Raw genomic sequence first — 72,089 nt, forward strand, 5'->3', positions numbered from 1 at the left:
TTGATGAGAAGCTGACTGTCATACACAATGCCCTGGCTGTATGCTTTGTTATTAAGCATAGGGGCATGTTGTGCATGCACTGTAAACAGTGCTGGCTTGGCCGTGATTGTGGATGTGGTGTTTCTGAATTCCTTGGTGTATTATGAAAAACTTCCTTTAATGCATATTATATGAGAACTACACCCATTTATTAATACTGTATATACTGCATTACCTTCATGGTATTTATAAATCAGTTATCTCACACATGTTTAATATACTCTTCATCCCATTGTACACCTAAGGTCATGAAAAAAACATTCATATACACTGAAACAGAGCATTACCACCCAGCACTTTTGTTTGTCTTTTCAGCTTTTCCCAATTAGGGGTCGCCACAGCAGAACTCTGGTCTGCTACTGATTGGCAGTAGATTTTTATGGTACCGAGTTGCCAGCCCGACGCCCAACCTTCAGCGAAGGCATGCCCATTTACGCATGTCTTTCGGAGGCCACTCGACCACAGGGAGGACATGCAGACTCCACACAGAAGGCACTCTAGCCAAGAATTGAACAGGAGAACTTCTTGCTGTGAGGCAACACCGCTACCATTGCACCACCGTGGATTTAGCATTATCACCCAGCACTATCATTTGAATTTCCCTCCCTGTTCTCTGCATCCATCATATTCTTTCAATAATCACATATAGTAAAACAAATAATAAATGCTAAATATAAATTCCCTAGCTTTAATACAAATTTTATGATGCTGCTATTAACAATAAAGAAAATGCTATATGCATACTAACCCATACTGAGTTAAATTAGTTACAGAAGGATTACCAGTGCTTAAAACTATCTATAATTATTGCTGAAATAATATTACAGTTACGAATGTAAAATACCTTTTTCACATTACATTATACTGTTACTATACACCACATAAGCTGCTAACAGTGTTGTGCATTCTTAATACTGAGCTGTGACTATCCCGATATATTGTGCAATAGTTAATAATGTAAAAGAAGCATATTGTACTGCGTATTATACAATGAGTTCTCATGAGTATTAAAAAACTTGCAGGCTGATCAGCATGCCCATTGCGACTTGAGTACATACTAATAGAAAAAAGTCCAGTCACTAAAGTACCATTGAGTGGCAAGACTTTTCTATTGATATACATTACTGAGGGCAAACCAAATAAAAGAAATATAAGAAAAATCAGGTACATTCTGTAAAACTAAAAAAAAAAAAAGAAACATACCTGATTTCACTATTATTTCTCTACTGTCTTGGTAGACTGCCATACTTCTGAACTGTGTGAATTTTCAGAGACATCTACAATATTATTTTAGAGACTATTTTTGCCTCATAGTTAAAAGAAAAAATCACATGAGAAAAGGTTGAAGATGGGAGAAACAAAGCAGAGGAACACTACAGTGCAATTATACAAAGACATTATTTAAGAAAGTTAAGCATTTTTCTTTTCTTAAATAATGTCACTGTGTAATAGTAATAATCCACTCCTAGTCGAGTATATAATGCTGGATTTATCCATGTTTGCCTTTGTTTGATCGCTTGGGCTTTTTCCTCATGATCAAACCTCACCAACCATGGGTAAATCTAGCATTCACACACCCAGATCTGGGTAACTGATAAAGTGTTTATAGTAAGATAAGGAACATCATCTGGATATACTTAAAGTGTTACATAACAGCAACACTTTTCATTTAATGACACAATCTTTCTTTACATTTTTTATGACAGGACATTTAATTGCACATTTATATGGCTTTATATGACAGGACATTTAATTGCATGTTGACATGGCATTCTGAAAATTTAATTTCTCAATGGAATAATTATTACTACAAATTAAGTGATATTACAACAGTAGTATTGATTTTGTGTGATAAATATATGTATGCCAGCTTAGTTTCAGGGTAAGAATATAGTACCATATTTCCATTCATTGCACACAGTAGTAATCCTCAATACAGAAATGGTGCAATATATATATATAGTATTAAAATAGTGAAATATCAGTGCTGACACTGTGCTGATGTAGCATACTGTTTAAATATGCAAATAACATTGCTTGTTTTCAAAATTGTTTATTTTTGCAAGTTTTGATTGGTCAGTTTGTTAATATGCAAAGGAAAAAACACTTTTAAAGACAGATGATAAAGTTACAGTTATTGCTCCCCCCAATTATTTTTGTATTATAATAACGAACAACGACATAAAATACTGTTTTTGCTAGTGTGTTCCAGTTTTGTAATGTGGTTGCAGTAAGACTGCAGCAATTTTAACTGCACAGTATGTAGTTCTCTTTAAGTATAGTGCATTCATAAAATACCGCAATAGCATTGTGTAAAAAATGTTTAAATATGTGTCCCGATTCCAAAAGACTTGGTCTCAGTGTAAGTGACCACTTGCACTGAAAGGAGGCTGAAAGCAGGTGTTTTGGAATCTTGCCCACTCTACAAGCCTGTTTACAGATACACTGAAGTAAGTCGCTTGCAGTGAACGCCAGTCTTTTGGAATCTGGCCCATGGTGCTACTTTTGAAAATCATTGTGCACTACTGAATTACATTTTGTTCATACCAAGTATATAATGTTAATATTCTAATACATTAGGCAATATTTAATTCAAGTATGACAGGCTGTGAAAAAAAATTAAAGTATTGAGGGAAAACTTTAACACTAATTCAATGACAGTATTCCACTGTAGCTAAAGTTTTTTTAATGAAGTGTTTACTAATACTCTAGTACTGTTACCCTTACTGTATTTCTTTCTTTCTTTCTTTCTTTCTTTCTTTCTTTCTTTCTTTCTTTCTTTCTTTCTTTCTCTTTCTTTCCCATTTGTTGACTGGGAAAATCCATCTAGGGCAGAGCCTAATTTCAGCACAGGCCCGGTGAGAAACGTTCCAGATGCATGTCTTTGGAATCTCATTTTTGGTATCTCACTTTTATTACAGAATTGCAGTAAGTAAACCCCCATTCTTCCTGCTTCATTCTTCCAGCTTCCTGTGCCGCTAGTCCAGCATGAGTCATCTGAGGCATATTCAGGTTTTTATCCCCTTATGACACAGTCACATATATTACTGAACTATTTTGAACTACTGAAAACTGCTAAAAAAGCATATCGCATGTTTATATTAACATAACTAAATGACAATACGCAATAAATGGAACTAATACCGAAAACAAAACCGGAAGAAAACAATAAATATACAATTAAAAACTTCACTAGTGGACTGTCATGGAGAAATAAACGAGCAGAAACCAAAGGTTGATCTCTTTCATTCTTTAATATATGCAAGAACTTCTTCAGAAATAATGCACAATAAATGTGAATTTGATGACATAATTTGAAAGTACATCACAGGTTTGTTACTTGAAAGGTATTACACAACTAACCTATCATATTTTCAATGCTGTTAATGGAAACTTAATCACTTAACACTAAGTAATTATTTTTCTTACAATGCAAGAATAAGAGAGGAAGAAGCAGTAACTTATCCACATTCAACAGGAGAAGTATTCATGCAAATGAGAGAGGAAATTAATGTGGTAAAAAGATACTGACAGAACTATAAACAATTGCAGTGGCTACATCACTAAAAACGAGCTTAAAAGAAATTAAAAAAGCATATTTGAGGGACTTTATCTGTAAAGTTAACAAACATTTTCAAGCTATAAGTTGTCTAGCACCATACAGCAGGTACACTTACTGCCTGGAATACTGGAAGAAATGTGAAAAAACTTGCACCCTATTATAATGAACTTCATAAAGGAAAGTTAGTTCCAGCCACATGCTTTGAGACACACCAGGGAAAAAGGAATAATCTACCTTTGATGCTTTCTTTATGTATGATCTTGCAGTGAGTCAACCACTTCTGTAACCTCAAAAACTAAGCAGTTTCACAAATGTCTGATGTCATCAAAAAATTATACAAAAAAGTGGAACAGCTATGTCTCTACACTGCAGCTTCCCTCGTTTGCAACAGCACGTAGTGCCACTTTCACTTCCATTCCCCTGCATCCTCCAGCTTCTGCTTCTACATCCCACTCCTGGGCTTCCCAAATGCAGCTGTTGGTAATCAACAGACACTGCAGTGCCTCTTTGTTCTGTACCACCGAGGGGTCTTGACAAAGCTACAGATCACTGCTCATGAACATAATAAACAACTGTACCATTTTCAAGTGTCTTATTACTCTTGTACCCGTTATTTTATTTTATATTTTTTTAATATACAGCTAACACTTACAGTGTTACTGTAAGCACTATTAATTCAAGTTTATCAAGTAGAGTTTAATTGATATTTTTCAATTTCTTTATTTATTCATATATATATTTATATACTTGTTGATACCATTACTGAATGAGAAAATAAAAGATACTTAACTGTAAAATACCATTGATGAATATACCTACATACATATAGCAATCTCTCTATGTGTGTATAGATTTAGTGTGTGTGTGTGTGTGTGTGTGTGTGTGTGTGTGTGTGTGTGTGTGTGTGTGTGTGTGTGTGTGTGTGTGTGTGTGTGTGTGTTGGACAGCAGGTAGTTTGTATTAAAGTATAAAGGGGACTTGTGTCTGTAATATTCTTACAGCACATAACTAGGAGAATAATGTATTAGATAGGCTAATAGAAAGACTATCTGCCTATCTGCATGGTATATAAGACTATTGCCTAAATTTTGCAAACTAGGAAGTTGGTTACTTAGGGAGAGGCTTGTCATAAATCAGAAGAGGGCACTGCGAGAGGTAGAGGGAGGGTTGGGAGGGTGGATTAATGGTTAAGGTGTTTGCCTTACAAACACAAAGTACAGGGTTTGAGTCTTACAAGATATAATTGGCTAGGCTTAAAATGGCTTGCAAGGGCAGTTAGCCTAGTACTAACCTATGAACCTATGAACCTATGAACCTATGAATGAGGATTTGCTTATATTGGTGTTCAACATTCCTATCAAACATACCAAGGTAAAGATTTTATTAGGTCGATCCAAAGCTAAGTGAAGTCCTGGTGGTCATAAGCTTTAACTTTTTGTATGGCAGTCTGATGCAGGAAAGGTAGTATTGAGACAGAGTCTAAGAGATGGAGCAATCTACATGAACTTTAAACTTTGCCCTAAGTTAATGCATATTGTAAATTGTAGTGTCTGAATGCAGCAAAGCTGGGTGGGCTGTGCTTTTCATTTCTATCTGGAATAAGTGAATAAGTATGCAATTTTATTTTAATCTCGCTCTCTCTTTATATATATATATATATATATATATATATATATATATATATATATATATTTATATATATGGGATCCGGACACATGCTCGACTAGCATATGTCCGAATCACAAAACATTGAACACACATACACGGAAGTGCTTAACATCGACAAGCGCTTCCGTGTATGTGTGCCTGTTTCATAGATCGGACTACAGTGCGGGTAAGGGAAAATTCCCTTTTCCTCATTGTAGTGTGATCTCGGAGTGAGAATAATAAAGTAGGGGGGGTGTGGGGGGTGCAGGGGGGTGAAGCCCCCCTGCAGAAACGTAGATTATTTTTTTGAACTACACATACACGGAAACACTTTTCGATGTTAAACACTTTGGTGTATGTGTGTTCAATGTTTTGTGATTCGGATATATGCTAGTTGAGCATGTGTCCTAGACCTATATATATATATATATATATATATATATATATATATATATATATATATATATATATATATATATATATATATATATATTAATATATATGGGAACCTGACATTTCTAAATTGTCATTGACCAACTAAATCATCGACCAAAACTCATTCTCAAACTAAGGGTCAAACACAAAATTATCAATCATCGAAGGATTAAAAAAAATGAAAAATTCATATATTTCCAGGTGACAAGCCCCCTGTACCCTCACACACAGTCCCCCACATCCCCTGCTAATTAAATATACAGCTCAGAGATTGTGTTGCAGTGGAGGAGGACATATTCTCCAATCCCCACTGTACCACAGTCTCATTGTGAAAAAAACAGTAATTTCAACTAGATGAGTTTCCATCAGCTGTACTGTCTTTTTCAATTTGTGTTGAACAGACTCATTGACAAAAAGTCCTGCTCCCACAGATGCACAGATCTGTAGCTATAGGCAATTAAATGCAGATAGAAATACAGATAGATATATATAAAGACACAGATGCATGCACAGTGACATACATCTATATATATATATATATATATATATATATATATATATATATATATATATATATATAATAGTAGCAAATTAATTTTTAACTTTAGCCCTAAAATAAGAACTTTTCATATTTTTCCTATGAAAAGCTATACCCACTTTCTGAGCATTGCAATTTTATGTTTTACAATGTACACTATTTCAAAGACGACTCGGTATTAAATGTTAAAACAATTTCCCTTTTTCGGAATACTAAACTTGCATAAGGTAGAAAATGACACTATATATCCTGTCCATACATCATCTCTCATTACTTTCTAATGTTTAATTCCAAATACCCTTCAGGCCATCACTTGGCATTAACACATGATTTTTTTATTATTTGTTACAGCGTTTGTTGGTTTATTTTGCATATGCCTTAAGCTAATTGATACTCTTTAAGAATAAACAACTCATTAGCTGCTGGGAGGATATGCACCCAACAACTAAATAACTGCTACAAGTTACTTTTTAACACAATCTGTTACAAGATGGTTTAGAAGACACAATACATTTTATATCCTATAGCACTTTAACAGGCACAGTGCCAGTAAAAGTCAGGGTAACTGTTACCAAGCTACGGTTCATTACTTTGTACTGTGGAGGTTTTTTTTTTTTTTATATTTTTAATATTTAAACTTGTCATTGTTTTATGTCCATACACAGCACGGCCTGCATACATGCTATCAACTCTGACACATACAGTGCTCAGACATTTGCTGTATTGTTCTTTTGACTATATATTCATCATTCCTACTACCTCAGTGGGATTTTGGATCATCTGCCAAGGAAACCCACTACTGGCCATTTTTCAAATGCTCAGATTCCCCTTTCCTCTCTCTCCCAGTGACAGCTTAGCTGCTTGGCTGAGCATATATTACGAGGGAAGCCTTCAGCTGTCACAGGAAGTTACAGTTCAGTCTTTTGCTGCCATCCAAAGAAGAAAATCCTCTGACTCTTCAAAGGATCCAGTACTGTTTTTCTGTACTGCTGCTCAGATGAGCCCTATATGGAGACTCACTCCCTTACATTTTATTATTAGATTTGTTACTCACTTTCTATTTTTATGTTTATTTAAAAAAAAATGTTAATATTTTATTTCTGTCAATGTTTCCATTAATTCCTGAGAGAATTTCTGCTTGTAGCAATGGTATTTGGCGTCTGTGTTTGACAAATGCTTGTTTTTACTGCTCCCGAGGAAGCTTTTAGCATTTCTCTCAGAAGTGCAACGTGTATGTGTATCATTACACACTAAGGCCTGTCTTGTGCAGTCAGAACCATGAATTAATTGCTCATGTCTTTACTGTTGTTATTCTCCTCTATTTTTCATCTTTTGACAGAAAAATATTGCAGAACATGGATATTTTTGGCATTTATGCATTACTTACTATGTGTATGATTCTGCTCTGTTTATTTTTAACATCAGGATGAGATTTTCTGAGAATACTTTTATTTAAATTTACTGTGGTGATTTTACTCTCTCTGACAAGAAAATATAGTTTAAATTGCTATTAAATGTTATTTTATGGCAGTTTACTTTCGTTAATGTGAATGGAAGCAGTTTGGTTAAAGTGAATGGAGCTAATTGTTAACACAAGTTTGGAACGTTGGTTTCTTTGGTGTTTGGACTTTATGTACTTGAAATTCTTTTACTTCTGAAAGTTATAAAATAATTCTGAACACATTTCAGACTGCTTTTTTTGTGATAATAATGCAGTTTGGCAGAATTTAGTTGTGTAGTGACATACTTATTATTAGAAACGTTTAAGTGCTTATTGTGATACATTATCCAGTACTACAAGTTTTCTCTCCGCTGACTTGATGTATCCTAACTCTGACAGCCCCCATCAAATCCAGTTGCAGCTAAAAATAAAAAATAAAAAAATAAAAATATGCCTTAGCCTATGGTTAATGATTCTGTCAGGGCCACTACTTGGCCCACATAAACTTACCTTTTGCCCCATTTAAAAATATCTTATGTTATAAGGAACAGAAGAAGTGTATAAACACAGTATCTATATCCAAGTATGGAACCCAAAAATGTAACAATTGTCAATTCTGCAGGTATGTCTTCACAGAAAGAACTTTTAAGCATTCAGGTGGTCTAACACCATTCCATCTTAGATGTCATGGGACATGTAATACTAAAACCATAATATACATGACAAAAATGCTCCTTCTATATATATATATATATATATATATATATATATATATATATATAGGTAAACTAAACAGAAAGTTCAAAGAGAGAATTTGTGAGCACATATCTGACATAAGAAATCAGCTAGACACAAATGTGTTATACAGACATATTAAACAAACAGACACATCTCACGAACTTTGTTTTTTTATTTTACAAAATACACAAGAAACTTAAGAGGTGGTGACCTGAAGAATCACATAGACATTATTGAAAATAAGTGGATAATATGTTTTAAATCACACTGTCCACCTGGTCTCAATGAAAGTGCGACAATAAAGCTAATTCTGAAAGATAAACAATGTAAAATTAAATAATTTTGATACGCAGATAGATATAAACATTTAAAAAATTAATATATGGTTTTTAGTTATGTTACATGCAGATTTTTGTACTTTTTAGCATTCCTAGTACATATAAAGGATTTATTTATGTGTTGGTCTTTTTTTTGTGTTACGTCTTTAAAGGTGTAATCATATGACCTTTTCCTTTTTGCATTTAAATCATGTGCTGTAAATTGGCTGACTATTTGCCTGAAGAAGCCTGTATTGGTGAAAGTCTAGTACTAGCAAGCTATAATAAATTTCCTGTAAATATCGATTGTCGTGGTGTTGGCTTATTTTACATTTTGTTTTATTTTACATGATTTCTTAGTACACCAGCTTTATCTACATGGCAGAATTATTTTATATTTGGGTTGAATGATACACCCCAACTTAGAACAATTGCAACTGACAGCCTGGATGATTCTATTTTGATACCTTTGCTTGCTCAATGAGGATGTGCAGCAGGTGTTTAAAGAGGCAAGAAAACCTGCAACTAGAAATCTTATGTTTACAAGTGGAACAAGGTTTTCTAGCTGGTGAGTAGCCAATAACAGAGGTCCTGAAAGAGTTATGACCCCCTCTGGTTTTGAAATATTTGTGTGAGCTACTTAGAGATGGTTTATCATATACATCTATGAAAATGCATCCTGCAGCAATTTCAGCTTGTATGCCCATGGATCCACCTCTGTCGTTTCTATATGTGGTCAAATAATTCATTACAGGAGTGTTGCATGACAGGCCCCCCTCAAAAGCAAATTCCTCCTCCCTTGGGATCTCAACTTTGTTCTTGAAGAATTGACCGTACTTACCTTTGAACCTGCCTGTCAGGGTGATTTACAGTTCATTACTTGGAAGACTGTTTTACTCACCGCCCTGACATCTACAAGGTGAATCTCTGAGCTGCAAGGTCTCACTGTGTGCCAAACCTATATAATTGTTCACACTAATCCATCAATTGTGCCTAAAGTATTTTCTGAGTTTATCTTGAATCAAGCCATCAATCTCCCAGTTTTATATCCTGATCCAAAGAGCAAGAGAGAAAAGATTTTACATACCTTAGGTGTACACAGGCAGCTCAGGTACCATATTGACAGAACAAAGCCCTTTAGGACTGCTGACAGGTCTCTGTCTCCTATATGGGTCAAAGAAAGGTCAAACTGTCTCTAAGCAAACTCTTGAGTGATGGTTCTACTCTGATATTGTTTTCTGTTACTCCAACAATAGTGAATGTCTTGCAGGCAAGGTTAAGGCTCACTTGACTAGGGCCTTATCTTCTTTGATGACATATTGAAAAAGGATGGACTCTAGAAGCATTCTTGAGACAACAACCTGGTCTTTTGTTAATACCTTTACAAAGCGCTATGAACTGAATTCCTTTTCAAGGTCCAGAGCAGGCTTTGGTAGAAGCATCCTTCAGAGTTTCTTGGATCCTTATCCTTCCCCTTCCAGGGAGGGGAAGGTTTGAGAATTTACCTAAAATGCCACTGAGAAAGTGGGAGTGATGAACATAGTACAGACGCATAAGTCCTACTTGCTTGTAACAGTAGATGTTCAAATTTCTCACTGCCAAAGTAAGAGCACCCACCTGCCATTCCCCAGACTATGCATAGTTGAGGTATTTTTAAACCTGATTCATTTGGTTGTTGTTGGATTTGGTTTTTATTTGATATTGTGATTGACAGTAAATTTAGCCTTGCTAGATAACTCTGGGTTCAGGTACTTTCCTCTCATAGGTTCGTAGGCTGCTACTAGGCTAATGACCACTAGGGCCCTTAGAAAGTTAGTTGCGTATCTTAAACAATTTGGGTCCCCGGGTATCATGGGTATCTATGGAGGGCATGTTAGTAGGGAGGTAACTAAGGATTTGTAAGGGTGAGTGTTAGTTAGGATAATACTTTTCCTATTGACGGCCTCTGCCCATGAGAGACATAGGGGCAAGACTTGGGGTAAACTTATGATTCCCCACCTAATTTTCAAGGTTTAATTTGACTAGGGTCAGGGATGAACACTATTTTACATGGATGGGAAGCCTACTCTATAGTGTGGGTATCATTTGCGGCACATATCAGTCACTCCAGCATGTTCTATTTATGTCACAAATGAAGTTCAGATCCCTGGGTCTTGTATTCTGGTGCTGTTTGTTTTGTGCATGTGCAACCGATTCATCAGGGCTGGACCTTAGGAAGTCCTGTAAGCCAGGCAAAGATCCCCACTCTGTAGCCTGTAGGAGACTGAATGCAGAGACAGAGCCTTTAGGTGATCGGTGTAGGACAGGGAATTTGAGCATCTACTGTTACAAGTAAGTCAGAGTTATGCAACTGTACTTTATGCACTTGCTTTCATTTATGCTATGCTATAGAGAGTTTTCACCTTGCACACTTACTGGCACAATAGCAGAGATAGCTATAGCATCCAGGATGGGATCCGTGCAGATGTTCGATGGTTCACTACTTCGAAACCCACTTCACCGAGTCCACTTGTTCAAAGTAGTGAAGCTTCGAACATTGACTTCGGCAGTCACACTACAGCGTGGAATGGAAATATTTCCTTTTCCCTGCTGTAGTGCGATCTCAGAGTTGGTATATTTAAGTAGGGGGTGTGGGGGGTGCAGGGGGCTTGCCCCCCTGCAAAAACATGTTTTAGTGTTTTTTTTTTGGGGGTCGCTCAGGGAACTAGACTTCAGTGAAAGTGCACTTTTGTTGAAGTGAACTTTCACTGAAGTGTGGGTCTCCTGCTCTATTTCGAAGAAGTGCTCTTTCAGTGTAGACCAGTAGACCCTGCAGGATACATATGTGCTTGCAGCAAGGAGCAACAAATATGCACAGTTAGCTATAAACTACCAGCCGTATTCATGTGTAACTGCAGTGCAGTTCATATGAGTTTGCAACTGCAGTGTTTTGCATTAGGTTTAGAGTTCATTATTAATAGTATTATTGGTGTCTATATAAATGCCTTCAGGTGAGAGAGAATGAGACATCCTGTACTGTAGAGAATCCCGTGGAGACTGAAAGTTTGTATCTTGGATGTATTCTTACAGTCTTTGCTATGTTAAAGCTGGGCTGCAGTTCTTTTCACTCCACATCACCTGTGTTTTGCTTAATGGGGGGAATATTTTAGATCTTTGACTTCTAATTCCTTGGAGCTTTATTTCCCAGACTCCCTTGCAATTTGGCTCTGCTTAGTTGAATATTCTCAGGTGTCAAAACAAAATAAATTGCAAATATTGATTAAAGACTGTTAGATTTATCAGTAAAACTTGTAAAGGGCACTTAAGCCTATGTAGGATGTTTCTTTATTATTTGAACTTCTTTGAGAAATGCTATCCTCGGTGATTCCCACTTTTTAATTAGTATTTCTACACTGAATATGTTATTCCAAATCAAATAACATTTGATACTTTTTTTTTAATAATTTTGAAGGCATTACAACCCTCTTATATGTCATCTGGTGACAGGTGACTGGAACATTCCATTATATTATATTATATTATATTATATTATATTATATTATATTATATTATATTATATTGTATTGTATTGTATTATATTATATTAATCTATTTGCCCTATTATTCTTTGGCACTATGAGTGTGTTTTCCGTGTTAAGCTAATGAACTGAAATGATGGAAAATGAGCTCAATGTCTTTCACATTCATTCATCTAAGCAAGCAAACTAAGTTTGTTTTTACTAACATTAAATCCAGTGTTCAGATCTTTAGCTTACACCTCATTCTTACATATGAAGCTATTACTCATTCTGGATTTCTGATTTCATGAACTAGAAGCTCTAGTTTGTTAACAGCAGAAGATATAGCAGGTGCAGTAGTCCATTTTGTGTGCTTTAAACATTTAGTTAATATTTGGCATGTGATCCAGAATGCATTAGTTGTAATTGATTATACATCCTTAGTAAATGTTTTTCTGCTCATTATCTCTTATGGAAAAATACAGCTTCAGTTTGACAAATGCTTAGACATTGGTTGGTATTAATAGTCTCAAGGTTCACAGAGGCTTAGTATTTTTTCATGAAGACTGACACTATGCCTGTATGCAAATACACTAATCACAGGTTATTTCTGATGACTGCAGCAATGTAGAAACCTCTGTAAGGAAATGTCTACTTTCATGAAATGCACAAAGTTGATAAATTTAATCCTTAAATATATGTAAAGTATTATGTAAAAATATAAATGGTCATGTAATTTTAGAGGTTTTCGGGTATTATGCATGAACATGGATATGCACAAGCATATTATAAGTATTTCAATGAAACAGCATGCATCACAGTTAGTTTTATTAAGTTTTAAAAACTATAGAGGAGTTTTACATATTTTCTAATGCTTTTTCCTTATGTGGACACCCTATTTGTTTATTTAAAAGAGTGGAAAGAGGAACATAGGAAGAAAATGGGGAGATACAACAATGAGGGAAACACAAAAGGAACACATTATGATTTTTTTCTGGAGGATGTAAGTTAAGAGGGGTACTATATTTTTAGTGGAGATAGATCCCCCCTATTTTTCAAATATTGTTTGTGTAGGAAAGTAGTTTGGGTAAGTTACAGGGTGTAGTAGAGAGGATTAGGGAAGAAGGGAGGTGAAGAGGAGGTCAGCAAAAGAGGGCATCTGGTCCACAGGACCTCAAACATTACAAGTGCCTGATGGTGCTGCAAAGGAAGACCCCGATGTTAAGGAAGGGAGGAATCCTGAGGTGGCATAGAGATTGCAACCAAGCAGGAAATCAAGTCTTGAACTTGCTGAAGAGTATCCTGGACTGGCTGAAGATGTCTCAACACTACCTGCTCCACCACATCCTCAACCAAGCCTTAAAGCCCACAGTCTGTGAGGCTTGGCAGCCTGCCCCATGCCAGGGTGACTACTGGACCAGTGTTACTGCCCCAATCCTGTGAGGATACCCCTGAATGGGAAGAGGATGAACATTTCCTAACTGGGTGGGCTGTTCCTAGGGATTCCGGAGCTGTACAAAAAGGAACATAAATTAGATGGCAAGGTAAAAAAGAAAGACAAATTGAAATAAGAAAAAGAGAGAGGGAGGTTAGAAAGACAAAGATGAAACAGAGACAATAAATTCAATCATAATGTACTACATCAGTGCAATCTTTATTAACAGTGTTTTCATATTTTTATTAGATCTTTATTCAGAAAAAAAACAACAGAAAATTGTACTGAAAAAGGGAACAATCAGTACATTGCTTTCAAGTGGTTGTGATTTTTACATTTGTAGTCTGCCGATACTAACCACCACCCCACTTATACTCTTCCTACGGTGTGGTGGCTAACTGATTTCAGTCATCTTGTATGTGCAGTTAATATTTTGGATGAAATGAATTTCATAAAACATAAATACCATATTAAGTTTGTAGCCACAACACAAACTAACATTTTTTTCTAAAAGTTGTCTAACTGTAATAAAACTAATTACTAAGCTAATACCTACAGTGCATGGCATTATGTGGCAATGCAAATATGTTCTTTTCTGTTTGCATATAAATACATATGTCTATGTCAGATGATCGAGATTCTGAAAACATGAACATCAAAACAAACAAAAAAAACACTAAAAAAACCCACCAAAATCTACCTTTTTTACATGTTTTGCAGGGGGCAAGCACCCTACATCCCCATGTGTGGGGCTGTGCCCCCCACACCCCCTGCAAATGATATATACCAACTCAGAGGTCACACTACAGTGAAGAAAAGGGTACATTTCCTGATCATGGCTGTACAGCGGTTTCCATTCAAAAGCTTTGAGTATTCAAAATCTCAATCATATGGTCATGACCATATGAGTTTCAACAAGTTTCTGAATGCTCGATCAACTAACAGAGACCCATAGACAAACACACACACACACACACACACACACACACACACACACACACACACACACACACACACACACACACACACACACATATCCATACAAGCTCTAACATTTATATGTATTATTTTCCACTGTGCCACTTCTATAAATGTTCATTACTTTAGTATATACATTGGTATTTATCCAGAAGCATTTCTGTTTAGAGATATGTTTAATGTAAGTAATTCCTTTTGCTGAAATATAGATATAAATTTGCATGTACACATATTTATTCTTATATATACCTACCTGCATGTATGTAGTATTTATTTTGTTTGATTTTTAAAGCAGTTTTGATAAGATATATAAAAAAAAAAAACAAAGGTAAAAATGCTTACTATGGAAATCTGTCATTGTCGTCACAGTTTGTATACCCACTCAGCCAGCTGGTCTGGCCTACGTTTCTATATGCCATTCTACTTGTGGTAGCACTAGGGCTCAGAGCAAGTGATTCCAGTCAGAGATGACAGGTTCTCACCCAACTCTTGCTAGATATCAATTTTTTTTCATTCTGTGCCAAGTACTGATATTTTAATTTTCTCCGGGTAAGACTCCATTAAGAGGAAGACTATGATTTTAGTCTGCTTGTCAGACCAGCTTAGAACTCAGCCTCGTGCCTTCACTGGTGTTGCCATTTTTAAAAATCCCCCTACCAGAATGAAGGATGTAACTATAAGGTGGGGTTCACAGGATTGAAACCACATTCTCTGTGGGATGTGACATCACTATAACCAAATCCAGCTACCATGTAGAGGCATTAGACATGGAACTGCTATTATTGGCAAGTTTGATTTTACTAAACTGTTTTGTTACATAATTTTTTAAAGGAATAGTTTTACATTTCCTTGCCATAGTAGATAAAAGTCATTTATGAAATCATTACTTTTCAAGTTGCTTAGCTGTGTTTCTGCTTCTATACTCTAAAGTTATTATCGTTATTTGAAGAATAAATTTACACATCATGCATTTCTCATTTCATTAAGCATGCCTTTTCCAGGTTTGCATCAGTAAATCTCTTTTTTTCTCCTTCTTTTTTATAAATAAATGTTCATGTTGATGTCAATATCCTATAATATAAAATTCTGAGTGTTTTGAGGTGATGAGCTGTGTCACATTATACAGGATGGGCATGGATCAGGCAACACAATTATGCACACTTAACTGTTGCTTAAGCGATTTTCCATTTACTAAGTACAGTGATATTTGAAATATATCAGGCTTGTTTACACATTCCTGAGGCTAGCTTGACTCAGTTCCACTCAGCACAGCTCATCCACAGCTGCCTATGGACTTGTAATGTGAATCAATTGGCATACTCTTTCAGATATTACTATGATTCATATAAATAAATGCAACTCTTCCTAATTTGCATACAAAATGTGCAAAAAAGCCAGGTTTTATATGAATAACTTTAGTACTGCTAGATTTAGTTCTGATCATCTGAGTTAGGAAGCAAAGGTTTGGGGAAAGCATGAAGATTACCAAGTAAGATAAAATTGCAATAACATTTTAAAATTATTTGCAAGCAGTATATATTCAGTTAATACAGCAGAGATTATTAGGAAAACTGTGCTTTCCATTGATCTGACTGTCAGATGGCATTAATTCATGTGAATAGTTATGACATGAGTGTCACATATACATGGAAATGCATGACAACAGTGATCAAAATGTTTGGGGAAGTACTACCAATTGCAGTTTGAAAGACAAATGCTTTCAAGAATTATTTTTTTAATTTTTTTGGCATTTACAGAGAAAGATATGCAGACAAAACAATACATTATTTGAAGTAAGTGTAGTCTGATGCACTGCATTTATATAAGTGTACTGCGCTGTGAGGATACTGGTTAATTTGGCATTTGTGACTTTCAGTTATGATAACAAATTATGGCAGTATGCATACAAAGAGGTGGTGAGAGAATGATCTAGTCTGTTCACAATGGAATATGATGGCACTCTCATGATAAGTGTTTGCAGAAGAACTATGCATTTGTTGATGATGCAGTACAGGTTAATATATGATGTTTGACTTGCATTATATGTGTGTTGTGTCACCAAAAATATTTTATAGTCAGCCATTTGATTTATTTGTGATAGAAGCAAACATGTTTTCATTGGTATGGTCTTTGGCTGATGAGTGGTTCAAACTTCAGTGTATTACTTTTGCATGTTGTTTTAAATACATGAATGCAACAGCAGGGATCCAGACAGAGAAAGCATAATTTTAGCCATGGGGAGAACTGCATCCTCATCACTGCCTTTAGGACATAAGTCAAATTACTTTTTGGAAAAAGGGGACTCAGACAAGCTGAGACGGCAAAGGCCTAGAACCAAGTGTTTATGGATATAAATGCTGTAGGTGGAAGGTCTCTCACATTAACATAGTGCACAAAACAGGCCAATGACATGGAAGGATGTACCAGAGTAAAGGTAAGGTAGAAAGCAATTGTCCATATTACTACTGGGGGTAACCTCAAACACTTATTTGTTTAATATCTGATTAGAAGTACCCCCTCTCAATTCATGCAGATGACTGTGACGGAGATGATGATGGCACAGGCATAATTAGAGGTGGTGTGGACACTGGCAAATACCCAAGTTCACAACATCAATAGACATCCATTGAGGAAGGTTAGTTTGACCTCTATAACATATTTACATAAAGAGAATGACCACTTTGGTTAAATGATTGCATGTATCACATGACATTTACTATTAGCAGGGGAATCCTCCTCTTCTGCACATCATAACATTGAACACGGTGTGCATGGTAAGTGTCCTCCACACCTCCTTACAAAGCAAACAGTAGTGTACTGCAATGTTTGACTACTAATGTAAGTGCTTAATTCCTCACAGAGTCAGGAGCAGAAACTAGCAGTTCCACTGTTCCAGTAATTTTAGAAGATAGTAGCAAAATGACTGATGATGATGATGACGATGATGATGATGATATAGTTATGTTTATGAGACTGCCTGAGAAAATGGGCACACAGTCGCCAAGTTTAATGGAAGGATTACACACCCTACAGCAGGTACGTAACTCTGAAGGAACTCACATTTGGTCACAAAGTCAGGTAGATGGCAGATGAAGACTTTATACTACAAGCTGTACAGGGACATAATCAATGTACCTCAACTCCACTGTTCCTACAACCACAGGAACACCTTTCACGTGATGGCAGAAATTCAGGCAAAACACTGTCCACTATGACATCTGTTATGCCAGGCACAAGCATAGTTCACAACTGTCTCAAGAAACACATAAAGCATTTGTTGCCCAACAGTAAAGGTGTCATGTAATTGTTCAGGCTCAGTCCACTGCCATAGAGGGATAGCTGGAAATTATTAGTGTACTGCAGGGTGTAAATGATAATTTGCAGTAGTATATGCAAGTGTTAGAGAGTGGGGATAATGTCATAGTCACAGTCATCCAAGGTATGGTAGCACTGCTATCCATACACTACTCAGGATCTACCAGACTGAAATCAGACTCAATGATACTGTGCAGACATGTGGGCATAGCACTTTGCAGTACAAGTGTTTTTCAATAAAGTAGTGGAAATGCTAGGGGGATGACTAAACAGAACAGAGTTCATGCAGGCTTTGTGAGTGTTCATATGCGCATAGCAGAAACTCTCATTCTAGGTCTCTGTCCCTCAGTACTGTGAGATCACTATCTGTAGGATCACCTGCATCATGTTGGTCATATCATCGCAAAATGTCACTAACCAGCTCACATGACAGTCCCTCCTGCAGCTCACATGCACCTTCCCCTGTCCTATCTTTAGGAGATGTCATGTATGACACATTTGACCTTGACCTATTCTAAGTCAGGCTAGACATTTCAGGTACTTACAATGTGAGCTGTAGTAATTGACTACTAAGCCTTTTAATGCTCTGATGTCAATGTTTAACTTCTAATGCAAAATGTTTAAAGAAAAAAAAAGGAAAGAAAAACAAATGCAGAATTCATTTGTCCACAATGTAAACCAGAGGAAAGATACTTTGCATGTCCATGTATTTTATTTCAATTGTTTACAATTTAAAAAATTCTTGAAAGAAAGGTTTAGGGCATTACATGTGAATTACAAAGTATAACACCTTCATGGGGCCATCCATTATCAAGATTTTCAGTTCAGCAGTGGTACAGCTGACAATTGCACAGAACATAAAACCAATATTACACACTATTAAGAGAATAACATACACCTGGAAAAATATTGCATTACTATCCTGCCATCTATATTGGCATTGTTGCCACATAGCCCTCAGCACTGCACAGATGATGATTTATATCGCTAAGGACAAAAATGAATGTGTATGACATAATTAAATAATCTGATAGGCAGTAATTAAGAGAGAGAGAATAAGTCAATAATTTGTAATACATCTTACTTAAAACTTTGGAAGCAATGCATAATAGAGATAAACATATGATACATTTTGTATTCCATTTGAAGTTATTAACTCATGTCAAATGAAAATCTCTTAACATTATAAATATACCCTTTATATAAATATTATGTATATGATGCCTGAAGTGCTGTCAGTGAGGAGTCATGCATAAAGGGTCTATATTAAAATCACGAACATTTACTTACCTGAATATCTAAATGCTGACACCTATTCCGCGAACCACAAATACACCAAACACCGTAAACTGCCAAATTCAAAAACTCGAAATGTCATAGTTGTCCCATCCCACTGCCAGCTACATACTACCTACACAAACTAAATAAACCACATACATACACTAACCAGAACCCTACTTCTAACCATAAACTAAACCCTACATCTAACCGTACACTAAATCTTGCATATACCATCATGTATGCACTTAACTTAACCCGCACCCTAACCCTAAGGTCCATAACTATTGCACACTTACCTTAAAAAGCTATACCCAAACAAACTAAATAATCCACACACATACACTTACTAAAACCTTTCTTCTAACCCTATACTAAATCTAACATACATTATCATCTATGCACTTACCTTAACCCACACCCTAACCCTAAGTTCCGTAACTATCGCACACTTACCTTACGGAGCTATACTGCAGAAGAGCCAACCATGACGATTCAACGTTTTGGATTTTGCTCTTCAGGATGATCAATGTTTTTGCGGTTCGATGAAAATGTGTCAGCGTTTAGGTTTTCGGGTAAGTAAACCTTTGTTCTTTTTATATAGACCCATGCATACATTTTATAAACCATACTATGACAACCTTCTCTGAAAAAAAAAATGAGAGCTAATGTTTAATGAATAGTTATAGTAGCCCATGTATAACACCATAACCCACACATAACACTGAATGCATCAATTATAATCTATGTGTTTTTATAAATAAGAAAACACTAACCTGAAAGTCATGGGCCATAAATCTGGATGAGATGCTGCCTGTTTATCTGCAAAACCATATGCCATATATGATCCTGCCACTTGGGGTCCCCTAAGGACTGCTGCCAGCTGGTCATCATTAATCATAGCAGGATTAGAAATGAGAGATGCAGTGACTATATGAGTTGCTTCACCAATAGACTGGCATATGATCATGTACAAAATGCAACATGCAGTAAACATCCTGCGTGCAGTAGCTGGGCACCCCCAGACTTATCAAGGCATCTGAAAGTGCTTTTCAGCATGCCAAATACCCTCTTGATGAAAATAAGAGTTTGGGGAAGGGCTGTATTAAAATTATATTATACAGCTCCACTTGGATTTCTCACTAGTGTAATGAGCCATGGTTCCAGTGGAGTGTTTAGTCTTAAGCAATACATTTTACTATGATAACTACTTATAGGATAAAAAAAATCACTTACCAGCAAGAGGATCATTGAGCATCCTACCATGCAAGAAAATGTTGTAGAGTGAGCTAATGTGCCAGAAAGTGAAATTGTGTACACTACTAGGATGCTGGGCAGACATGTTGGTGATGCATTCCAATGCATCACGCACTACCTGGAAGCTGATGGAATGGTAGCCCTTCCTATTGCAGTAATACTCCTCCAGTGGACCAGAAGGGTTACAACTCGGATGCATTCAATCACACCAAGAACTCAGGGAAACATTCTTTCCCTTAGAAGGCACACATAGTCCAGGTTTGATCCTGAGGTGACACTGGGAAATAGATGTTCTCATCCACATGTTCCAAGAGTATATACAGGAAGTGCTGAATTATACTTGAAGTAGAAGCCTGAGAAATATCCATTGTGTCCCCAGTCTGTTTCTGGAGTGGCAAGTATAGTGGGGCTACAGATACCTTAGTATCCCCAATAATAGGAAGGCTACACATCCCCTCAGTACTTGAGTGGGGACCATACATGTTTATTAAGACTCTTATAATATCCTTGCCCTGTCTAAATCTATCAAGATTATTTAAGCAGTGTCAGTGAAGCAGCAGGTAGCACACTCACGTTTGGTGTAGAAGGCTGTGGGTTCTATTCTTACAGCAGGTAAACCAGTTGCTAACACTGTAGTACAACATGTGAAGGGTGTTGCACCAGAGTGTGCTATTTGTCAGCTGAGATGTTAAACTGAGACCCCCATCCGCTTGAACTGGTGGTAACTGAGGTGGGTGTAAAAGATCCCATGGCACCTTTTGAAAAGAGTAGGGTTCCTTTATTTATATATACATATTTACAAACATATATATATATATATATATATATATATATATATATATATATATATAGAGAGAGAGAGAGAGAGAGAGATTTACATATTTATACAACCATTTTAATGAATTTTCATTTTCAGACCTTACACATCAAAACTTGCCATTTCTATATTTTTTATATCAACTCTCACTCCTTTTTCCATAACTGTAATCAAATTTTCTTTAATATTAGTGACAATACCCATTTTCAATTAAACATGATTTCATTAATTCTTTCATTCCATATTAGTCAGATTACATAAATATTTTCTTATCCAAATCTGTCTTCAAATTCTTGTTTATATTTTCATAATATACATATTCCATCATGTCCATATTTATGTCTTCATAATTTTTGATATTTTCAAAAAAAAAATCAACATATAATTTATTCCACAAATTTTTAACACTTTCAGATTTTAAGAAGACATGTTCCATTGTTTCTTCTTCTCCAAAATACAAGCATATTCTTTCATTTTTCTTTTTATAATGTATATTTGCCTTAATGGGTAATTTCTTTATTCCCAATCTCCACAAAAAATCTTGGCCTTCAACCTAAACCACTCATTTCTTTAAATGCTTTAATCTTTATTCTTGAGACATTGTCTCATGGATTAATACAGTAATATTTCTTCATAACATTATTATATATTTTCTACCTTATTCTTCTTTACCAGTCTTTATTTTCCAAATTCTTATCTTTTGTTGATAATTCCCTATTTCTTCATTAAAGATTCTTTTGTTCATTTGTGACTTCTTGTAATTTTCCAAAAGTCCTTATACTTGTACATCAATACATTTGCCAGTAATTTTTCATTGTTTTAATTTAACCATTTCAATACCTTAGCTAAGCAGCATAAGCTATTAGATTTATCATACCTAATCTTAGCCCTTTTCAACAGTATTTAATCTTGATCCCTACACAAAGGAGAAGAATATTTCTAATAAAAGTTTTTTCATATTCCCTAGGAATCATAATAACACTGGATACACATGCTATCTTAACTAATAACACTGAATTAATCAAATACACATTTTATATATTAATCTGTATGTTTTTCATAAGATACAAACATCTTTTATTTCATTTATTATTAATTTTCATCCCTTCTTATTGCCTTCTTTATAACAATTTAACCCTAAAACAGATATTTAATTCATAGAAAATTGTATACCTGCTATTTTCATTCATTCCTTTGATCTCTTCTTTATTAAATATCACACCTCTTTCCTTTAAACATTAAACTAAATAAATGTTAGCTTCTCTCATCCACTCTTTATTTGTAGTTGTTATAATAATATCATCTGCTTATGACATCATAACTGAAATTTCAACTTCCATTTGAATTTTATAATTTATATTCTTCATCTTCTAGTTTAACTCTCAAACTACCATATTCATGAACAACACAAATAAAACTCCACTCATATGCTACCCTTGTCTTATACAGTTATTCATATCTATTTCTTTACATAAACATCCACTAATTAAGACTCTTATTTTATTATTCTTATAAGTTGTTCTACATACTTGCTTGATTTTATTAATATTATACATATCCATTATTTTCTACAATATATCATGCTGTATTTATTCAAATGCTTTATTAATATCACCTACTATAAGTTTTATATATTCTTTCTTTCTATTTATATCACCTATAAATTCTTTCATTATAATTAGTAAGTCTTGACACCCTTGTCCTTTTATATCATGCACACTTTTCTCCATTATGTTTTGCATCTTATTTTCTGTTTTATATTTTTTAAAACTATTTTATAGTCTGTATTATTTAAAAACATTGGTCTCCAGTTTTAATATCATCTCTTTCACCCCTTTTCCATATAAATTTTAATATTCCACTCCACAATTCCTTATATTTTAATCCTTCATTTAGCCATTCATTGAATACACATATTAAATAGTTTTTCTGACATTTTTCTAGATTTTTATACATTTCATCCCCAATAACATCTAGGCCTGATGCTGATTCTACATTTAACTGTTTAAATACTTTTTTAATTCATGTAATGCAATCTCTTTTCCAAGTTCTTTATTATTCTGTTCAGAACATTTTTACTTCTAATTTCTTTATATAAAGTCTCTTTGTTTTACTAAACATGTGTCTTCTATATAACTTGCAGCAATTTCAATAAATTGCTGCTAGCTTTTCTTTTTATTGCCTTCTTTATCTTTCATTTGTCTCATTATGCTACTATCTTTCATTACTATCTTACTTAGATAAGGCGAAACCTCCCTCTTCTTTTCTTCCTTGTAAAAATACTTTTGTTTATACAACAGTTCTCTAATTCTCTCATAAATTTACTTATAAATTTATTATCCTTTTCATAATATTCTTCATTATTATTTTCTAAGTTTTTCATCACATTTTTATATATTTTAGTATATTCCTGCTTTTCTTTTTCTCTTTTCCTATTTTTCCAGAATAGATAACCATCTTTATATTTTCTTTTAATAGCAATCAACCATTACAAACAATTAACATAAAATGCTTTCATAGTAATATGATCCTTCCATATTTGCTTAATATCTTTCTTTCCTTTTCATTCCATTCCTTTTCATTCATTTTTTATACCGTTTCTTATCTGTATATGCTCTTTATTGTGATATATTTCCAGCCATATTGTAAAATTATCTGAAAAAACTGTTATACTAGCTTAATCTTATATTATACATATTCCTTCTGATACCAAAAAAATCTATTTCAGATTTTAAAGTACATCTTCTGTAAGTACAGTCAATCCTCAGGATTTAATAATGCCTACACTAAGTGTACACTGTTCTGAGTGAATGGATAGCACAGGCATAACTCACACCTTCTTCCTCCTAATTTTAGTTGTCTTACTAATATTCTTGCAGCTTTAAATATTGACAAGGATTCATAAAGGTTACCACAATGTGTAGACTACATAAAGACTTAATGTAATTTTTCTGAGTGACTAGAAAGCACAAAAATGTGATGAGTGTTCTTGAATACTTGTCATGTACATTTAGTGTACATTTAGTGTATACTTGGTGTAGGCTTTATTGAATCTAGCCCAAAGTTTTTTCATCCATAGAAATAATTTTCCCACATTTAATTACTTCCATCATTTTTTTAATTTTTTCCCGTTTTCTTTTTATTTCCCCTTAAGTCACAATTGAAATCTTCTGTAATTATTATGTTCATGTTTACAAACATATAATGCAATATTTTCTAAAATAAATTCCCCCTTTCTTTACTAGTTATATATGCATATACAGCAATAATTATATACACTTTTTCTTGCCAAGCTTAGTCTATAATAGTTGTTCTTCCCATTTTAACTAATATAACATCCATAGCGTTTACTTCTCTTCTACAAAGAACTGCTATTCCTGAACACGGTTCATTTCCTCTATCTCATATTATTTCCCCATCCCACATTTTTGTGTCTGTAGTTTTTCTTCATGTGTCAAAATGTTTATGTCTTCCAGAATAATTATATTAATGTCACAATTGCTATACCATTCTAAAATTGCTATCCTTCTAGTAATATTTTTCATACTATTAACATTTACAGAAAGAATTCTTAGATTATTCTTTTCTCTATTCCATACTTTAGGAGATATCTTCCTATATTAATCTCTTATAAGAAAAGCTTTATCCATTTCCTTTCTTCTTTTCCTTTATATTAATAGCTTTACTTTTTATTTTTCTATCCTTAACTCTTCTACTAATAGAATTATTTTCCCTTTTACCATTTTTCAGCTTATATCTTCTTCATCATTAACTTCTGATTCTATCTCTAGTTCATCTTCATTGTTTTTTCAGTATCTCCCTTTTTTCTAAGGTTTCATCTAATCTCATCTTCAGTCCTTAATTGTTCTCTCTCTTTAGTCTGGTTTATAATACTTAGCTCATTCTTTTTTTTTTACAATCCATCCATAAAAGTCCCATTTTTTTTTACATTTGTAACATTCAAGTTCACATTTTTTTTTCATTTCATATCCTGTTTTACCACATATATAACATTTCTTTTTATCACAACTATTAATTAAATGCCCTTTATTTCCCCAAAAATAAAATTCTCCCCAATATTTTACAGTACCCTTTATTTTACAGCACCCTTATGACTATCAACATTTGTAACACTTGGAATATGTATAATTTATACATTTCCATTGTCAAAATTACATTATAATCCTATGTCCCAGTCCATAAACCCATATTGTCATAATATTTTGAAATGCTTAGTATTTCTTTACATATATTTTTAAATATTCTTTTAATGTCTCTCCATTTCCATTATGTATTTTATTTTTAGTCTCTTGAAAAGATGCATTTATCATGTATTTATTCCAAGGATTATCATTCTGTCTTTTTGTATATTCACACAAAAACCTCTCTATAGCTTGTATAGTCTGAAAAAATGTCATAAAATGTCTCTTTGTTGATTAAGATAAATGCTGTTACCTTTGTGCTTTCACTCTCAAAGGTAAAATGACATTGTCCCATACCTCATATCTGTTTAGCTCCTGTTCTTTTTTTGCTTTGTCTTCTTATCACAAATTTTCTTTTCATGCTGTCTTCTTTTTGTCACTCCTTTTTGTGTAGCTGCTACTGTCTTTGTGTAAGTCTTATTTATCTTTCAACTACATCTTTCCAGCATTGTTTCATTTCCTTTGTTTATTTTTTCAATAATATCCCCCCAAAACCTTCATTCTCCAGCTCATTTTGGTTTATTAATTCCTGTAATATATCATCCTGCAACCCTCCTGACTGGAGGGTAGTAACTATGCATTCCTCTCCAGCTGTCTACTTGGTTCATTCAAATAGCTTTCTTTGAAAAGCTTCCTCCAAACCTTCCATTACCACTCTGCATGCTGCTTCTGAGCTGGCATTTACCTCTGATCCTTTCTGCTGCTGCTCAATCTCACACACCATCCTCTCAGCCACCTCCACACTAGGAATGGGACTAGCACAAGTACTTGCATTCAAACAAGAATACGAGTACCGATCACAAGTAGGGAAAGTTTCCTGATGCCCTGGCCAAATTTCCCCTCGTAGCATAAATACCACACTGGGTCACCTCTCAAAAGAGGCTATTACCCTAATGGAACTAACACAGTCAACAAGGATAAATAAATTAATTAATAAGCAAATCAAGGATTTCCTGATTACCAGAATTATGATGTGCAATACTCTGCTATTTCTCCTCCTTCATGGCTGGTGAGTGCTTCTGGTTGCAAGCAGTTTTGGCTCGGCCAAGACAAGCAGGTCTTACTGGGAAATAAGAAAGCTAGCAGCAATTGAAAGCATCTTCACAGACTGCAAAGTAAATAGAAAAGGTGCAACTTCATCTTTTATAATGTGTCTGTGGAAGACATAAGTGTACAAAAGCAAAACTAAACAAAGGCAAAAGATGCACCAATGTGAGGAAATGGACAATGAACCACCAAAGCCATGTAGTGGTGGAAAAAATATTTATGATCAAATAATGGAAAAGCAAGTTAAAACAATAGTGCTTTTCATCTATTTCTTTGCATTGGTGCACCTTTTGACTTTGTATCTGCAGAAGGCACAGAAACACATTAAAATATTGACTATGAATTGCAAATGGGGAAGAGGTCTTATTAGCATACATCATTTTACATAATTTCTCATTGATATCTCATTAATACTTAATTTATATAAGTTTATTTGCAGCCATTGCATATTAGTGTAAATGGTCTTTATGCATTGTGCCTCAACTGCACTTATTCACAAATTGTGCAGATTGCCTTAACTCATTTGCATAACATTAATGAATACCACCCAGTATCTTTGCAAAGCAAGACAATTTGTTGGTTTTGTTTCATCGTCCACAATGTGGACATAAACAAAAGCCTTCATATTGCACCTATGGTGTACCTTCCCATAACAAAACTTCAGCTGTCCTGCATATGGTTTAGCCCACAATTTTTGGTCAAACAGTATATACAATATTAATTTTTGTAGGTATATTTTAATCTACACAAAGGAAAATGGATGGGGAGGGTATTTCTGCTACTTCTAAAACATGTTCATAGAACATGATTCATAGATTAGTACTAGGCTAACTGCTCTTGCGAGCCATTTTAAGCATAGCCAATTATCTCCTGTGAGATTCAAAACTTGTACTTTGTGGTTGTAAGGCAAACACCTTAACCATTAGGCCACCCTGAGCAGTGCTTATTAAATTTTTAATAAAACTCAGGGAATATCAGTGTAGTATCTCCTAATAGTTTGATGGGTCAGGAGGATTTCAGCTTCATATTTCAAGTACCCATATTTAATTTTTGGCTTTCTTCACTGTTTGTGTTGAAATTTGCATTTTTTTTTCCAATTTTTGGGTATTTTTTTTCTGTATAGTCTACTTTTTATCCAACTTCCAAAAGCATGCTTATTTTATCATATTGCTTTCCAGAAATGCTTGTTTTTTTAAATAAATTAGTTTGGACTCTAAAGCTCCTTTTTAGTCACAACCTCCATTGGTGTGATGTCATGAGTCAAAAAACAGTTCAGAAGCATATGAGTAAAAAATAGAAAACAAGAAGATATCAAATAGTGTTACAGTAATTAAGAGAACTAGTCAATATAAGAGCACTGTGTTTAAACAATACATTATTTAACAGGCTAGCTAGTGTAGTGCAGAGTGAGAAGAAATAACCAAGTGACAAAGAAAAAAACGTTAAGAAGCATTTGTATACTGTTTTGGTTAGCAAATGGGTTTTGAACCTAGAATTAGAGAAACAGTGGAATGATATGTTTTTCATGGCAAGAGGGGGTTTGTTCCATATTTGGGAAGTTAAATGGGAAAGGCACTGTGGTGCTTTTAAGGGAGCTGTGTAGTGGAATTACCTACAAAGAGAGTGGGAGTGGAAGTAGAGGTACATAAGGAGTGTATGAAGGACTTTGAGGATTAGTTAGCGATGGGCAGCAGTCCTGATTTAATCTATGGATTATGGAACCAGTCATCAGGCCCTGTGGGTAAAGAAAAGGCCATTATTTTTTTTCAAGCTGAGTTGGGGAGGGGTGCAGTGATAGTCCTTTTCACCTGTTCTCACTAAGAACAACCAAAATCTCTTGAATTTTAAACTGCCTGCCTGAGTCAAAAAGGTACCTTCAGAAGATGCAGTGGCTCAGTTTGTAAGTTCTTTGACGAGCCTCTTTTGTAGTCTAGACATTATGTCTGTGCCCTTTTATGATGTATCTTAATTAGGTCCTATGAATGAGATTTGCTAATAAGACTGGTTGGCAACTTAAAACATTAAGTGACTATATCATTGAAAAAATATTTGTCATGCTGGGATAAGTGGTGAAAGAAAACTGAAAAATTTTATAAATAGAAGCTGTCCCAACACAGAACCTTGGGAAATGCCAGTAATTAGTGTTGCAGGATCTGGTTAACCCAGACTCAGAATATATGTTGACTCAGTTGTTAAACCAATTTAATGTGATGCCATTCTCTCCATAAAGTGCAAGCTCAGACAATAGTTGCTGTGATGTCCTGAACTGAAATCTGGAATTCTGTTCCTTCCATCATCAGATAACAGACCAACCTATCCAGAGTCAAAAACTTGCTAAAAACACTTTAAAAACATTTGGCTCTGCTCTTTCACCCCCCACACCTGGCTAAACTACCATGGCCCTTACATACTTTCATTACTCCTTTATACCTCAGCAAAGTAAATTCCCAATACAAATTTCCTACTGTCTTCCATCCCTTTGCTGTTACTGCTACTTCAACTGTACATTGCCTTGACAAGTATTTTTCTGCAGCAAAATTCAGCTTTACCTCACTACCTTTTACTTGGGTCTATATTATAACATCGAAGTCTTAAAACTTCGAATGTTATAATATTGAATCCTATGCACCGAACGCTGAAAATAGCGAAGCTGCAGAATATCGAATACTTTCCTAGGGAAAGTATTCGGTGGACGTTTCTGCAGCTTCACTATTTCCTCAACTGTGGAGTGAAGGTTATGGACCAAGTTAAGGTAAGTGTGCGAATGAAGGTGAGTGTGCGATAGGGACCTTAAGGTTAGGGAGCAGGTAAGGTGAGTGTGCGATAGGGATTTTAGGGTTAGGGAGTGGGTAAGGTGAGTGTGCGATAGGGACTTTAGGGTTAAGGAGCGGGTAAGGTGAGTGTGCAATAGTTTGGGACCTTAGGGTTAGGGTTGGGTTAAGGTAAATGGATAGCTAGTAGTGTATGTATGGTTTAGTGTTGGGTTTTGTGAAGTGTATGTGTGTGGATTATTTATTTTGGTGTGCTTGTGTTGTGTGTATGTTTGTCAGAACAGCAAATTTTTTCCCTGGAAAAAAAATTGCTATTCTGACTGTTCGATTTTATGGTCTTTCGACTGAATGGGTTTGATATTATAACATTCAAAGTTTTAAGACTTCGATGTTATAATATAGACCCCTTTTACTTCTACCTCATTTTCGCTACAACTTTCTTTTCTTTATATTACCTAACAAATGTAGAATCTACTCTCCTTTCCTCCCCTACTCTCTGCTTTCTTCTCTTATTACCTCCTCTCTTGTTTCTATTAATTATCCCACACATCTTCTCTCTTATTTCTCCTACCTATAAATGTGAAATTGTAATTTGCCATTTTGAACCTTACTTACTGCATATGCTAAATTGTCTTGTATTAATAAGTAATGACTCTATATTTCACTGATTGCAGATTTTCTCCAGTATAGCTGCCTTTCAGTCATTGTATACTCGTATTGTAACTTTAAGGTCTAAATTTTCTGGTCTATATTAGGTGATCGAAACTTTAGGTAATCAAATTCCTAAAGATCGACACCCAAACAACGAAAGCTGTAAATATCGAACAGCCACTTCCGCAAATTCTTTCGTAGGGAAAGAATTTGTTTGTCCGTTATTGGGAATCTGCCCTTTTCTCCACTGCAGAACGATCTCGGGGTTGGCATATTTAGTTAGGGGGGGGTGTGTGTGTGTTTTTTTTTTCCAGCTAAGAAAATTCTCTCCCTACGAAATAATTCACAGAAGTAGCCATTCGATATTTACAGCTTTCGCTATTTAGGTGTCGAGCTTTAGGTATTCAATTAACTAAAGCTTCAAATTTATAATATAGACCATAACTTTCTGCTACACTGTAAAATTGACCATTTTCTTCCTAGAGCTTTAGTTTCCAGTCCTCTGCTGAAAAGGGACTAGCACAGCCCAGCAGGACTACTCAGGTCAACAAAATAAATAAATAAATCTTTATTCTTTACCTAGATCTATGAATATAGCACTAGTCAGTCTGTTGACATTTATACTACCTAAGATTTGCCAAGGATGTTCTTAGGTAGGGAATGTAATACAAGTAGGGTACTATGACTCTTGCGAAAATGATTGTGATGCTTATTATGGAGTATATAGCTATGCAAATGCAGTCTGAGCTGAATAAATGCTATACTTTTCAGGATGTAGGTAGTGGAGATAATCATGAAATACGTCTATACAATTCAAGCTGCACCTTTTCTGGACAATGGAATGAGCATTGCGATTTTCATAATTCAGGAAAGGACCCGGAGGGAAGAGTGATGCTAAAAATATGTTGTAGGGGCAAAGAATTAGGCATGCCCCAAACTTTGGGAAAGTCCATCAGTGCTCATGGACCTTTGTCTGATCAGCTTCCTGAGTATGAATTTCACTTTTTTTAGTGAGAAATAATGGAAATGAAAAATGGGAGAAATGACTGCAATCAGGTGTCAGGAGTTGAATTAGCACACCCAATGTTTGAGTAGTTGGTTTATGGATAAGGAAAGAGCAACATTTTTCTTCAACTCACCTAACAGTCGAGGAATAGAGTTTTCACCCAAGGACTAGCAGTTTTCAGGAGGGGTCAAGGACTGTACTCTAGCAACATGTCCATTATGTAATACACATAGGGAACTTAGGGCAGTGGGTAGTGTATAATGAAATGACCTCCACATTTATTAGAATGGCACCATACGGGGAAATTCTGGTCTTTTCTTCACCTGCTACATAGTCATTTACAGTAAGTTTTGTGAAGCCCCAATCCACGAGGTCTATGCAGGACAAATGCCATGACTAATAGAATGGAAAATTAAAGCTTGGGAACATGGCTGATGGCAGACAACAATAACTGGAAACAAAAACAAAACAAAAAAAAAATGGGAGCTGCTTCCAAAAATATACTCACTAGAGTATCCTGTAAGAATCCAATATTAATGCTAGCTATACCAGTATAGTGCTTGAAAGAAGTAGTTGTAATATCTGCAATGGAAGCAAGTAAGTGTGATAGGTTTTGAATACTTATTTCTTCCAGCCAGGTTGCTTATTTCCTTCCAGACGCATCTTGGATTACTGTTGAGTATTGATGTTTGTGGTTCATAGTAGAATGTTTTGGCTGTGTTTATAATTCATTTATATCATGTCTTTATGGCACAAAGTTGAGTCAAATGTATTGGGGTCCTGGTGTATTTTTGAGAACCAGAACAGTGAATCCTGTAATAGGAAGAATATATGTGCAAATGTGAGAGATATATGCTAACACTGAGGTTGCAGTACTTCAGTATATTCCACTAATCTAAGGTAAAGTCATCTGCAAATTATTAAAACCAAATCAACCTGCATGATAAGAGGTACAAATTCAAAACTCAAACCAAAAACCATAAAGGTCAAACTGGTGAAAAGCAGTAAAGGCAACCTCTGTTCCTCACCATTCCCTATGGCCATCATGCAGTCAAAGGTAAAAACCAACAGACTAAAACCAAACCAACCTGCATGACAAGTGATACAAATTCAAAACTCAAACCAAAACCCACAAAGGCTAAACTGGTGAAAAAATGGTAAAGGTAACCTCTGTTCATCACCATTCCTCATGGCCATCAGGAATGGTGATGAACAGAGATTGCCTTTTCCGTTTCACCAGTTTGGTCTTTGTAGTCTGCCATTTAGCATATACAAATTACAGGCTGCAGGGGTTAAGCCATCCTGGAAAAAAATATTATTGGTATTATACTAAGTTTTGACTTTCATTGTATTTTTTAACAGTCAGAGTTTTTTTAATTGCAGGACTCAGCAAGTATGGTTCTTGCACATCTAATAGGGAAACAAATAGACTGACACTTCAATATTTCTAAAAACCATCAAGCATCTTTCTTAGCTTTAAGATTTCCATTCAGTTTAACAGTTATTGAACTTGCTGATTTTTGACTGACCTCTTTGGTCATGGCTAAGTAATAGCACTTGTCTTATAATAAACCTTTTTTTCAAGAAATATTATGGGACAGCATCACCAACATTTTGTTTTCTAAAACATGACCAGTCCATAGCACTAAACTTTCAGATTATTGAAATGTCCTTATTGTGTTTAAATTGCCTGTTTGTTTCATAGGTGAATAGATTCATAGGTATTTGCTAGGCTATTGATCTGTAAGGATCTTAAGAAGTCTAGATTTGCATTCTCTTTGTTAGCTTTTTTAGTCCTTATATTTTGTGTTTGAATAGCCCAAAGGTAAGCAGAAAAAGGGTATGTTGGGACATTTACTTGTTGCCCCTATCCATGAAGTACATGGGTGATAAACCTGGGGTGAATATATTTGGTTTCTCATACAGTGATCCAAATTAAGTTTAAATACAGTAAGAGAACTAATTTGCTTTATGTAGAGTAGAACATGATACCACAGAAACAGTATTCCCTTTGATACATACCTATCCCTCCATGTCTTATTTATGTTGCAAAACAGATGGAGATTCCCTGAGTGGGACTTCACATTACTATTGGATTTGCAAATGTGTAATAAGCCTGATGGGATATGGTATGATAAGACTCTATACATGAGGCAGAGCTTGCATGATACTGAGAAGGGGGAAAAGGCTTTGAGATGGTGTGAATACTTTTTATGATATAGGACCTTATTTATTAGTGAAAAAGTATTGTGGTTGTTACACTTTTGACAAGTGTTTGAGAAGGCACTGAAAGTGGCATTATAAGCAATGATTGACTAATGAAAGCCATGTCCTGTAGAATGATTACATCCTTGGACCTGGCTGTCATATCTTTAGATGTAACCTGTGCGATGACAAAGGACTTTCTTACAATAGTGGATACAAAGTGATCAAAGGACAGTTAATGTCAGCATAGATTCCCAGATCTCTGACTATGGGATAAACATACCGGGTGTGTTATCAATGTGATAGCTAAAATGGAAGTAATAACAAGAATGTGTAATGCGGGCAGCAGAAAGGAAGAATTTGATTCTAATTCCCCAAAACACCTTTATTGTACCATAAAAGCAATAGATGAATAGGTGCTTTTTTACATTAAAATATACGACTGTCCCATATTTTAATGGATGAAAGTACTCATTCATTTATTTTTTATGGTGAAATAAAGGAGTTTCTGGGAATTAGAATCAAATTCTTCCTTTCTGCTGCAGCATTACATATTCTTGTTCTTGGTTGCTTTTGTAATGCTCCACTTCCACAGTAAAATGGAAGTAATACTTGCCAAAGGATACTAATGCATGTTTAGGTCCTTGGCTTTGACACTAGATGTTTATTAGGGAAAGGTCCTCTTACAGGATCTTTGCGTCCTCTGAGGCAAAAAAAGTGTAAGAATCCAGAATCAAACCCAGGCTCTCAACAATCAAAGGCAAAAAAAAACTACCATTAAGACAAATCTTTATTGCACCCTCTATTTTGTCTTGCAAAAAAACAAATAAACAAGGGGCAACACCATGTAAAACCAAAAAAACAAGGGGTAACACAATGATGACTAAATAAGGGAGCCTGTACTGAGTAGTAAAAATACTGACAGTTCTTTTTGTAAGCATGTAATCTGACATTGTTTATGAGGAATGTGATTTGGTCTGTTGGGGAATCAATATGCAGAATATGAGAAAGCTTCTTTAAGCAGTTTTAAAAGGACCTCTTAGAATGCTGATGCCAGTTCATGTCTCCAAAAATGATGATGCAGGGTGGACCCAGAAAGGGAGCTATATTGCCATGGGGAGAGTGAAGTTTCGATATGGCTCCAGGTAGAAGACAATAATGCAGAACCATAGCTACTTTAAGGTGTCGCTACACTAGGCACTCATAAGTCAGCCAGTTGAGTTCACACTCAGTCTTAGTGCAGGAAGATATAAGGCAATAATAATTTGATGGCTTGATACTAACCCCCTCCCCATCCAACAGCCATGTTTTTGAGAGACATAATGTAGTGACCATATGAATGAATAAATGATACATCCAGGTTTTATGCAGGATTCTGTTATAACAATAATGTCTCGATGATATACATGTATGGAGCACCTGTGACTGGCAAATTCATTACAGATACTGCCAGCAATAATGTATGCAATTTTTTACTATTTTAAAAATATCAAACACATTCAGAGGAGGCTAAAAGCCTAGTTTACCACTAGGAATATCTGCAAAAAGAAACCTTTACATCACTTGTGTGATATTAGTTCAATGTGTCTGTTTCAAACAAAGGGCCAATCCATAGGCATGCTTTCCTAGTATGAATATATAACCCCATAAAGACCAAGTCCAACAAGGGCATAATTTTCAGTGGAACCAGATTCCTGCTTGATGATTATCATGTATTAAAATGTGCAGTCCCAAGATGTTTACGGATGGGATGATAGAAAGTTGAGTGGTAACAATGCTAAATTACAAATTATCATTAATGATAACAGCATCCATATTGTAGTAGCTAGATGTCATAAGGTAGTAAGTGATAAAAAAGGCAATGCTATATAACTAATGCAAACCCGAAGTAAGATGTGGCATGCAAAGTGAAGGGTACACCCAGCCCAGCCCAGCTGAAGGCACTGTGGCACTGCATATAATTATATTACACAGACCATAATCTAACGCTGTTAATGCAACAGGCACTATTCTTTCATTTTTAAGGAAAACATTCCTTGCTGTTAGTAGGGCAAGCAATATATAACATACTGTTTTGGCAAACATTGTTTGTGTCTAACCTGAGGGTGCACTGACTCTTAACCACATAATGAATAAATCAGGCAGACACAACTCAAACATCTAAATGACAGATACAAATGTCGGGTCCATACCAGACATGATGTATTTTCCACCACAAAGTAAATAGCATTGCTCATCAACTAACAAAGAAAGGAGTATACAACAACTCTATGCTTAAACTTGTGTTTATCTTAGTCTTTTTAATATATTTCCTGTGTTAATTAGCTGATTCCATAATTAATCAAAGAAGTTAAAAGATACATATCAATTACATTTTTACAGAAGCCCTCATTAAACATCCCAGTCCACACCTCCATCCCACTCTACATTCCCAAGGGAAAAAAAACTTTCTTTTATCAATATTACTTGTCTGATGATTATTAAAAATATATATACTGTTCAAATAATGTCCTCCATCAATTTTGTGGAAAAGTGAATATAATGTCCTCCATCTATTTTGTGGAAAAGTGAAACTGGAAGAAATTACCTGATTCTCATGCATCAAAATAAGTCGTTTCATAACCATATAAGCAATTGCAATGATTTTAGAGATTTAAGATGGCAATTTTGGATATAAACACAAAAGCAAAAAAAAATGTTAATGGGACTGTATGAATGTGTTTGAAAATTAAATTGAGCACATTTAATGTTTTTCCATCATGGTCTAATCCTTGGACAGGACCATTATATACACACCAGTCCACTGTGCAGTCATAACAACATAGTCTGAGAGTTAGCCATTTCTTCTTAGTTGTAAAGAAAATGAAATCACTAACATCTGTGTTAGCATGACTGTCAGGAGATTTGTGTATATTCTCAGATTAACTTGTATTGTATGCCAGCATGCCTAATTGTGAAAATGAAAATACATTTTTTAAATGTTGATTATTTCCCTGTTTACACAGAATGTTCAAAGAATCTGTCAGTGTTTTGATACATTTCTAACTGCACATGCTTGTGAAGGACATTCTTAAGTTACAAACTGTGGAGAATCAGCTGAACAGTGAGTGATGTCATTAGAATGTTTCTGGTTGCTAAGTGATTATTTTAAACAGCTGATTTACAGAAAAATAACTTTTTCAAACAGCTGACTGTTATATTTTGAAATTAGAAAGTTGAGACTACAGTTTGTCAAGTGCTGTACAGTGGACACCAAGAAAAGAGAACTCACCAAAAACTGTAAGCTTGTCTTAGCCTTGCTGTTATGTGTTAGATTAGATCAGGTACAGTATTCTTTACTTAGACTACGAAAGCTTAGTTATTAAAATAGAGTTTTTCTAGAACAATGGACTCCTATCCTGCAGTTTAATTTTACATTTCCTGTGATTTAGTTCTGGTGTTTATTGAAAGCTATTGATTTATATTATTGCAATCATTTTTTACTTATTATTACATGTTTTTCATTACTTTACATTTTGACGGTAAATCAGTGTTGTTTTTTTCTTTAGAGTCTAGAGAGTGCTTCTACCTGTTTTATACTCCCCAGGTCCCCTTGAAGGCTTGGTCGCTTATTATCATAGCTATCATTTATTGTGATATTTAGTTTTCATAATTGGATACCCCTTTAGAATGGCATGAAGACACTGATTAGTGGCAGCATTATCATATTATTTTGGGGAAGGGACACAGCTAGAAATTTGAATCAGGCTTTCTCAGAAGTGTTTGGTTGTATGAGATTTAAAATTTACTTTGAATGTGATTGTATCAGACGTCATAAACTGGGACACTTTGCTGTGAACTGTGTAACAAGAAAATACATTTGGGATGGACAGAGGTATATAGTCCAATCTCAAGAAAATAGAGTGTTTTCCTGTTGTGTTTTTAGGGGAAATTGTGAAATATTACTTTTGTTTAAGTGACAGTCTCATATTGGAGTAAGTAGTGATGATTGATGCTCCTTAGTTACTGACCCAGGATAGTAAGGGATGTCACAGTTACTTATTGGCAGTCTGGTGAGGTATTGGCCAGATGTCATTTTATTGATGACAGTCCAGTGGGATATAGTTGGACGTCACAGTTGTGATCCTACAACCTGCTTTCATTTTTTTCCTGAAATTGGGTTTCTCTCTAACTGTTTTAATTCTTCCTTTAGTCCTGAATTCAAATACACCCTCTAATAAGTCTAAATCATTCATTCACTCATGTCCTAAGTTCAAATCCATCCTCTAGTAAGTCTAATTCATTCATTCATTCACTCATTAACATTTCCTCAAACTCCTTATGTGTTCCATCTTAAACAGATTTATTGGGGTATGTATGCCTCCCTAAAGATCTTTTATATTATATTAATCTACCCTCCTGCCAGTTTATTTTCATATGACTGATTTTATTTAAAGGTGTTTAAAACTATTTGTCTTTCCTGTATAGCCAGGAGAGTACTTTTCATAATCTGATATTATTCATTCATTTGGCTACCTAACCACAGTTATTGTGTTTGATTACATGTTAAATAAGTTATACCCTTCAAATGCCATCTCTTCATGCTGAGTTATGGGTGATGTTAAACTTCAGCCTTCAATAATAAATTTATTTATTTATGAGGAGTAATCTTGTAAGTACATTTATGATGAATGACCTACTTCAATCACAGCCCAGATCAATTGACAAGCATGCAGCATACTGCAATAATACATACAAGAGTGTTAAAGAGTGTACAACAGACACATTCTGTCAGTATTGTAGAGACAAGAGACTTAGGATACATTAGCAGCATATATTTTTAAATAAATGACTGCTATATGACAAAATATCAGAGAATAAAAGGCTTTTTATTGAGACCTGCATGAAGTCTCCTAAACCTCCAACAGAAGGTCAGGCAATCAAAAAATGCAAGGTATGTGTAACATATTAATGCAAAACAAGCTCTATGAACTGATAGCAGAATAATTAAAAACTACAAGTTAATTACTGGCTTTTCTGCTTCTGGCAATAAAGATATTATTCCTTAAAATTTATTTTGGCAAGTAAATTAAATGAGCTAATGAGAGTTACATTTTTAAACATATTCACAGCTTTATTGGTATACTCCCATAAATATAAAACAACAAAAACAACAAAAAAGGACATCATTTAAACAAGACACCTTGAATCATAGCAACTGCTATGCATGCATTTAAGTTTTCAAATACAGTCATATAGTTTTGAGCAAGGATAACATCTCGTCTTTTTGGCAGCAGACTAAAAGTATTTGATACAAACTTATGGTTATTCATTATCAAACCCCATTGCAACTTCCTGGTAAGCTTTCATTCTTATTACACATTTCTTGTTTTTGTCTTTTCATCTACAACTCTCCACTGTATGAGTACTGCAACCAGGGTAACCCCATACTGATATGCCTAGTTTGAGTCTTGCATTTAGTTCCTGTATCATACAAATCATAAATCCCATTCATTAGCTCTATAACTTCTTCTATGGTGAGGTGGGATTTTGTTGCTTGCATGTTCACATTAATAGCTTTTTGGAAATTATTAAGAAATTATCCAAAATTTTACTTATATATCTGGCCAACCCTTTAAGTCTGTATGACCTCAGGATAATAAAGACTATTGCCAAAATCACTTCATTGCACTAAACAGACATGACCAAATGTAATAAGTTCTACGTATACTACCCTGCTTCAGGGCAGTCTGAAAATACATGATTTAAGTACCCTGAGCAACAGAATTACTACACTTCCAGTATTGACTTTGCACTGGTAATTGCTTAGGAGTATAAATATATTTGCGGAGGCATATCCATGCAAATATTCTAAACTTATGTGAACTGATGACAAGTACATTTATTCTAATCCTCCTCCACTACCTCAATATTTAAAACATTGATCCATTTATTCCTAACCATGGATACCATCTTATTCTTCACCCTAATACTTATCTAATAGAGCTGACTTTTGAGACCTTCTGTTGGATGTTTCCTTATCTAACACTACTTATAAAGTTGTTCAGTTCACTGATGCTTATCTTTGCATTTGGCTTTGAAAGACCCATGCACCAACAATTCACCTCTGCAGTGAATTTTCACATATAGACTTGTCATGGAAGAAATTACCCCTGGTCTGGGAGCTGGCATAAATATATTTAAATATCTCTCAATTTCATTTTTATAATTACAATCCTTCAGGCTATGTCAGATCATGGAAAGGATAACAGTGTTGTTTTCTCCAACAATTAGCTATTCCTAAACCCCACTTTATTGACTCTATTTATTGAATGATTTATCCCAAGTCTTCTCTCAGAACAATGACACATATATATCTCTTTGTTCTAACCAGTCTACCAATGTTCTCTACCATGCCATATCATAATCTGAATGATACCACTTATATAAGATATTCAGCTAATCAATCTCCCATGAGTAGTTCTCTATTTAGCAGTTCCACTCTCCTGTTTCAATAAAAAAATCATCTTGTTGTAAGCCACCCTATGTCTTCTGTTTTACTATATAAGTTGTGTTACCATATTTTTATACTTTACCATACTTTGATTTAAAAAGCCCCAGTATGATGCAGCTGGCAGCATTTGGGATACATAGAGGGGAATGACATGATCATGTATGTCATCATATTCCAGCAGGTGAGTTTTCCAACAAGCAATCATTTCTTTAATCCTCTTCACCACTGTGTTATAGGAGTAATCTACTCCTATCCTTCAGCATCATGGCCACAAGAATACCTAAATATTTCATTATGTTATGATGCCACATATTAGGAACAGTAAAGCGCATATTATACCACAAAGATGTTTCACTTATATACTGTTACACATACGAACTGGCAATAGTCCTCATAGGACTCTAACTAAACCAGTCCGTTTATATCAAAAGACCATTATTCTTTTGTGGCTTCCTTCTTTGTACACTAGTCTTTTATTCAGCAACCAATAGTTAAACACATGCAGGAAAGATAGATAAAAATGACCAATGGTTGTATGTTGTCAGGACCTGCCTCTTTTCTTGACCAATCAAAAAAGAAAATCAATTTTCTAAACCAAAGTGGGCTTCCATAAAAACGCATCTTTATAGTACAAGGGATGTTTTGCCTATATGTTGTTACACATAAGAACTGGCAATGATCTTAATAAGGCACTAACTAAACCAGTCCGTTTGTATCCAAGGCCATTACTATTGTTTGATTTTCTTCTTATTAAACCAATCAGTTCGGTTCAATAGCCAATGGTTGTAGACATGGGAGATATGCCTTCTCTTTTTGACCAATCAAAGGGATCAGGGGTACAAATCTCTAAAGAGCAATAAATAGTGATTGACTGGCTGAGAAAGGGAGAAGCCTGTATACAAAAATGACATCTGGTCATAAGTGACCGTATAGTTTTACAACTATTATTAACATCTCAAATGAAAGACTAAATGTCTGATTAACATTAACAACTGGTCTTAAAAAAAGAGATATATGTATCCGAAACTTTTTGTGGTGAATGTCACAGAGAATCACTATTTATTGCTCTTTAGAAGAAAAACGAACAATAGTAATTGCCTTGGATACAAAAGGACTGGTTTAGTTAGTGCCTTATTAAGATCATTGCCAGTTCTTATGTGTAACAACATATAGGCGAAACATCCTTTGTACTATAAATATGCATATGGAAGCCCACTTTGGTTTAGAAAATTGATTTTCTTTTTTGATTGGTCAAGAAAAGAGGCAGGTCCTGACAATGTACAACAATTGGTCATTTTATCGATCTTTCCTGCATGTGTTTAACTATTGGTTGCCGAACAAAAGTGACTGGCATAAAAAGAAGGAAGCCGCAAAAGAATAATGGCCTTTTGATATAAATGGACTGGTTTAGTTAGAGTCCTATGAGGACTACTGCCTGTTCATATGTGTAACAGTATATAAGCGAAACATCTTTGTGCTATAATATGCGCTTTACTATGGAAACCTACTGTGTTTAAAAGAATTGACTTCTTGAATGGTTTTTGATTGGCCAAGAAAAGAAGTAAGTTCAGATAATGTATCATTACTGGCTAATTTATGATTGGATTGGAGAGAATTCTATTATTGTATTATTGGCTCCAAGAATCGACTTCCTGAATGGTTTTTGATAGGCCAAGAAAATAGGCAGGTTCAGACAATGTATAATTATTGGCTATTTCTTGATTGGATTGGAGAGAATCTTACTATGGTTTTATTGGATCCCTGAAAAGGAAATTTAACTTCAAATGATTGGCTCCAGAGCGTGGGCATATACAGCAAGCAAAAAGTGATTAGAGATTCATCTTTTTAAAACTTCAATAATACAGTTCTAAGTATATGATCTGAAAAAGGCTAAAAACCCAAAAATGCTTATCAAACTGGATTATATGTTTCTGATTTTATCTTACATTGTTAATAAATAATTTTAACAGTATTTTCAAAAGTTTTTGGATGTCGTGGTGGTTTAAACTCCTTTGATAACCAATCCATCCCAGGGGGAATCAACCAACAGTGCCTACAGAAATTTTCTTCTTCTCATGTACATGGAGGCATAAGCTATTCTGCTTGACATTCATCATTCCCACTCCCTCATTTGCATCAAGGTTCTCTGCATGCATAGCCAACTTATGCTGGCAGCTTTTCAGAGCTCAGAACCTCCTCCTATGACTCTCTGTGATAGGGGTTTGGCAAAGCCCCTATCATCAGGGAAGCTTAACCCTGTAATGGAGCATTAGTTATGCAGTCTTTATTGCTAGCAGTAGGACTCACACAGTTAAATCTCCTTAGCAGCCCACACTTGCAGATTACAGCTTCTAGACTCAGACAAGATACCTTTGTGAATGCCCTTTCCTCTTTATTTTATATACTTTTGTTTTCTTTCTGTTTTTATCAAAAACAATAATATATAGGCATATATATATATATATATATATATATATATATATATATATATATATATATATATATATACACATATATATATATGCATAGTAGCTGCGGTGGTGTAGCAGTAGCATTGTCGCCTCACAGCAAGAGGTTCTCTCGTTCGATTCTCGGCTGGAGCGCCTTCTGTGTGGAGTCTGCATGTCCTCCCCGAGGTCGAGTGGCATTTGAAAGACATGCGTGAATGGGCGTGCCTTCGTTGAAGGTTGGGCATTGGGCTGGCACCTCAGCACCGTAAAAATTAACTGCCAGTCATTAGCGGACTGGTGTTCTGCTGTGGCGACCCCTAACCGGGAAAAGCCGACAGAAGAAGAACAACACACATATATATATATGTATATATATATATATGTGTGTGTGTGTGTGTGTGTGTTAACTGTTATTATAGTTTACTTTTTATTAATACTGTTTTTAATTCCTCTGGGAATTCTGAGTTACTGCTGTTTGTATGTTTAATACTGCTTTTAACCAGTTACTGGACTTTTCTAACATGTTTAATTCTGTGATATCAGCTGAAGACTAGGGACTGTCTCTTGCCAGAGTGACAAAAGGCCTTTTGTTTCTGTTTATCTCCTTCATTTTTAAGTTCTGACAGGAAAATATTGCATTTTTCACTTTTTTTCATTTTTATATTTATTACTGGTTTAACATGGATATAGCTGTTTTTATCATTAAATCACAATATTTCCATGCTTTACTTTATTTGCATTTTCTGTGAAATATTTTTTTTCATATCTGACAAGAGATTCTCTACATAAAGGCTCATTTATGCTGTTTTAAAAGGTTTCTATTTGATTTAATGGCATATATTTAATTTTTTGTCACTATTTGGACAATTGAATTTGACTTGGTACTTTGTGTATGCTGTTTACTACACTGCGTAGATTGAAGAACAAGATTTAACACAATTTAACTTGTTTTTGCTATATTTTATACAGCTTAGCTATTTTGCTGTGTGGGAACATAGTGTATGTTTTCTATTATTGCTGCCCTTAGTCAGCTCTTAATAGTCAGTGCATTATTCTGGCTGGTATCTTTTCCCCCGACTTGATAGATCCTAATATGGCTGCTCCCCCATTCAAATACAGTTGCACCAAGTTTGTGAATATGTTGTTGCCTTAAGCTGGCTCACAGACCACCTACCTTCTTCTCTGTCACCCTTTGGTGTGAAAATGCAGCCCCTTTTAGTATTGGGTCAGACACATCCTCAGGGGTTCTTCCAGCCCCTGGTTCGGGTAGGGTAAGAGATCCCTTGCATAATACTCTACTCCTTATACTTTGTCATCTAGTACTATGATAGTAAGAATAAACAGAGACTTACTCTCATTATATATAATCAGGTTATTACCATGTATAGATATAGTTTCCTTAGCTGAGTGTTTTGCAGTCAGTTTATCTCAGAGGCTAGGCTCCAATTCAGAATAACTATTTAGCTACCTTCTCTAGATATCAGTTTAATGCCACAGATTTTGATGGTGACTCTGATGAAGACAATAGTGAACATTCTGAGTCCATCCAATCTGATTTTTTAGAAGTTGAATAGGTTCAAAAACCCAAGCAAGTATTAACCTTTCCACAGATGTTAGCTAGGTTTAGAGACGTATTTGACTAGAAGCAATGTGGAACTACGCCAGAGATTAGAAGAGTTTATCATCTTGCTCAGGGTGAAATTCCAAATGTTTTGGTTGTTACTCCTGTTACTGGTCTTAGAAGGTGCCTATAAAACTGCATGTAAAACCTCTGTGGCTAGTGAAACAGTTTTTAGTCTTTGAGGAAATACAAGGTGCACTTTGGTCTTGCAGCTCTCTTTGCTCCTTTGTCAGATGACCCAACTACAGTTTCTCGAGCTGCCAACTCTAACAAAAAAACCTTGGCTTCTTCTAACCTTATACAGCTGGATAACATTTGCAAGTGGTTAGAATCTTGGGGGGTGGGGGGACTGGTTCACTCTAGTAATTTACAGTTCAGCTGACTTTGCTGTATCTTTGCCTGCTGAACAGAAGTGTTATATGACTGACACTGTTTCTGATGTGACCAGGTTTTGAAACTGGCTTTAAGGATGGTTTTGTAAGGTTTGGACACTATTTATAGATTATGTGGTATCTTCTGTTATACTGAGAAGATTTGCTTGTTTACATAACCAGAATTTTCTAAGGATTAAAAAATGAGATTTTGAATGCTCTTTTAAATTCAAAATTTCATTTAGTTCCTGTTGCTTTGCATACCTCTCAATTGACCAGATTTTTGCAGAAAGCCCAGATTTTTGCCTCATATTTTTGTCCCTTCCTCATAATTTTTATGGCAAACCATTGGCAAATCATTGAGAACTGAAGTCAGAAAATAATGACAGACATTTAAGTTCCAGACTTCATTATTTTCAGAAAAGGTATGCTAATACAAAGTCTGTTATTCTATCAAATTTTAAGTCTCTAAGAGCAATATTTAAAATTGTGCCTGTTTTGGCTTTTGATCCCATTGTGTATGGCTTGTCCAGATTTCTTGCTCTTTGAGGTTGAGTATGTTGCTTTGCCACATTTTCAAACATTGGGATGACAAAGGTAAATTGATGCATGGGGTATCTATATTGTTTCATTTTCCCAGGTTCTCCCCTAACAAGGCATTCAACTTCAAAGGGCAGAAAAGAATATCCTAGCTTAACAAGAGTCAGGGTACCAGGAGGAAATGGCAGGAGGATAATGTTTCCAAACCAAATAAAAGGGCTTCTTTTCCTAAAAATGATCTTTCCCCTGCAAGTAATGATTATGACTCAGAACGTCCATCTCTTCCTCCTGTCCTTCCTCCCCTTTCACCTTTTCCCAAGCTTTAACTCAATTAAGCAGCCTTGACACAAATAGTCTCAGGCAAATGGGTGTGGAGAATAATTCAGTGAGAATATCTTAGCAGTGAACAGAAAATCCTTCCGCACTCTTCAGATCAGACACGCCTGTTTTTTTTTCCAGTAGTCATTTGCAAGTTGCAAACAGAGGTTATAGAACCAGTTCGTTCACCACAAGAAGGAAAAGGAAAGGAAAAGGATTTTATACCAGAACATTTTTGTAACTCAAATAGGAGTTATTGTGGAGACTGGTGTTAGATCTGGTGTACCTAAATACCTTTTTGAAAGTATCCATATTCAAATTTTTCACCCTGTTGACAGTCCTATCTCTTCCTCCAGGCCACTGTTTCATGGTGACTTTATATCTGAAGATGCTTATCATCTCTTGCCAATTGCTCCCATCTTCAAGTTGAACCTACGAATGTCTTGCCTCAGACCCTCACAATGAGTTATCTTCCTGGGGTGTATGATGGACACAGAAAAACGTATGTCTTTTCTGCCAGAACACATAGTCCTGACTGTTAAGAACATTTAAAAGACTTCTCTCTTCAAAAAGCTGCCACTGCAAGAGAATGTCTGAAAATTCTAGGCCTCATGACATCACTGATCCTCAGGACACCACAGACCAGACTCCACAAGAGAAGATTCAATGGTATAATTAAAAAAATGCTGGACCCAGTGCCTGCTTCCATTGGAATTTCAGGTACCAGTGCTGAATTTTCTGAAATAAGAAGGATGATATTTCTCTCAATCTAGACCTACCCTTCTACTTCCAGATCCCAGTTCGATTAGTCAGATGGAATTGTCAGATTTTGCATGGGGAATTCAAGTGCAAGGCAAATGGGGTCCTTCAGATGCTACAAAACATCAAAGAAATGTTAGCAGTGATTCATACCTTAAAAGTTGTACATCACCAAGACTTTTGGTCTCCAGGTTCCCTTTTATTGGCAACAGAGGACACCACAGTCATATGGTACCTGAACAAACACGGGAATACAAGTTCATACCCTCTTTTCGTATTGGCATTGATGGCATGGAAACTTGTCTTACAGAATTCTCTGATGCTTTAAGCCTCATACATCCCAGCAGAGCAAAACATAGCAGCAGACAGACTAACCAGATCCTATACGGACCCACACAAGTGGAAACTCAGAAAGGAGGTCTGTGTAGATTTGATCGAGATGTGCGGATATTTCATACAGATCTGTTTGCCTCTTTTCAAAAGAGACAATTGAAAAACTCTGTTTGAGACATCCTTGCAGCATTGCTTCTAGGACAGAAGCATTGCCATTCTCTTGCATAGGAACATTTCGTTATGAATTTCCACCCTTTCTGTCGATATCCAAGTTACGTCTGAAGATTCAGAAAGAATTGACAAATATCATTGTGGTGACCCCCTTTTGATCCAAAATTGTTTTTCTGTTTAATGCAATTGGCCAAAGGCAATTACCACATGCTTCATCACACTCTGGATCTGCTTACACAATGTTAGGGAGAAGTGGTGCATCCCAACTATGAGCAATTGCAAGTGACAGCCTGGATGAGTCTATCTTCATATCTTTTAGGCACTTGCACTTGTTCCATGAGGATGTGCAGCAGGTATTGAAGGAGGCAAGAAAACCTGCAACTAGAAAATCTTATGTTTACCAGTGGAAGAGGTTTTCTAGGTAGTGCCTAACCAATATCAGAGGGCCCAGTATGAAGTTTACCCTTCTGCTTTGGAAATATTTGTGTGAGCTATACAACTATGGTTTATCTTTTTTTTTTAAAGAAACATCTTTATTGAATTATCACGTATATTATAGGCAATCATACATTTATACAAATGAAAACAAACCATATTGACATATTTTTGGTTGCAAACATTATGCATCACTTAGGTTCATAGGTTCAGAGGTGTGTGCTAGGATAATGGCCCTGGAGCCTTTACAAGCCTAGCCCATAGGATTACCCTGGTATCATGCCACCCGATCTTAGTTCCCCATGCCTTTGCCATGTAGAGCCACTGGAGTGATCCCGGGGTGAATTTTTTATTTCCCATCCACTAATCAAGATTTCTCTTGAAGAGGGCCAGTGAGATACTCTGTTTGACATGTATGGGAAGTCTGTTCCATACCATGGGCAGTATCTGGGTTATGAACCTGTCCCTCCAGCACGTTTTGTTGATTGTGGTAATAAGGTTGAGGCCTCTGGAGCGTGTGGTGCGGAGGGATTGGGATTTATTTTGATGTAGCATTTCTAACAGAGCTGGGTCAGACATGGCTTTGTAAGTCAAGCAGAGATTGCCTCTAACTAGGCAGTATGAGAGAGAGAATAGTTGGAGTTTTTTGAGCCTTTCCATATATGACAAGTGTTTAAGGCCAAGGATCCTCTTTTTGAGGTACTTATGTGGTCTCTCAGATTGTTGCAGGTGTCTAGTAAGGTATGTGCCAAATGGGGCCTCTTTCTTCCTGGATGCAAAACCCTTAGTAATGAGATGTGCCACAAAGAAGACTTTCTGACCACAGTGGCAATGTAGTGGTCAAAAGAGAGGTTGCTGTCAACCTGTGTTCCCAGATCTCTTATGATGCCTTCTGTGTTCAGTGCACTACCATTGATGTGGTAATTCATGGGAACTGGGTTTTCCCAAAGGGGATGACAACACATTTTTTGACATTGAGCTTAAAGCCATGGTTCTGACACCAGTAATTGGTCTCAGTGAGGCCTTTCTCTAGGATGTCAACATCACTTGGAGAGTTAATAATGGCTCTCAACTTGCAATCATCTGTGAAATTTGTCAGCCAGAGTCCCTTCATGTTGGCCTGGACTTCTGAGAAGTAGATACCAAACAGGAGAGGATCCAGGTTGATCCCTATGGGACTCCACTCATGACTGGTCGGTAGTCTGACTTGGAGTCAGCTACTTTCACACTGTGGGATCTATCTCTGAGACAGTTTGCAACCCACCTAGTGATATAGGGGTTGATGCCAAGCTTAGTGAGTTTTTCTGTGATTCCTGAGTGGGAAATGGTATCAAAGGCCTTGGCCAGATCAAGGTAGGCTGTATGAACCACCTTGCTCTCCTCCACAGCTCTGGTGACTGACTCAAAGAAGTCGACCAAGTTGAGCAGGCATGATCTACCCTTCACAAAACCAATGGGGAGATAGTTCCCAGGGTCTGTAGTTGCTCCTCCTTGTGGAGAGGGGATGACTGTAGCAGTGCGCCATTCGGTAGGGACAAAGCCTGAGTTGAGGCTGTGGTTGAACAGGGCACACAGGTGAGGTGCCAGGTCACTCTGTAGTTCATGTAGAACACAGCCAGGGATATTGTCAGGTCTCATGGAAGCTGTACTCTTGGCCTTGGACAGTGCTGTTTTAACCTGTGCAGCAGTAATAGTGGGTGCCCGGCAATCTACTGGTATTATGATTTGCCCTTTGGTGGGGGGGGGGAGTCATTGTCAGTTAATTACATAATTCATTCAATTCTTGCCTTACCTTAAACTTCATTCCTCCTCCAAAATATTATTCTGCATGTTTTGTTCCCACAGTTCCTATTCTTTCCTTTTTAATTTGCTCCTACCCTTTTCTAAAGGTCTCACTACCCCTTCTTTTATCACTGTTACTATATTCACTACATCTAGTACAGTTACTTTAGACTTTGATTTCCATTTTGTAGTAAGTGCTTTTTTGGCAGCCACCAGAATTAAACTCATCAAGGCCTTACTATGTCTAAGCAATTTCAATTATATATATATATATTTGCTCAGTTACACCAATTTTCTCACCCAGTGTCTCTGAAAGAGTATTTTGTAGGGAATTTTTAAAGTCTGCCAACTTGTTACTCTCACAAAAATGTGTTCCCAATTACCTCTTACTTCCCCTTCACACCTCTAACATTTGCAATCTACCTGAGGAAAAAGTATTTGGAGCCTGCTTGGGGTAAAGAAATACCTAAGCAAATGCATCCAAGCAAAGATCCTGAACCTTCTAGACTTTGTTGCATATTTGGGAGACATACATATATCTTCCCATTGTTTCTTTGTGAATTGCTTATCCAGTCTCTCTTTCCTATCCTTTTTAATCTCCTCTGATCGATTCCTATAGTTATCATGCAAAATTTAATATGCCCTACTATTATCCCATTTTAACAATAGCTTCTGTTCTAGACTCTAATAAAAACTGTACTACTCCCTTCTTACCTATTATCTGTACCCATAATTGCAGTTATCACTATTGGCAGAATCTCCTTTCTCCATTCCTGTATTGGCTTAGTTCTTAGAATACTTTCCACTACTTTATGAATATAATATTATGTGTGGTTATTGTTGTTCTCTTTAAGGATCTGTTTCCAAAATCGCAGTCTCAACTTGTTTCTTGACCTTCTTCCCTGTTTCATCATCATCCTTTCCCACTGGAATTATAGCTTTCTGCTTGTATTACTTTTAGGAGCCTTAACTGTCTAGCTCTGAAATGCCCGTTCAAATCAGGTAATCCCAAACCACCTTAAACTGCTGGAAAGATCAACTTATCCCACTTGACTCTTGCCCTATTCCCTTCCAAGATAAAACCCTTCAACTCTTTATTAATTGCTACTCACAACTTCTCTGGTTGCTAAAAATAAGCCTGACCTGTGTATAAAACTAAAGGGACTAAAAGCATTTTCAGTACTCATATCATGCTATCCATTTCCATAAAACAGAACTTTCAGTTTCTCAGTTTTTATATTATCTTTTGTTTACTCTCTTCCCACATACCCTTTGCTGTCATAAAAAAAATTGTTTTTAACCCCGTAGGTACATAGTTTATAGCTATTACCATTGTTTTATCGCATCCATTTTGTATCCAGAAAAGACTTGAAATTGTCTCGGAATGTTCTGCAACACTAAAATGTCCTTTTCTGGTTTTATCAGGTATAAAAATAATATCATCCACAAATTCAGCCAACTTTTCTTGGGTAGCATACCAATTATATCCTTGAATTTCAGAGTCCCTTATTTTTCTTTGCCAATGATTTTAAATATAAAGCAAATAACGAAGGGGAAAAACAACAACCCTGCCTGGTTCCTCTGCACAAACAGAACTTATCAGAGAGAACTCCCCACCCCCTATTTCCGATCCCACATATATCCTCCTAATCAACCTTATATTAAAGAATGCAATTGCCTCCATTGCCCTACTCATAAAATCCCCCATTACTCTATCGGATACTTTTGCTGCATCAAGACAGACCAACAACAGTGTTTTTTCTTGCATTCTGCTTCTCTCTGGATCATCATTGTTCTATTAATGTTGTCAAACATTTGCTTCCCCTCCACAAAGCCACACTGATCCATACCTATCAATTTTGGCAACATCTTTGCCATTATTTTAGCCGTTATAGACATAAGCACTTTATAATCATGGTTGAGAATCAACATGAGCCTATATGAAGTTGGATCTGATGGGTCTTTACCATCTTTAAGTATTAAAACCACCACAGCGTTCTTCCAGGATGTTGGTGCTTTTCCACTTTTTATAATACTTTTAAAACCTTCCAGATTTTTATCACTTTCTTCCCTCCTAGCATCTAAACTTCCTCAGGAATACCATCTATTACCAGAGACTTTCCTGTAAATTGGTTATATATCACTATTTTTATCTCATCTCCTCCTATATTAATTGTTAGTAATTGAGACTCATCTACCTATAACCTTGGTATGTTTAATTCTTCAATAAACATTTCCATTTGTACTTTTGTTGATTTCCACATTTCTCTGCTTTATTTAGATTTTCATAAAATTTCTGAAATATTTCTAGTTCCTCTACAGGATCTCTGGTTATATTGTTATAGGCTCCATAAGCTTGACAATAACCATTTCTACTTTCTTACAAACATTTTGTACTCTGGAGTATCAAAAAAAGTTGCTTAATAGTATTTAAACTCATGCATATTATCAAGGTAGTCCCTTATTTTCTCTTTAGCACTCTGCAATTGTGTCTCTTCTTGTTCTATGAGACTACCCCCATTCTGCAAAACTTTAACCTTTGTCAGTCCCTCTAAATAATTCTTGTTACTTCTTAACCATAATTATTTTTCTTTTATTTTCCACTCTATATTTAAACTTAATTTTAATTTTATCCCAGTCCCTAGCTATATTTTCAGACAATTTTTTTATCTTCCCTAATAACTCCAGAATAATTTCCACTACTCAGTCCTTAAATTGCTCTCTATTTAGTAGAAAGCTGGGGAAACACCAGTGTCTCATTTTTATTTCATTGCCCTGCATGTTTATTTTAGTTATTGTTGGTGTGTGATTTGAACTAGTGGATGGATACCAAAACTTTCATTTAAATGCATAAGTTCCCGTGAAATATAATTTCTGTCTAGCCTAGCCCAGATTTTGTACCTTGGGGAATAATATGTAAATTCTCTCCAAACTCCTACTACTGAATTTACATCATTCATACCAAATATTTTCTTAAATTTCTTTAAAAATCTACCCTCTTTTGTTACATTTTCCCTTCTAGCCCCCCCAGATACATCCACAATATTGCAAATAAAATTCTAGTCCCCACCTGTATGTAATATTCCTTGCTGAAAGCTGATTATTTCTCCCAGAATTTTCTTAAGTTCCATTGTAGTAGTTTTAGGTAGAATATAGGGTTTACTATCAATTGTGTGAATGACAAGCTATTGGCATGCATGCTGCAGAAAATCAGATTGTTTGCACAATGCCATGTGTATGGGGTAGTTGAACACACTTATGTGAATGCAATAGTGCATCTGCATAAGTGTGTTTGACAAACTGTACAGAGATTGCCGTACAGTGGGGATTGAAAATTCATCCATATCCCCACTGTAGTGCGATGTTAGAGTTGGAATATATTATTAGCAGGGGGGTGTGGGGGTGCAGAGAGGCTTGCCCCCCTGCAAAAACGTGATATGTCGTATAGGAGTTTGATTTACATTAGTTCCTATATGGATATCATGTGATGTTTTTGGTGACAACGTCGACTCAAATGTGTCGATCATTTGGGTCAACACTGTGTAGCAGTCAAGATTCTGGATTCAGTGGTTTACTTCAATATTGCAAACGGAAAATTTTTGCCTTTCTCAATATGGATAGTAAACCAGAATATACATGCCACTGCAAACCTCCTCCCTTGCCAGTCACCCCTTAGTACTACAAATCTACCATTGTTATAATTTTCCCTCTTCTATCACTATTTGAGCTCCTCTCATGATTAATATAAGCACCCCCTTTTATTTTGTGCTAGATATTCTGCTGAATGACCATCCTGAAATCCTTTCTTTATCATTCATATGTTCAGTTATTTCCAAACATGTCTCCTGTAGCATAGCTATTTGCACTCTACATTTTTTGTATAGTTCACTACTCTTTCTTTTTGTGTATATATATCTGTGTGACTGTTCACATTTAAAGATAATATGGAAAGTATTGTCATTATGATAAGAAGTTATTTTTTTTATTTTAAACTGTCTAGTTTCAGCTTTTGTTTTACATGCATACACTAATATCTGGTGGGTTCATCTTTTATACCATTGTTTTTTATCATATTCATTTGAACCTATTGTCACATCTTACAAGACTTTTTGTTTTAATGACCACCCCTCCAAAAATAAAAACACCCTCAGAACCTACTAACTTAATACAAATACACAAAACTATGTACATCTTCACTTCAAATAATGAAGTTTATCCCTCCTAATAGGGTCAATTGTCCCAGACTGACAACCACACTCATAGGCTTGAATTAACCAATAATGAAGGTTATCCATGCTAAGATACATGGTATAGCCTGTGATTCTATATACACTAAGCACTGTTTGTTTTTGTCTTACCTTTATTCCTCTTTCAAATATAGAAGGCAATTTGAATGCTTTCAGAAAACATTATCTCCTAGCCATTGAACTAATATATTGACTGCTGTATTGCCCTTATCAGCTTGTCTCCATAGAAATATGAAAAACAGATACACAGTTGCCTTCCACTACAAGCTTCTCATGTTGCACTGTAAACATTTATTTGCTGGAAGAAAACTTTTCATTATATTCAGTATTTTTCTTTTTTACTTTCTTTTCCTTAAAACTTCTTATTAGATCAAACCAAGGGCCTTAATCCAGTCATTCCCCTATGAACTATGGCTTATCTTATAAATCTATCAAGGAGCATCTTTTGGCCATCTCAGCTCATCTGCCCATGAATCCCCATCTTTTGTCTCTTATTGTGGTCAAACAGTTCATGAAAGGAATGTTGCATTTGAAACCCCATGGAAAGCAAATTCCTCCTCCTCTAGGGATGTCAATTTTGTTCATGAAACATCAACCTTATTTCTTTTAGAACCTCCCTTTCTTACTGATTTGAGGTGCGTCACTGGGAAACTGTTTTGGTTATTCCTCTGACAATTGCAAAGTGAGTCTCTGAACTGTAAGCTCTCATGGTAGGCCAACTTTATTTGATTTTCCATAAGGATAAGGTTGTTCTAGCTATTTCCTGAATTTACTCTGAATCAAGCCACCAATCACCTAGTTTTTTTCTGGAACCTAAAAACAGGGGAGAGAAGATTTTCCAGACCTTGGACATATGCAGACAGCTTAGGTACTAAACTGACAGAACTAAACCCTTCAGGAAAGCTGAACATCTTTTTATCTCCTATTCTGGGACTAAGAAGGATCTACCTGTCTTTAAGCAATGATTGTTCATTGGGTGCTCTCTACTATTGTTTATTGTTACTTCCTGCCATGCAAAATCTACTTCAGGCAAGGTTAAGGCACACTCTATCATTGCCTTATCCTATCTGGTGGCATATTGAAAAGGAATACAGCCTAGAAGCATTTTAGATACAGCAGCTTGGTCCTCTATTCTTACCTTTACAATGTACTACAAACTGGATTCTTTCTCAAGGTTCAGAGCAGGCACTGTGAGGTCCATTTTCCAGGGGCTCCTGAATCCTTATCTTTCCTCCTCCCAGGTAGAATAAGCTTTTGGAATCTATCCATATATCACTGTGGGAGTTACATAAGGTCTAGTTATCTGTAAGTGTAGATGTTCAATTTTCACATTGTCTTAGTGGCAGCACCCACCCACCATCCCCTTATTTTGGATATAGTTTGATGGCATTCAACCTTCTTGTGCTATTTAGTGGCTTTTGTTATATATGCTGGTGTTTTATGGCTGTGAGTTGGTTGGTTTCAGGCAATTATTGCTTCTGGTTCTTCTTGGTTCAACATACTTAGCATTAAAAGCCTGAATAGCTAACTCTCTGTGACAGGTCTTAAGCCTCTCCTGATGGGAAGAGCTTAGCCAGCCCTCTATCACAGTATGTCAGAAGAGGGGATTCTAAGCTCTGGAAAGCTGCCAGTGTGGGTTGGCTGTGCAGGCAGAACATCTATATGCTCCTGAGGTAGTATGAAATGTAAAAATCTACTGTTACAGGAAAGTAGGACTAATGCAACTGTACTTTACTGGTTAACATTAATCTACACTAATTCACCTAATATGTTCTCCACCTTTTGCTGTAGTGGTCTGCCGTTATTATAACTACTACCCAACTCTTGCTAGAACTCTTAGAATATTTTGAAAATATATGGCCCACCTGATCTACTTTCCCTGACAATAAAATTGTCGTCTCTCATTTGGTCCATCCTAATGGACATGGAGCTTTGTGATGCTGGTGAATTGTCAAAATGTTTCAAGTATATACTGATTTTCTATATCTCCTACTTTTTGTCTAAAATTTCTGGATCTGTCTCCTGGTCTCTCTTAACCAGACTGAATAGTCCACTTAAATTCCAAAGCAATCCTTTCATAAGAGTATATTTACTAAATCTCAGAACTCTTTTCAAAAAAGTTTCTTTATCTGAAGTACTTCCTGATACATTCTCATCCTTCCATCATGCCTGATGGTTGCACAGTTTTCAGTCTGTCCATGTTTCTCATTATATCCACATTCATCTTTTTTATTTCTTTTATTAAACAATAACAAACAATTATTTATACATTTGCAAAATAATAATCACACAAATCTAATTATAACTACAAACATTTCCAAATTCTAAGGTAGTGAGCTAATTGCCTGCAGAGAAATACAACCTAGAGGCATGAACATCCACATACAAAGTGACAGCAACAGTGAACCTTCAGGAAAAATACAAGTTCACTAACACTGGAAACTTCTAATATGCCCTGTTTTATTAACAAGTCATCTTGTATTCAGTCAATCATCTCTATTCAACCATTTGTCTCCTTGGTATGAATTAAGAAAATAATGCCTCTTCTGTTAAGAAACCATCAGGGAAAGAAAATCATTAACAAAGAATTAAAACAAAAACACAGGTTAATAAATTTCTTTAACACTCTATCTGTAACCCATGTCTTTCTTTTAACTCTATTAAAATGTTAACACTCTCTTCATTTACATTTCTTTTTTCCATTGAGTTTGTAACAGGCACTAAAGCTAATAGTTCTACATTGAAGTCATTAAAAAATTGTGTTTTAAGATGGTCATCAGAAAAGCTCCAGTAAATCATCACAGTGAATATCTCATGCTGTTTCTGGCCTGAGCACCCATTTATTAGCACAAACCTTCTGCACAAATGGATATAAAGAAAAAAGTTAAGTAAAATCCTATCATACCTAGTTATTTATCTAGTATTTATCATGCCAAACATAATTTACACTTTTCACCACTGGCTCTTTGAAATTTAATGTTACAAAATCAAATTGCACTTCTACTATATTTAGCTAGTTCAAGACCACTTGCATGCGTGCTATCTCTATGCGAACCCTATGTAAAACCAAACTGCACATAATGATTCAAAAGGCACAATTACCAACCAGCCGTCAACACTAACCTTATTTTTTGGTGGAGCATTCTTTATGTATCGTTATATTCAGTTCTCAGAACCACCAGGAAATTTCTTCTGCTCTAACTCCCAGTACACAATGCTCAAGGTCTGCCATCTGAAAACTCAGCAGTCTGTAGCTCTGCAATTTTATTCCCAAGGCAGGTTTCTCCCTGGTCACCATTCTACAAAAAAGACCCTAAAACATCTTGTGCATCTCTATGTTTGGGTTTCCATGGACCCGTCAGCTCCTTCATTCTGCTCAGCAGAAGCTATTTCAGTTATAAGTTTTCTCTCCTGTATCCTCTAATGTAATTATTTCATATCTAAGACTGACTTAACAAGTAAATGAGTCGTAAAACAAAGATCCTAAAGATTGAAACAAAATAAAAATAAAAAAAGCACTTTAAACGTGTTTTAAGCAAAGGGACAAGCCCCATATATCTCCTGCTAATTATATATACGTCTGAGATCATACTACATTGGAGAAAGGGCAAAATCCTGATTCCAAAAAATAATGAAAATGGATGTAAATGATGACTCAGTGTTCTGAAAGTTGAACAAATGAATGTTCAATATTTTGGACAATTGGACAAACAACTGGAACCTGCAGAGTGCATTATGTTCATCATATTGGTCACTGCTACAATAGCCTTAGCTATATGGGGTTATATTCTGACAAGGATAAATCAGCCAGTCAGTTTCCAAAGCTTCAGGGCATCATCCTCATAGCAAAACTGTCTGGCAGCTTGAGCTGTGCCAGCAAAAGACAAGTTTGGGCTCCAAGCCCTTCAGAGCTTTACTGTCACCAAAGAGTACACTCTTGAGGATTGGCAATCAGCTTGTGCTATTCCCTTGCTGGGCAGATAAATTGCCTTTGGGAGAAAATATTTTCCATTCAATAATTTTTGTTTATTATTAATACTTTCTTCTTCAGGAAAGGTATTTTAAAGCTAGGAACTTTGTGTCTTAAAGGACTATCATGAGACTGTACTGTAGTTTTAAATGGAAGTGCTCTTTTTTCCCTGTCAATTTAAAAATTATTAAAGTAAATGAAAATACTTTTTTGTGGTGAAATTGTATTTATTTTATTTTTCTTGGAGCTGTCAAAGTGTTTTAAAGTGCCTATTACTGTATTTGTCTGTGAAAAGGGTGACTATTGTTTTACTGGTATTTGCTTCTTGTTTTCCCTGGGAAAGAGACACCATTTTCACCTTGACCATGGAGCATTTTGTTGGTCTCATAGTTGGCCCTTCTTCCAGACACAAAAAGAAAATGTTAGGCAAACAGCTTTTGCCATAACAGCAGGCAGGCTAAAAATTTGCCTCAGCCTCAGGTGAGTGACTCTGCTGTGACCATTAGTTGTACATCAGACTACTCATCTTTTACTATGGTAACACTGCTGTTCCACCTACAGCCATTATGGACTCGGGGATAGGCAAGTCCTCTGTGGTTGGTGCGGTTCCCTGAGTGGGCAAGGAAGAAGGCATTTATTTTTTTTTCTTATAGGCCTAAGTAGTCCTGTTCACAAAAGACACATATTCCTTCATTTATATCCTAACATCCCAGTTGTCACAGGACAGATAAATTATATATTAGTAGAGAGGCACACTACAATTTTTGCTTTGGTATTGAGTTTAACCTTGCAGCTATCCCATTTTTAGAACATTCTTTTCAAGCACCTTAGTTCACCCAACTAACAGTTGCTTCATGAATCATTGGTAGTCTCTCCACTGCACAGTCTCTCAGGAAGCCCCTGAAATCTTCAGTTTTTAAAGGTTCATAGGTTCATAGGTAGGTAATAGGCTATCGGCCCAAGGGCCTAAGTAAGCCTAGCCAACAAGGTTGCCTGGCTTACGCCACCCAAGAAAGTTAATTTCCTGTGCCCCTGTCGAGCCGAGCCACAGAAGTGATCCCCAGGGTGTATTGCCTATTTCTCTCCCACTCATCAAGATTTTTCTTGAAGAGTTTTAATGAGGAACTTTGCTTGACATAGATGGGTAGCTTGTTCCAGAGTATAGGAAGTCTCTGGGACAGGAATCTATCCCTCCAGCATGTCCTGTTTATTGTGGTGACAAGGTTTAGGTCCCTAGAGCATGTAGCTCGGAGGGATTGGGATTTCTTTAGGTGTAGCATGTCCAACAGCTCTGGGTTTAACATAGCTTTATATGTTAGGCAGAGATCTCCTCAGAGTAGGCAATATGCTACAGAGTAAAGCTGGATTTTTTGAGACGGTCAGTGTAGGGCATCTGTTTGAGGTCAGTAATCCTCTTTGTGAGGTACTTCTGTGGCCTTTCCAGCTGCTGCAGATGTCTTGTGAGGTACATTCCAAAAGGGGCGTTGTACTCTATAATGGGTCTAATGAGTGCCGAGTAGAGGGGAACAATGACCTCTTTTTTCCTGGATGAGAACCCTTTTGTGATGAGGTATGCCACATAGAAGCATTTCCTGACTACTGTGGTGATGTGATTATCAAAGGAGAGACTACTGTCCACCTGGGTCCCAAGGTCTCTTATCACACATTCGGCATTAAGTAGACTGACGTTTATGTAGTAGTTCATGTGTGCAGAGTTTTTACCAAAGGGGATGACAGTGCACTTTTTGGCATTGAGCTTGAGACCATGCCTCTGACACTAGGCATCTGTCTCAGTGAGGCCCTTCTGTAGGATTTCCACATCATTTGGGGACTTGACTATGGCTCCTAGTTTGCAGCCATCTGTGAACTTCATTAGCCAGATGATTTCTATTTTAGCCTGTACTTCAGAGAAGTAGATACCAAACAGGAGAGGTCCCAGGACTGAACCCTGTGGTACTACACTTGTCACTGGTTTCAAGTCAGATTTGGAGTCTGCAACTTTTACAGTGTGGGTTCTGTCAGTGAGGCAGTTGGCAACCCATCTTGTGATGTAGGGATTTATACCTAGTTTAGTGAGTTTAGCTATAATTCCAGAATGGGGGATGGTGTTGAAAGCCTTGGTGAGGTCAAGGTAGGCTGTGTGAAATACCTTACCCCCATCTACGGCTTTGGTGACTGCCTCAAAGAAGTTGATCAGGTTCAGAAGGCATGATCTCCCTTTCACAATCCCAGAATGGGTGGGATGCAGAGTTTGGAGGTTACCAATGTCTTTGTTTATGAGTTCCATGATGATACATTCCATGGCCTTGCAGACCAGACTCGTCAGGCTAATAGGGCGATATTTTCCAGGATCAGTGGTGGCTCCACCATTGTGAAGTGGGATAACTGTTGCTGTGTGCCATTCAGTGGGCACAAAGCCTGATGTGGGACTATGATTGAACATGGTGCTTAGGTGGGGAGCCAGTTCATTCTGAAGTTCATGTAAAATGCAGCCTGGGATGTTGTCCAGTCCCATGGATGCTGTGTTTTTGGTTTTAGAGAGTGTAGCTTTTACCTGCATAGATGTGATTACAGGGACTCTGCATTCTTCCTGTATAGATATGGACCCTTTAGGGGGTGAGAGGGGGGTAAAGTTAGCACTGAACCTATCTGCCAAGATGTTGGTAATATCCATTGCTTCTGTAATTTTTGTGGCATTGTGCTGTAACTCAGACCAGACCTGGGTGTTGCCATTGAGATTCTTGACATAGCTATAAAATGCTTTGTGGTTGCACTTAGAATCAGTGGCAATTTTGTTTTTGTAGCTAGCTTTGGAGGATCTTATAAGGGATCTCAGCTTCTTACTGAGGCTGACCAGGGAGCTCCTCCACTCATGGAATTTTACTCTCTTTTGCAACAGTTTCTTCCTTCTGTTGTAGAGTTTATTTATGGCAGGGGACCACCAGATTGGCTTCCTTTTTTTGAAGGATAGTGTATTGGTTCTGTTTTGGATAGCACAATCCATGCACTTGTGTAAGTGCTTATAGAGTGCATTTGTGTAGGATTCAGCAGTTGTAACTGTATTGTCCATCTGCATGGGTATCATGAAGTTCGCTACTTCTGTCTTAAAAAGCATAAAGTTGGCTTTGGAGACATTTTTTACTGTGGTTTCCTTAATGGTGGGTGGGGGCGGGATGCAAATATCTAGGGTGATTAGCTTATGGTCAGATCTGACCAACGAGGAGATGATTTCAGGTCAGTCATGTTGGAAATGACTAGGTCTAGGATATTGTTGCCCCTGGTGGGGGTGTGGATAAGTTGATCCAGGGCACTGGAATTTATGAATTCCAGAAAGCGATGAGTGAAGGAGTTGGTACATGAGTAGTTTTCCCAGTTAATGGTGGGGTAGTTGAAATCATCCATTATTAGGGTGTTTCATTGAACCCTAATATTTTCAAGTATATCAAGAAATGAGGAGTGGGAATCCTGGGGCATGGTGGGGGATCTGTAACAAGCTACAATTTGGATTGCAGTTTTTCCCAGAGTTAGTTGCACTTGGATAACCTCGGATGCATTATGCTGCGCAACTAGCCTGAAGGTGTGGATATCCTTAATGAATATGGACACACCTCCACCTTTAGTGTTCTGGTCCAGGTTAGATGGCCGAAAAGTATGGTATGAGCTATAGCCTGGTAATGCAGGGGTGCTCTCTTGAGCCTTGAACCAAGTCTTAGTCACTACACAGATATCGATGCTCTCCATTTTAAGGAGTGCCTCGAGTGAGTGCATTTTGAGATTTAGACTTCTAGCATTGAGTAGCATTATCCTCAGTTTTTACTTGCCTGTTCCTGTAATGGTGGAGAATTTGTCTTTTGAACCTTGTCTAAAAAAGGCACTATAGGGGCGGCAAGACCCTTAGCCAGTATCCAGAATCCCAGGGGTGACAGGTGCAGGCCATCTCTGGCAAAGCATCATAGTCTGTTGACCATGTCGTCCCAGGCAGACAGATACTGGATCCCCTTGGAATGACACCAGAAGCTTAGCCAATTATTGAAGTCAATCATTTTTTCCTTGTATTTCAGTATCATTCTGGGTGATGGCAGGATACTACTCAGTGCTAGGGTCATACCTGCCTCGGCTACAAGATCGGAGATGTCTTCCATGTCTCTTTTCATGTAGTTCAGGGAGGTATGTCTCAGGTTGTTCACACCAAGATAAACAATGACAGAGTCATATTTGTATTTGTTGTAGAGTGACCTGAGTGCGTGGGTTATGTGGCAGATCCTGACACCCAACAGGCAGCTGACAGTAACCTTCTCCTTGTTTAGCCTGGTGAGTGGGACATCAGTGTGCCTGACTATAGAGTCACCTATGACTATTGTGTTGGGTACATTGTTTTGCCTTATGGGATGTGGCTTATTGGCACACTGAGTCTGTGGGCTATGTGTCATTTGGGTTGTGTTGGGGAGGTGGAGGTTGCTTGCGTTTCTGCTTTGGAGATCACTGTTGCTTGAGCAGATTATTACTGAGAGCCTCTGCAAATGTTTTTGTATTTCTATGTGTGGATTTTGGTGGCGTAGGTTTAGTGGGACTATGTGATGAGTATAGTGTGGTGCAAGTGTTTACCTTCTCCTCTTGACTGTCAAGTTCAGTCTTGGATGGAGAGAGCTTTACCTCCAGTTTGGCTAGATAAGTGCATCTCTCACGGGTTATGGTGTTGGGTGGTAGGAGGAGAGGGTTGTCTGTGTACATGAGGCAATTGCTACATTGCCCCAAGATGCCCAGATTCATCAGATAGACAGGAGAGAACACTGGGAGCTGACCCTTGGACATGTCTAAATAAAAAACTACTTTCCTCTAGACAAGTGAGCAAAGTGAGTATAAGAGCTGTTTTTCTCTAAGCAAGTGAGGAAAGTAAGTGCAAAAACTGTATCTGAAGTAGTTTACTTCATTTGGTCTTCAACCTGTGGGTACTGGATCCATATCGGATCCAAGCTGGCAGTTTCACTAGTATCTGCTTGGCACTCCAATCACCTCCCCTTACCCATAATACACCTCAACTACCTTCCAACCCCCAGATCTCATTTGCCACAGCTTGCCTGAAGCATTGTGATCTCCTGAGCTCTGAGTTAGTGAGTGGGTTTTTGCTTTTTAAGCAACTTATTTGCTAAAAAGTTTCAGTGTAGGTGTTTTGTGTAGGTTCCCTCTCCTCCTCCCCTCACTGGTGCATCAAGTGTTAGAATGTTTCCTAATAAGTTTAGCGCTAGTTTGTTAGTCTGTATTGCTTCCCCCCCTTCAGTGTTCTGTGTGTCTTGAGTGTGTGGTGAGTTGTTTGTGACTGGAAAATAGGTTATTTTTCTTCGCCTTTTTCCTTCTCTGGTGTGTTTTCTTGTGCAGTCATGGCTGACCCCAAGCCAGTATTTAAAAGGTGCACTGAGTGTGGCCATAAATTGTTTCCTGCAGATGGCCACACTCTTTGTGTGATGTGCTTGGGCGTTGCCCACTTGAGTACAGAGTGTACTATCTGTGCAGGTTTTAACCCACCTGCTATTAAAGACAGGAAGGCTAAGTTGGCCCTCAAAGGCCTTCTTTCCACTTCTAAGGCAGCTGCCTCGTTCACGGCTTCAGTCACAGTGGCTGCTGTGGCCGCCTCTCCTTCCTCTCTTGCCCTTGCTTCTCCTCCCTCCCAGGCTGGGACTCAACCTCCCACTTCTAGGCTTGTGGAAGTGGAGCAGAAAAGGGGCAAAGAGAAGGAGAGAGAGCATAAGGGCAAGCACTCTTCTAAGACAGAGAAATGCAAGAGGTCTCCGGACCTTCCTTCTAGTCCCACCAAAAGTCAGGCTAGGATCCGTGACTCCCCTTCTCTCAGATCTCTGAGATTTTCCCCAGAGCTGGAGGAGACACGTCCTCCATCTAGGGCCTTGGCTACTTGACCTGCCATGTCAGAGTCCATGGCCCTGTCGAGATCCACGCAGAGCTTATCAGAAGTTGACATGGATAAGATGATGAGGAGATTCATTTGTACTCAGATCCAGATGGGGGTCCTGCCAGCCCCCTCTCCCTCTGGAGGGGGGAGCTCACTTTTCTTTTTCACACTAATTTCTCCTTCTCTGATCCATCCACTGGTTTTGGAGTACTTAGATCCGAGGATGGCCTTAGTCAGGGAGTCAGCGCTGATGGTACCTATCTCCTTGATGCCAACTGCCTGGAACGTGTCACATCCGACCAGTTCAGATCCAAGTGACTCTCGGAGCCAGAGCTTGGGTGTCAGATCCAAGGAAGTGGAACTTTTTTCATCGGCTCAGGCATTGTCATCCCAAGTTCCCTCCCTCAGAGCTCCGTCCACTTTGGGCCCTGCTCCGATTCTCGTATCGGATCCGGGGAGCCAACTTCTGTTTTAGTACCCCAGGAGGTTCGTTCTCCCTTGGCATTTGCCATAGTGGAAAGGGTTCTCTCCACCCTGACCCCCTCGGCTCTGTCTACGCATCCCATCATTTTACCAGAGGGACAGCCCATGCTCAAGGACCCCCATATGGTTCCCCCTGAGGAACAAGTGGCTTGCGAGTTCCCCCCGGAGAGCCCCACTGGAGATGTGCCTCGCAAGCATATGTGTAAGAGGAGGCATGTGGACTCCCCTGAGTCCCTCACTGAAGATACAGATTTGGATGATGGGGAAGGTTCCCCCAGGTCAATTCCTGAGGATGTCTCCTTTGGAGACATCATGGAAATCCTAAGCCAGTGAGGAGGTTGGTCCACCTCCAAACCTTCTTCTGATGAATCCATGTTCCTAGAGGCTTTCGGCATGGGCCCATTTACTTCCTGGGTGTCCCCTCCCACAGATCCCCTGGTGGACCTGGTCACTTCACAGGCCTGGAAGGAGCTGGACACCATGGAACCAATTCCTAAATGTCCTGATAAGATCTTGAGTCCACCATCAGATAAACCAACGTGAAACAAGGGCTCTCCTGTGGACGCTATGGTGGTAGTAGCAGCCACAGAGAAGGAACTAGCCCAAGAGAGTTCCTCAGTTCATCCTCCCGACTAAGAGTTGCAGATGATGGATTGCTTAGGGAAGTGGGTTTATGCTTCAGCAACCATTTCCATTAGAGTGCTGAACTACCTGGCCCACATCACAAGACTCCAGTATGACCTGATCAAGGAGCTGGCAGAGTCTTCCCCTAAGTCCATGTTGCAGAAGGACAGGGACTCATTCTCCATGAGGATGGCCACTTCAAAAGCAGTCTCCAACCCATCCATGGGACTCCTCTCACATACCACTGAAGGAGCAGCTAGGGTGGCTGGGTCTGGTGTGTCTATGAGGTGCAATGCCTGGTTCAGACTATGTCAGTTTTTGGAACCTTTCAAGGCATCCTTTGCCAAGGCCCCTTATGATGGCTCTACGGTCTTTGGTAAGACCATCAAAGAGACTTTAGTCCAGAGTGAGAAGGATGGGAAGACACTGTCTGCCATTGGAATCCTCTTCTCGAACCCTCAAAGATCCTTTTCCCGGAATCAGAGTGGGCAAAAGAAGATGTGGTTCTGGATGTCACAGTATTCCCAGGACACTCAGGGCTCTTCTTCCCCAGAGGCAGAGGGGGACAGAATAGACATCGGCCCAGAGGCAGAGGGGGTCTGTGGAATTTTGGGTCTCAAGAATCCTTCTCGGAAAGGCCCGGACAGCAACCCTGAGGGATTGTCCAACTGCTCTACTCTGGAGGCAGTCGGGGGATGATTGTCCTTGCACCTGGCGGCATGGGCGGCCGTAACATCAGACTGCTGGGTGCTGCAGATCATATCCAGGGGATACTCTATCCCCTTTGTGGTTCCTACCAAACCTCCCAAACACCTCCCGGAGGCAGCAGCACAGGAAATTTCCAAGCTGCTAGAAAAATGAGCCATTGAAACTGTTCCCCAGGATCAGTCTGGATCAGGCTTCTATTCCAGGTTCTTTTTGGTGCCAAAGAAAATGGGGGACTTAAGGCCCATTCTGGATCTATCTACCCTGAATCTGTCAGTTGCCAAAGAACAATTCTGGATGGTCACACTACAGTCCATTGTGCGTTATGTGCAAGAGAACGACTGGATGTGTTCATTAGACCTCCAGGATGCCTACTATCACATAAAGATGCACAGAAGCTCCAGGAGGTTCCTCTGCTTCTGGCTAGGAGTCAATCATTACCAATTTTGAGCCCTACCCTTTTGTCTCACCACAGCCCACAGGATGTTCACCAAAGTGATGGCAATAGTAGCGGCTCACCTGAGGCTTCAGGGGATTCAGGTCTACCCATTCCTGGACAATTGGCTCCTTACTGCTCCCACCAGGCATCCACTTTCTCAAACCCAGGATTATTTCTTAAAGCTTTCTCTCCATTTGGGGATCACAATCAACACATCCAAATCACTTCTAAATCCTGTCAAGGTGATGGGGCAAGGATAGACACCTTACAGTGCAAAATCTTCCTGACCTTGGAGAGAGTACAAAACCTGAGGATGCAGCTCTCTCTGATCTACCGTTCTCATCTTCCAGCAGCAGAATCAGTGTTGAGGGCCTTAGGTTCAATGGCGGTGACCATAACGCTTCTTCTGTGCACCCGGTTACATATACAAATTCTACAGTGGACACTAGCTGTACAATGGTCCCTGTTGGAACTTCCATTGTCATAGCCAATACAACGCAGTCTAGTCTGTCGGTCATCCCTTCTTTGGTAGATCTGTTCTCTGGAGATCTTGGAGGGATGACCCTTTGTTTCAGCCCCTGTCCAAGCCACAGTGACCATGGACATCTCCCAACTCGGGTGGGGGGGGTCATTGTTTGGGCAGGAAAGTCCAAGGCCTGTGGTCCCCTGTAGAGACCAGCTTGCACATAAACATTCTAGAGATGACAGCAGTCTTTTTGGTGTTGCAGGCCCTTCATGCCTTTCTTCCTCTGGGAACCATTGCAATTCAATCAGACAACATGTCAGTGGTCTGATATAACAAACAGGGAGGGATCAGATCTTACCCCCTTTGTCGCGAGGCCATGAGAGTGTGGGAGTGGGCGATCTCCACTGGTCGTTTTCTCATAGGAATGCACATTCTGGGATGGTCCAACATTCTAGCAGACAGATTAAGTCGGACTATTCTGATGCCTTACGAGTGGTCTCTGAATCTTTCAGTAGCGGAGCAGATCTTCCTGGAGTGGGGTCAGCCTTGCTGCGATCTCTTCGCATCTCCTTCCAACGTGAAGTGCAGCAAGTTTTTCGCTCTGATCCCCCTGCCGGAGGAGTCTGCCAGAGATGCTCTAGTCCATGCTTGGCCTCCCAATCTTCTGTATACTTACCCTCATGTACCTCTTATGCCGAGATTTCTAAAGAAAGCTCATCGACCTGGGAGCAAAGAGATCCTCATTGCCCCATTTTGGCCTTCCCAGGTATGCTTTCCCTTCCTTTGGTCTCACCTTCTGTCTCCACCCTGGATCTTGGATCCCATTCAGGATCTGATTTCACACCCATCAGAGGTTCCTCATCCGAACCTGGACAGTTTGAAGCTCACAGCTTGTCTGCTCTGGTTCCCATGATCGCTATAACTCCTGGATTATCCTCTTCAGTTAGGTCTATTCTCGTGGCTGCTCATAAGTCTTCAACCAGGAAGGTTTACCGCAGCAAATAGAAATTTTTTTTCTTTTGGGATTCTCAAAGGAGTTTAGACCTCTTCACGGCTCCTATTTCTGCCATTCTTGATTTTCTAGCCAATATTTTTCAACAGGGAGCTAGTCCTTCTACTATCAAAGTTCAATTGGCTGCCATTTCTCATTTTCATGTGGGTGAGAATTCTGCCTCAATAGCTTTCTCCAGACTGTGTAAAGCCTTTATCAGAGGGACTTTTCTGTTATGCCCCCCCCCCGTCAAGGATCCTGTTCCCCCATGGGACATTACTATGGTTCTTCAAGCTTTGGTCACTATGCCTTTTGAACCTGCTGCAACCACAGATCTAAAATTTTTATCTTGGAAAACAGCATTCCTAGTGGCTATCACTTCTGCTAAAAGGGTTTCAGAACTGCAAGCTTTGTCGATCAAAGTTCCATATATGAGTTTCCAAAAAAGATAGGGTTTCCCTTTGGACCAATCCATCCTATCTTATTAAGGTGGCATCATGAGTTAATATTAATCAAACCATTAATTTGCCTGTCTTCTTTTCTAACTTTGCTAACAAAATGGAATACAAACTCCACTTGTTGGATGTTCATAGACAGTTACGATTTTATTTACACAGGACCAAAAACTTCTGTAAATCCAATCAGCTGTTTGTGTCCTTCTATCAACCCTTTTTGGGTAAACATATCTCCAAGGTCACTATTGCTATGTGGATTTCTTCATGCATCCTTCAGGTCTATAAGGACAAAGGCATGTCTCCTCCAGGTCAAGTGAAAGATCATTCCACTAGGTCTATGGCTACATCTATTGCCTTTTGGTCTAGAGTCTCATTGGATGATATTTATTCTGCAGCTACTTGGTCCTCATCACATACCTTTATTTCTCACTACAAATTGGATTTGACTTCTAGAAGGAGAGTATCCTTCGTTTCTGCTGTGCTTCGGAATATCCTTCCATGAGGGCCACCCAAGAGTTTAGTAGCTGGGGACTCTGTCCCACAGGTTGAAGACCAAATGAAGTAAACTACTTCAGATAAAGAAGTTATGTACTCACCATAACATTCCATCTGAGTAGTTCTACTTCTATTGTCTTCAGCCGTCCCTCCCTCCTTCCCCCTGATCTTAACATATGAACAGCCTGTTGGCTGCAGTTGTAGGTCATAAAGTATTTTTCAGGTCGGGTTATCAGTATGAAGGTCAGCAAACTCAATCTGGGGGTTGGAAGGTAGTGGAGGTGTATTATGGGTAAGGCAAGGTGCTTGGAGGTTGGAGCAGAAGCTAGTGAAACTGCCGGCTCGGATCAGATAAAGATCCTGTACCCACAGGTTGAAGGCAAATGAAGTAGAACTACTCAGATGGAACGTTATGGTGAGTACATAACTTCTTTTCTCCTCTAGGTAAAGAGGAAGGTTCAGTGCTGTAGTAATTTGTAGCTTATTTAGTGCCAACAACAAGTTCTGAACAAGTGCTGAGCATGAATAAGCAAATTCAAGTGCTAAAACTAAGAATCTGTACCTGGATCTTGTGGTAGATAGGCTGATGGAGTCTATCCTTTTGCTCCAGTTTAATTTCCACCATTTCTATTTTACCTTGAATAGTTGCCACCATCCTCTTCTCTTCTGTTATATCATACAGGAATATGGCTCTTTTGTTATATCAGATGACAATATGGCTATATCGCCAGAAAGCCTTCAGGGAACCTTTCCATGGTCCATACTTGACACTTAAGCAGAAGTTATCAACATGCTCATTTTATTCTTGGTTGAATTCATCATAGCTACTATTTAACCAAATGAATGTATTTCTCCTTCAGTAGTTGGGTAGAAATTGGGATTTCTTCCTTGTTCATTTATTGACATAGTTAAGTGGTTAATGTCAACCAAATTGTTTACCTCACATGACTCTCCAGATATATCCCAGGCTGTTGCTTACTTTATTTTTGTCTCCCTTGCACATTTGAGGTCAGCAAAGCTTTTCTTGCAGATAGTAGGAATAACCATTTATTCATGTGTTGTCTGTAAGTGGGGTCAATGGAAAAGCATGTTACCCTAGTATTATTTCTACCAGAAGGTTCCAAGAGTTACAGTTTATTATCTTGCAGTTGCAAAGAAAAATAAGATTACTCTCTTTTTGTGGAAGAACCAAGGTTGGTTTTCATGTAACAAAAAAAAGAAAACCAAAACAAAACACAGTGAAATATTAGCTGACTAAGAAAATTAGTACATAAGCTATTCTAAATGCATTTTGTGTCAGCAGTAATAAACTTTAAAATGCACAATTAATGGTAGCACAAAAACATTGACAGGAATTAGCATAGCTTTTCTTCTTGAAAAACTCAACATCAATGCACTACAGATGATTTTTGCTACTGAGATAACATGTTTTGCTTTTAACGAAAGACGTGAAGCTGGACTTATCAGCAGTTGATACAAGTAACACATTGGAGAAATGCAGCTGCAAAGCAGATGTTCACATTTCGTTCACACCACTGTTAACTTATGAGCTAAAGAATGTCTATATACTGTCTACAAATGTGTTCAGACAGTTGTAAAAAATACTGAAATAACAGATGATATTCTTAGCTCAGAGCTATATTTATTGCGCTTTCACAAAAATTCATTTTAGAAGGAACCAGCTTATGTGACCATTGTAAGATGGAAAATACTATACATATTTAATATGGCAAATAGCTTACTTCTAATAGAACATATTAGCATACTCATATTAAGCCAGGAATTCAGTGCCACATTTTTTTTCAGGCTGCATTTAGAATGAATAGAACCTGTACTTCTGCATTTTGCAATATCCATCTTGTACTTCTGCATTTTATAACAAAGATGACAAAATTAAATGTACTTTCAAACAGTCTTAATATTTCTCAATTTAACCCTTTAAGTCACTTTTACAGCATGACCACCACTTTTGACATCCCAGTTTTTGCTTGATCTGAAGACTATGCTCCACTTACTGCCATGCTTATTGTTGTCATTTACGAGAGGAAAACGAGTATCCACACTCCTTCTTCACTTAGAAATAAACATATTTAATGTATTTCTATGTATAGTTAGCTCTTTAACTGATGAACTAGTCCTGTGGCCATTGTTTTGCACTGCTTTTATTATGTCCATCTACTCGCTTATTTTTGAAATGTTCATTAGAATTTTTACAAAGCCTGGGACAAGATTTAGGCTCTAGTTTCTTGTTACTTTTCTGTTAACTTCTGGCTGATGTCCTTTATTTCTACATTTCCTGTAAGGCTGGCAGGGCAGCAGTGCAATGAGTAGCATTGATGCCTCACAGAAAGAGGTTTTTTCCTGGGGGTGCCTTCTGCACAGAGTGTGTGTGGGATTTCTCTGGGTACTCTGGCTTCCTCACACATCTTAAACACATGCAATAGGTGGACTTGTAACTATAAAATTGTCCATAGGTGTGTCTGTGTGATATGGAAGGAAGGCCTGGCAATTCTACGTCGATTACCTTCTTGCCTGATATGCTTAAGCACACTTGTGAATTATTGCTATTATACAATTACATTATTTAAGAACGAAATTGCATACCTTTCTAAAAAAATATATTTTGTATTGGGACACTTCATTCTCCTTTGGCATTTTTTCCCTATACTGATGTACTGCTCATATATATGGGACTTATGTTGCCATGCTTGTGCAGGAGAAGTGATGAACAAAGCAGAATCTCCATTCCTGCTTATTTTCTTAACAGTTAACGAAAACAGTTTTTATGAAGGACTGCAAAAAAAAAAAAAAAAACGAAAAAAAAAAAACAAAAGGAAAATCAGGTTGGTTTCTGATTGCTTCATTTTGCAGAATGTACATGATTTTTCTTTTATTTTGCTCTGTCCCTCAGCATATAGCCAATAGAAAGGCTAGCTCTCAATGGTACTTCAGTGGATGCACTTTTTTCTCTTTTGCATACGCTCAGTTTACAATTTATTTATTTTATTTATTTATTTGCAGTTGGTTTACCAGGATAGTCCATTGGGCCAAATGAACCCGTTTTCAATGGAGTCCTGGGGAGAAAAGCTCCAAAACTAAATAGGTTACACTGGTGTCCAGATAGCATGCGTGATTTTGAATAGTAATGAGGTTTTATTGTATAATTGTGAGTAATAAAACTGGGTACTTTGATGTGATACTAAAGAGCAAGCTGAAGTGGAAAGAGAGAAAGTACTGCTGGTAGAGATGATTAAATCAGAGAGAGAAAGAGAGGGATACAGCAGTCGATCAGTACTTAAATAAACTTTCAAGAGTGAGAACTGATATGAGAGAATTGTATTTTGAACAGAGTTAAGATTAGGAGGCAGAAAATTTCATATAGGACCATTAGAATGCAGTGAAATAGTAACTAGTTAATTAAAGAGTAGTTTTTGGTGCTTACAATTAAGGTTTTATCCTGGGGCTAAGCAGGAACATTGATTTTTTAAAAATTTTCAATTTGCTTTTAAGTATAGTGGTAGGGGGTTCCAAAATTTGGAGACAAAGCAGCAAGTGTTTATAAGTAGGTAAGATATTGGGAGCTCAGTCTAGTATATTTATTTTAAAACTTTGCTGCAATGACTTTTTGTAGGTAGATCTGTACAAATCTAGAAGTTTTGTTGTGAGAGCTGACTAGTTTTATTTTTTGGTTACCTTGAAGGTTAGTCATGATGGGTAGACTAGATTAATGCAATTTGTTTTTAGAGATGTCATTGAGATATTAGTTACTTCTGTAAAACAAACCAAATTTCTAAAGTTTTATTTTAACAGCTTGGAGAATGTGTTCAACAAATTGTAGGCATTTACCTATTATGTCTCCCAATAGCTTTGATTGTTGTACTATTTCTTTTCTGGTGTTATTTTTGGAGAACATTTTGAAAGATTGATTTTGGTCTAACAAATATTTTGGCGTGAAGAACATCTGTTTTTTTGTTATGATTTAGAAGAAAGAGAGATTGTTTTAGTCATGTTTCAGGAGATGAAAAGGAGTCCTGGGTTAGGTCACTACATTTTGAGAGTACTGGGCAGAGCAGATGAGAGAGGCATCATCTGCATGTTGTATTATGGTTGTAGTACACACACACATGCACACACACACACATGCACACACACACACGCGCACACACACACACACACACACACACACACACACACACACACACACACACACACACACAAAGAAGTGCCTGTACACTGCATCAGAGTAGCTCACAGCCACTGATTGCAGATCTATATACATGCAGCTTCTGTCTTTTCAGAATTCATGTAGCACTTGCACTGAAGGCATACTGTCATGTGATCTGCCTGACTTTAGAAATGGAATGGGTTCTGCCAGTCTGAATGAAAACACTGCCGACAGCCTATACAATCCAACATGTGCAATAAGGAACCAGTCATTAAACTGCACTGCAAGTCAGTGTAAATGAACGAGGCTGAGGCTTCAGTGGCAATCGTAGGTTAGCTACTATTCATTTTTGCTGTGGCTAACAAGAGCGGAGAGAGTCCATCTGACCAAAGGAAAGCTTATTCTTCTTTCAACCATCCTATTTCTGTGGGGTACGGACCTTATTAGAACAATCATTGACACTTTTTGTCACAGCAGTGCCACATTGCTTGCCTCCACGTGCTACTATACCATTGGGATGAACTGCTTTCAAGAGTGTGATGTAAACAGCAATGTTTATTAGAAAAGATGTATGAATCTGCTGCCTGAAGATAGCATGATTTGTCTGCTATGGGTACTTCTTATTTTCAATGTTTTAGAAATTTTATTTCTTGTACTCTGAATTTTGCTGTCCAGTCAGTCTTCTGCATATCTGT

Source organism: Protopterus annectens, chromosome 11.part0, assembly GCF_019279795.1.
Source record: "Protopterus annectens isolate FY-2018-M chromosome 11.part0, PAN1.0, whole genome shotgun sequence".
NCBI lineage: Eukaryota > Metazoa > Chordata > Ceratodontiformes > Protopteridae > Protopterus > Protopterus annectens.